At 41.5% G+C, this 60,948-nt stretch overlaps 2 protein-coding genes across 3 annotated transcripts; one reads left to right on the top strand and one right to left on the bottom strand.

Annotated features, from left to right (window-relative positions):
* The first annotated feature begins 375 nt into the window (after nucleotides 1-375).
* LOC115052255 (UNC119-binding protein C5orf30 homolog) lies at nucleotides 376-15,051 on the top strand. The gene is made up of 2 exons (XM_029516281.1): nucleotides 376-507; nucleotides 12,468-15,051. The coding sequence occupies exon 2, from the start codon at nucleotides 12,471-12,473 to the stop codon at nucleotides 13,122-13,124; it is 654 nt and encodes a 217-aa protein (XP_029372141.1). The 5' UTR covers nucleotides 376-507; nucleotides 12,468-12,470; the 3' UTR covers nucleotides 13,125-15,051.
* A 34,215-nt stretch (nucleotides 15,052-49,266) lies between these two features.
* LOC115052436 (acidic repeat-containing protein-like) lies at nucleotides 49,267-58,970 on the bottom strand. 2 transcript variants are annotated; one of them, XM_029516532.1, is made up of 8 exons: nucleotides 58,852-58,970; nucleotides 54,977-55,048; nucleotides 54,811-54,852; nucleotides 54,665-54,739; nucleotides 54,241-54,297; nucleotides 54,054-54,143; nucleotides 53,266-53,595; nucleotides 49,267-52,982 (listed from the first exon to the last, which is right to left on the bottom strand). In XM_029516532.1, exons 2-8 carry the CDS (start codon nucleotides 55,028-55,030, stop codon nucleotides 52,656-52,658), a joined length of 975 nt encoding a protein of 324 aa, XP_029372392.1. In that variant the 5' UTR covers nucleotides 55,031-55,048; nucleotides 58,852-58,970; the 3' UTR covers nucleotides 49,267-52,655. The 2 variants fall into 2 exon arrangements, with proteins under 2 accessions (XP_029372392.1, XP_029372393.1); XM_029516533.1 differs by having other exon boundaries at nucleotides 54,054-54,140.
* Between the last annotated feature and the right edge of the window lie 1,978 nt (nucleotides 58,971-60,948).

Below are 60,948 nucleotides of genomic sequence, written 5' to 3'. Positions count from 1 at the left end.
TCTCTCTTCCACAGTGCACGGTGCAGGACCGGTTCAGGGGGTGGGTGGGTGGGTTGTCTGTAATTTTTTCTGTATCCGTATTATTTTCAAGACAGAGAACGAGGGAAGGGCGATAGCGTCGGGGCTGCAAATTATTTATTTTGTCTGATCATTGAATTTTTTTATTTATTGTTTTTTTTTTTTTATACACACTTTAATTTTATTTAATTTTATTTTTTCTGAGCACCGCAGCAGCGCCCCCTCCAACAGGTGGCACCCGAGGCAACCACCTATACGGCCTATGCCAAGTGCCGGCTCTGCATGAGGATGTGCTCATGTGTGATTCCTGTGGAACAGCACAAACGCGCGCGCCCACCCTTTCATTTGTGCAAGACAGTCAGACACAAGTGAAGTGGCTCTTGCCGACGGACCGGAAGTGCTCCCGAGCTGTTGTTGACGGAACAAGGAGATACAGAGGCTGTAGACACCGAGGAGTAGCTGGAGACCTGATCATCCGCAGTCAAACAGGTTAGTTCTGATTTCTTCTGCCAGATTTTTCTCGGAGCTTGATGGAGATGTTTGATTAACGTCTGTCGCGACCAAACTGCAGGGATGAATTATCTTCTTACAGCCGAACAAACGGCTGAAGATCCCGCCGTGACCTGCGCTTGTCATCAGCTCTAACTCAGTGAGTGGCCGAACCTGGTTCAGTTTATTACAGGGGTCTGAGATAGGTTTCTCCTCCGACAGAGGACAGGATGAAGGGGCCTGTCGTCTGCAGCTCAGCCATCTTGACTCCATCGTTTAGTTCTACACACCCGGCAGAAATCGCCAGAAGCAGTACTGCCGTTCGTGAGCTCAGGCTCATGATCCAGGAGGTTATTTTTTGTTTGTTTGTTTCGTTTTTCTCTGACCCGGTTTGACTCGTTTCGGCTTGGTTCAGCCGCGCCACGGCGATCATAGGCCCCGCTGCAGCTTCCACCTCTGTGTATCTGTGAGAAAGATTAAAGCTTCGTTATAGCAAGCGATGAAACAAAGATAACACAGCTTTTATTGAATCGGTTTACATCCTGTCCACACCCTGCATCCATTCTGTGCTATTCACTGCACCTCACTGACAGCTTCATCATCACACTGTTGCCATGGGGCTTAACCCAGCAGCTGTTATTCTGCTACAGACAAACATGAACTCAGACTCGTCCATACATGTGCACAGTTTCTGGAAAGAGAAGATAGGCTCTCCTTTTATGTCATTTATACAACTAAACTAGGGTTTATTATTGGCTGTAGTACATGCTTTATTTATTATTATAAATTTATTTTTTCAAAATGCTGTCAAATAAAGTCTATCACGTATGGCCGTGTACTGACAAAATAAGCTGTGAGTGTATTAATACATCAGTTATGAAAAGAAATACACCATTTATTGACAGGATCATATTTATACTATCAATAAAAATGATTTTATTGAAGGGCACATTGGATGTTTTCCTCTCGGATTGCACAAATGCACATTTGCATGAATCCGACTTAAAAACTGACTTTTGTTATCTTAAATTGGGTGTACTTATATGTTATTTGTATCTGTAATCTGTGTATAAAAACATCTTCCCCAACCATAAAAAATATTCTTCTTCAAATTAATCTGGCAAATGTATGCAAACACACAAAGAAATTCCGGCCAAAAGTGATGCAAACATTTGGTATTTTGACAGAAGATTACCCAAACAAATAGTCAAATTAAGTTGTAAGTTTTAAATTAAGTTATAGTTCACCTGTGTTTGACTTCAAATTATTCAAAGCAACTTTTAGTATGATGCACAATCCAGTACCATTTCCATCAGGATTTCTCAAACTTGTGTGTTCATATCAATGAATGGCTCCAAACACTGGAAGTGCATCAGTTTATATCAAAGCATTAAATATACATGAAGTAAAGGCTCAGATCATCTGGCAGAATATGCCTCCCAGCTTTTGGCAATATTACTGGCTATATAGTAGATGGAGGAGTGAGAAATAAACAATGTAGTTATTGCATCAGGCACAGATTTTCAGCATGAACAAGCATAAGCTCTGGGATAGCAACAGTCAGATCATTTTCACGTCATCTCTCCACTCTAACAAAACTACACACCACTCTAAGTCTGAACATTTCATGCCATACACACCCTTTCTAAACTGAAGATTTGTCAAAATTGTCCGTGTTTGTCTCAGTCACACAATAATGTATGAACAAAGCATACAACATGGATTAATACTTTCTGTGAGTCCCTATGTATGTTTGTGTGTGTCAGTCTGCATGTGTCTGTTTGTGTATGCCTTTCAATGTGTGTGTGTGTCTCTCAAATCAAATGCAATGCATTATTGGCGACAGTGGCAAGGAAAAAAATTCCTTGAGGCAGAACAATTGGGCAGAACCAAGCTCATGGAGGGCAACCATCTCCCTTGACTGCTTGACAGTTAGAGATGTAGGAGAAAAGAGGGGGCTTATTAGAGAGATGGAGAAAAAACAGGGTTAGGGTTAGAACAGGAGAGAGGATGCCACAGAAAAAACAAATACAGCCTCAAGAAAACTTACAGTGATTGCAACCTTGTGTGTGTCAATATCTTTGTGTATATGTATCTGTCTTTTTTTTTATGTTTGTGTGTGTCTGTCCCAAAATAATTTATGAACAAAGTGAACAAAACATGAACTTAAATGCTTTTTGGGTTTGCGTGTGTGTGTGTCACCTCTGTCCCACAGTCATGTATGAACAACATTGACTTTAACTCTGTTTCTGTATGCAACTCAATGTGAGTGTGAAGAGAAACACAACTAATAGCACTGCCCAAAGTCAATGGAACTCTGTGACTACTCCAATAGTGGTCCATTGACTCTGCAGCACCCAGTGGCACTGATAAGAAACACCCCCAATAAAAATGACGACTCTGGACTCTGCCCAGAGTTAATGGAACCCTACAGCTATTGCTATAGAGGTCCATTGACAAAACACAACAGTGGGGACAAAACACAGTCTACGGCAGTGATCACAATTTTTTTCACAAGAGCCACATTGACAGAGCAAAGTCAAGGGGAGAGCCACACGGTTTTTACTCGGAACACCTGACGTTTGGCTGCTCATTCCCTATCCGGCGTCTTCATGTTAATTTTCGTTTGCTGCTTCCTCTTTATCATCTCTTCATAGTCACTATTCATTACAACGCTGTGTGTCTGTCCGACCGGTTTTTGCACTTGTTCAAATTAGAAATCGATCAATTTTGCGCATGCATCTCGCGCTGGCTAGAGGCTCTACAGCGACTTGTAATGTCGACTCTGACCGGCACAGGGACAGGCCAAAGAAAACAACACAGAGTAATGAGTGCGACCTTACCTAAAAGCAGGCGGACAAACAACATTTTTTTTTTTTCAGACAGTAAGCAACTAGATACCGAAATATTAGTGATGTCAAAATGAGCGCGTTCATTTTTTAATTAATTTGAAATATTTAACTCATTAAAAAGGGCTCAGTTTTAGTAAGAGCGAAGATACTGGTATCATATGAAACTAGAAGGCATAAGGCATCCATTGGTACCAACCATGTCATGATAACTTGTCGCAAATGGGGGGTTAATAACGCTTCAAAATTAGGCTTAATTCTTTTTAAACTTTTCAAAGGGGTCCTTTGAACTTTGTCTTCCGCGTGTGCTGTTGTGTTTTCTCTCTCTCCTTGTGTCTTGTGTATGCATGTATGTATGTGTGCTTTTAAAATTCAACTGGCACTTTAAAATATAGGCTTGGGTGGGTTAAAGCAAATAACACTAGTAATTGAAGCAAAATATTCAATGTATCAAATTAAAATGATCCTCTGGGTCAGTTATTGTTCTTCTGGTACACTAATAATATCAGGTGACAATGCAGGCAGCACAGAGAGACCAGGAGAGGCATGCTGTAGTGAAAGGCCAGACAGGGGCATGCTCTGAAGATGCGGATGATCAGGTGAGACATTGGAATACAAGACTAAAAAGCTGACATTTGTTTTAACCTAGGCCTACATGTCAGCAGTAAATAAAACTAGTAATAAAAGCAGAATATTCAAATTAAAATGATCCTCAGGGTCAGTTATTGTTCTCCTGGTACAGTAATGATATGTGGTCACAATGCAGGCAGCGCAGAGGGACAGGGAAAGGCATGCTGTAGGGACAGGCCAGACAGGGACATGCTCTGAAGATGCGGATGATCAGGTGAGACATTGGAATGTGAACTATAATTTAGTAGAGCACATAGACAGTAAGTGTAAATATCTAGCTAAGTAGGTAGCTTAGTAAGGCACTACAGGTAACTGCAAGATTCACTGGTTGCAGTTATTTCAACACTACATGGTATGTATATTTCAGGAGACTAACAGGGATATAGAGACAGCACCAGTCAGGGAGAGCAGTGATCAGTGCATGGAGGAGCTTGGTAGTTGCCCACACTAGCCCAGTACCTGCTTCATTGAGACTCAGTCCCTGCCAAAAAAGACATTCAAATTTCAGGACAGTTGGTTTAGGCAGTACAAACGACTTCATTACAGCGCCTCATTGAAGGGCATGCTGTGTTTTTACTATACCAAATATTTTGGAGATCAGAAATCCCCTTTAGCCACTAAGGCTGATGGAGCTTTCATTAAAATGGGATTTAGCAACTGGAAAAAAGCACTCCAAAGGTGCTCTCAACATGAAGACAGTGATTGTCATTCAGCAGCCATAACAACACATTTGCACCGCAAACAACCTGTCAGTACACAACTTTCCTCTCAGTTAAAAAAGCAGCAGCATGCAGCCAGAAATAATCTCTTAAAGATAGTGGGAAGGGTGATGTGCTTGGCAAGACAGGGCAATGCTTTAAGGGGGCATGACAACAAAGAGGCTAACTTCCACCAGCTGGAGTTAGGGTTAGTACAACACAGAGGGTGATGAAGAACTTACAAGCTGGCTTCAGCGGCACAATAATTTCACCAGCCCCAAGATTTAAAACAAGGTCCTTTAAATTGTTAGTAACACAATTGTACATGAAATTACATAGGAAATCCAATAATTCCCCGTAGTTCAATAATCAAGTAATCTTATCATTGATGAGACGAAGGACACAGCAGGAGTTGCGCAAAAGTCCTTCTGTCTGCGCTTTGCTGACAAAAACTTGAAAACCGGAGAGGAATTCATCGGTCTATATCAGGTTACATCCACTATTGGAGAAAACATAGCTAATGTAGCTAAAGATGTACTAATTCGCCTAAATCTCCCACTATCACAACTGCAGGGTCAAGTCTGGGCCTGATCAACCCTTGCTGGGTCACCTGGGTGATGGTTTATATTGTGAGACCCAAAACACCTTATGACCCTGGGTCACAGCACTCATGATGCGACCCAGTGCATCCTGGAGATGTTTCTTTAGTGCTAAGTACTAAGTGGTAGGAACTAAGACAACTGCAATGGAAAATGGTTTTTCAACTTTCCAGTTTGAATGGGAGAGACTGAGGACAAGGTTTTCAAAAGATTTTGGTCCAGGATTGTTTAATAGGCTGGAACCTATAGTACTTTTTTATTTAGAGAAACACAAGAAACTTGTGCGACAAAAAAAATGGACCAGACTCAGTGAACACCCTCCTACCAACAAATTTTCACACTGCTCTATGCTCCCTACAGATGATATCCAACTAGGCCAGTGAGCGGTGGTAGCTATCATGTCTTCGGGGTCATCAGGTGGGAACCTCCTTTCACCGGTGTTTCGTCTAGTTAGGCCCACAACACCTCCAGAAGGCTAGACCGTGAACACTGGCGTCCCAGCGTCACCCCCCTAATGCCAGCCATCACCACTCCTCACACAAAGTCAACTATCTCAAACAGCACTACTATCACCTACTCTGACCTCTCACCAACTGCACCAGTGAAAGCGGGGTGGGGATACAGACCCTGGTTCGGGTAGGGGGGGAGAAATAGAAGAGGTGGAGATAAAAGTAGGGATGGGATACAGACCCTGGTTCGGGTAGGGGGCATGAAAGTATAGAGGGTGCAGGAGGGTGCAGTACAAGCAATATGAAAGTTAACATGAGTCAGGGGTGTAGCTTCATTTATCCTAACATACCAGGTTGCAGTTATACAAGATCAATCCATAATACGATCAGTCATCAGATCATTAACTAGTAGGGATTTGAATGATAGTGATCTAATATTCAGTACTCCACATTTCATATTTAGAACCAAATTGGGTATAGTTTTAAATTCAATCAAATTCTTGTTTGTAGCTCACCTTCTGTTAATTGTTGGTTTAATAGATTTTATCATTATAGGCAGTTGGGGGACAACATACTTTCAGAAGACATTCCTCCTATTCTATTCTAGGCAGACAACCACTCTGGCTGAGGCGCAGAGAAGATTTTTAAACTGCAGCTCTTGCCCCCTAGTCTGGAATCGAGAATGCCATGGTCTTAACTTTGTAGTAATTTCGGTCAGCTTTCTAGATATGAGAGTGGCACCCTCCACAGTGGAATGGACGCCATCTCTCCTAATCAGACCGGGTCTTCCAGTTATCTCAGTAGCCCACATTGTTTTTTGGAAACCACCATGACAACCAGTGGTGGAATGGTGCCATGCGGCTATACATGTCATCACTTGTCAGATTGGGCAGGGGTCCAGAGAAAACTATGGTGTCCAACATCATTTTTACAAAATTATGCACCAGCTCCCCATTAATATTTGTGACCTCCAACTGGCGTAGTCAGGTGTCGTTACTGCAGACTTGAATTCCAGCTTTACACTTATTACATTACACTTATCCTTAGCCAGCAGTTTCAGATAAGACTGGATGTCGCCTACTCTGGTCCGAGGGATGCACTTAACTATGGCTGCTGGTGTTGCTAATTTCATGTTCCTTAGAATAGAATCACCAATAACTAGAGTTAGTTTGTGGATGGCAGAGTGGGACAAACCTGTTGGAAATGTGAACTGGTTTGTAGCGAACTGGGGGCTGTAGCCTACAGCTATGCCTCCTATCAGCTGCTCAGAAACTGCTTGGGGGGGAACTCTCCGAGGCGCTCTAGGACCTACTCTGGGTTAGCCTGCACCAACTACAGAGGACTGGCTAGTTACAGTGACGAGCCCCACTTCCCACCCAAGTCTCTCCTCCATATCTATAAACAACCTGAAATTGAGACATGGACCATCAATCAGTATCAATAGTGATTGGAAATGAAGCAGCATGTAGGTTGACAAATGGGAAATTTCCCCTCTTGAGCTCTCTGTTTCCTGTCAGCCCCTCTGCTGATTAATTAAAAAGTAGAGGCACCAAAAGCCATAAAAAGAATATATAAAAAAGAGAAATCCACCCTTTCAGGAAGTAAGAAATAACTAACTTCTGGTCATGACCGGCAAGGTCACCAGTTGGCTTAACTGTGGATCTTGGTCATCATCCCATTGAGAGGCTTTGACCTGATCATGTCAGCGTGGCTGGCTGCCGACATTCTGTTTGTTCAATTTTGTGGCTAAGGCCTAGCTCACGCTACAGGATTCTCTGGCCGATTTTACCCAGGTTATCTTCTACTGTGAGCGGGTGACAGAACAATTTTAAGGCCCACGATCGGCCTTCTAGACAATCTGATGGCTACATTACTTGCAGTGAAAAAAGCAGCACTGCACTACATCCCATTTTTTGTGGTTTTGTTTAATATTTGCTTCCATGTGAGATGACGTAGGATCATGTGGTGTGTCACTCTCTGGTCTGATAATCTTAATGAAATCCTGTAGTGCGTGCTGGTCATTATTTTCAAATCTTGTGTGTGTGTGTTAAAGATTTAAGAGGAGATAATCTTATAAGATTCTCCTTATGTGTGTGATACAACCGAATTTCAGAATCTTATATAAGATTTCTAAAATCTTGTAGTGTGAGCCAGGCTTAAGTGGGTCTCTCGCTATTTCTAATGGTCAACCTGAAGTTAACATGGTTAGCTTTGTGTTGTCAGAAAAGGGAAACCACAGACCATGGCAGTCAGCTTCCTCCCATGATGCAGTGCAGTGTAGTTTGAATCAGGATAATCAGGATTGGCTGTGGTTCACTAGGTACTGCAGCCAGAGTCTTAGCTCTTTGAATTTGTATGATCATGAGTTGAGAAAGACATCAGGTCGATGCCTCTTTCCATTTCTGTTCATTTGTGCTTCATCAAAGTCTTCCTGCTTGGTACTGGCCTACTCTTCCCATTACTGTTAACTAGCTACAGCAGTTAAGTGAACTTGATTTCCCTTACCTCTTCATATATCGTATTTTAGCAATTGCTCACAACAGGCCATGGCACCCACGTATTACAGTTAAGGGTTGAAACCTTTTATGTGATACAATAAGCATATATCATGGACTGAAGTGAGCTATTGCGTTTATAAAGAGGTTAGTAAGTATGGCAAAAAAAGTAAAAAATGTAAGTTAAAGACACACAGTATTTAATTTGTAGGAGCTCCTGGCACTGGGACGGTTCCAAACATAAGCAACAACCATTTAATCAAAAACAGACCATTTGTTGACTTTCACAGTATTAACATTATTTAGCAAAAAGGCCTGGAAGTTTTTATTTCTAAATTCAGAAAAAACTGAAGTTATTATACTCAGACCTAAGCACCTTAGAGAACCATGATCTAACCATCTAATCACTCTGGACGGCATTACCTTGGCTTCCAGCTCCACTGTTAGGAATCAAGGTTTTATAACATGTCCTTTGTTCCTCATATAAAATGAGTCTCTTGGATAGCCTTGTTTGACCTACACAATATTGTGAATGTCAGAAATATGCTGTCTCAAGAGGATGCAGAAAAACTATTGAATGCATTTGTTACCCTTAGATTGGACTCGTGTAATTCATTATTAACAGGATGTCCTGAAAATTCTAAACCTTCAGTTGATTCAAAATCCTGCTGCACAGAGACTTAGAACTAGAAAAAAAGAAAAAGAGGTCCCATTTCTCCTGTGATAGCGTCTCTTCATTGGCTCCCCATAAAATTCAGAATAGAATTCAAAATCCTTCTCTTAACATACAATGCTGTAATGAGCTTCATCATATCCCAGACATATCCCAGTTCATTGTTCCTTATTATCCCAGTAGATGACTTCGCTCTGTAGATGTACAGTAGGTCTACTTGTGGTTTTTCAAGTCTCCAAGAGTAAACCGGGAGGCAGATCTTTTAGCCATCAGGCTCCTCTTCTGTGACACTCCCAGTATCAGTCCAGGAGGACTCTCTTGCAGCTTTCAAGATCAGGCTTAAAACCTTCCTATATGACAAAACATACAGTTAAAAATTGTACATTTAATTACTGTTTCTTTAGTTATGCTGCTATTGGTCGAGACTGCTGGGGGTTGCGCTGATAATCCCTCTCCCTATCTCTTTATCTCTCCCCTAGCTAAATCTTAGACTGGAAATGTCTAATTTAACAAGAATCAACCACAGGGGAGTCGAATTATTCATTACACAGGTGTCCAGCAGACAGTTGACTAAAAGGGTGTTACTTAAAGAAAAGCCCTTCCCATTTCATGTTGTCAGCAATGGCACCACATGGAATCATCAACATCAACATCACAAGACCTGAGAAAGAAAATTTACACCACAAAGGTAAAGGCTAGAAGAAGATCGGCAAAGCTTTACTTAGCTACTGCATACTGCAGAGGAATGGCATTCATGGGTGCCGTTCACAAATGAAGCCTCTCCTAAAGCCCAGGCACAAAACAGCCTGCCTAGAGTTTGCCAGGGCCCATGCTGACAAAGATGAAGACTATACTGAATACTCTGGGGTGATGAGACCAAGATAAATGTTTTTGGAACTGATGGATTCAGAACTGTATGGCGTGGTAAAGGTGAGGAATACAGAGAAAAATGCATGGTGCCTACAGTGAAATATGTTGGTGGCAGTGTCCTGATGTGGGTTAGGGTTGGAGAGCTGCATTTCATTGATTGCATCATGAATTTACAGATTAATTGCTCTATACTGAAAGAGAAGATGCTACCATCACTCTTTGCCCTTGGTCGTGGTGCACTTCTCCAACATGACAGTGTTCCTAAACACTGAAAGTGATTCAGTGGCCAAGTATGTCTCCTGATCTGAACCCAATCGAATACCGATGGGAAATTCTGAAGAGACAAGTTGAGCATCACTCTCCATCCAGCATTCAGTCTGTAAAAGAGGTCCTTCTTGAAGAATGGAAAAAGACTGATATTGCAAAATGTCGCCAACTTATTCATTCCATGCCTCTGAGAGGTTTTTGTTGTGGGGTGTACTCATTTTTGCATCACCCTAATTTGAGTAAAACTGAAAATTTTGTTCTCTAAGTTATATTATTAAGCTTACTTTCATGTTTAACAGATGTTATATTAAACTTTTTCTTGTCAACATTTTGGAAATTGTTTTTGCGTTCATTGAGATATTGTTTGAAATGTTAGTTTTCGCAGAGCGTGTACTCATTTACGCTGAGCACTGTATTTCACATGACATGTTGCAAATTTTTGCTTCCTGTAGTCTGTTTGTCCATCCTGTTCTCTCTCTTCCTGCCCCCGTTTTACTCGCTGAATCATGTCTGATCCTTGTTCCTGCTCAATACCTGTTGTGCCAATAGTTACCAGTAGTTTTCATTGTATTTTATTTCTTTTGCCAAAGACTCGGTTTTCACCCACTGCTAATATTTAACTGCACATTTTGTGGTAGCAGGCTTCATACACTACTTACTGTATGTTTTGCTTACATTTTTTATGACTTTCTCTCATCCTGATCTCGTTCTGTCGCCAACCCTATACCCCCCCATCCACTGCCTTTCCTCTCATTCACTCATTCTCTGTTTGTCTCTGCCTCTCTCACACTCTCTTCCTCTCTTTCTCCCTCCCTCTCTCAATCCAACCAGTCCATGTAGATGGCTGCCCTTCCTGATCCTGTTTCTGCCTCTTCAAGGAAGTTTTTCCTTGCCACTGTCACCCAGTGCTTGCTCTTATTGAGTCTCTTTAACAATTCCCTGAAGAATTGGTCCAGATCTGCTCTATATGTAAATATACTTCATGTAACTCTGTTATGATTTGGTGCTATATAACTGGGCAGCATAGTGGTTAGTGCTGTTGCAACACATAAGAAGGTTGTGGGTTCGGTTCCTGGGCCTGGGACCTTTCTGTGCGGAGTTTGCATGTTCTCCCCATGCCTGCATGGGTTTCCTCCCCCCTTCCAAAGACTGTCTCGGTTAACTGGTGACTCTAAATTGTCCATAGGTCTGAATGCGAGCATGAGTGGTTGTCCGTCTAAGTTTGTTTCTGTGTGTTGGCCCTGTGATGGACTGGTGACCTGTCCAGGGTGTACCCTGCCCTCACCTAGAACGTTGAATTGATGGATGGGCAGCATAGTGGTTAGTGCTGTTGCTCCACAATAAGAAAGTTGTGGGTTTGGTTCCCGGACCTGGGGCCTTTCTGTGCGGAGTTTGCACTGTTACTTCCTGGTAATTTTCCTCAAGGAACTAAAAGGTTCTTGGTGGCCATTTTTGTTGTATCCTCACTACTCCTGAAATCCCTGCAAGATTACGCAAATCAAATTAATGATTAATGGAAAAGTAATCAAAGTAACTGCTACAAAGCCACCAGTTCTATAGTTGGCAGTAGGAAGAAAATGAAAGTCACACGATAACAGTGATACTGCCACGTAAACAAAAGTTAAAACCTAGTTTTCAGCCCATCCATCAGTGGTTAAATTGAGCTAGATTACACAGGAGCTCAGCTCCACCTATCCAGTCCACAACACACAATGCAAGAATTCAGCTGTGTCTTGTTTAGTATCAAATAGTCACACACAACTTTTATTAGTTTTTCAAATGTTAATGTTGTAATTATCAGACTTACTAATAATGCAGCAGTCATCAAGTAAAGGAAAACTGTGTTGGAGCCTCCATGCTCCAGTCAGAGACTTTCTAACATTTAAATTGGTTAAATTACCCCTAGGGCTCAGCTCCCCCTCCTTACAAATGCCAATTTAACCACTGCCAGTGGTCATATGTTTGCTTATCTTCTTCTATTTTGAAGGGAAAATTCTTAATCATGGAAAACAAATGAAGCCCCATGTAATAGTAATAAGCACACAGACTGGGTCTGCAGAAAATAAAAAGCTGAGAGTGCTAACCAATCATCAGTGCAGGCTGTGCCCCCAATGTTCCTGGGTCATTGGAAAGTACCACCCCTCAAGTAGGCCCTTTTTTGGGATAAAGGGACTTCATTTTTGCCTGGGGTCCACTGGGTGGAGCATACAGGCTTCCTCAAAAGATTCCTCGTCACGGGGTAAAGTTGCAGTCAGAATGCAGCTTTTAATGTTGTGAAACATCCACAACCAAGACCAGCTGCCCGCAATAAAACTTTCTCAGATAACCTTAAAGTGTTTATTGGATCTGCACTGAGTTTTGTGTGTTGTTGTATCTGTTGTGTTCCTTCAGACTGGTGTCTCCAGTGATGTACTGTGCCTTTTTTGACAGGATATGTCTGTAAGGATGGAAATGGATATCAGTGGTGTATCCCGTGCACATGTCTCCATTCTCCCTGCTGCTGAGATCAAGTCCACATTGAAATCAGAAACAGACAGACCTCGTTGTGCCAGCACACCATGTTCTCCCATCAGAGGAACTGTTGCAGGATACCAGATCTTGCACATGGACTCAAACTATCTGGTGGGCTTTACCACTGGTGAGGAGCTACTCAAACTGGCCCACAAGTGGTCAGAGGGCAGCCCAGAGAAGGGCTCTATATCAGAGGCTGTGTCCACCTCCATCCAAAGTCCTGTCCCTAAGTCTGTGGACCTGGGCATCCACCGGTCTTCACGAGTCTTCAAAGGCAAAAGTCGTCAGTATCAACCCTATGACATCCCTGCTGCCAATGGGCGGAGGCGGCGGCGAATGCCCAGCTCCAGTGACACCTTCCTAAGGTCTCTGGCACACGGGGAGGCTGGGAGGGGTCTGCATGCTCCAATACCCCTATGTCTACTGAAAGGAAAGGCGGCCCAGTCCAAATCTCTGGACTACCTTAATCTAGACAGAATAAGCATCAAAGAGTCATCAGACACTGAGGTGTTACAGTACCAGCTGCAGCATCTCAACCTTCGAGGAGATCGTGTCTTCACCAGGAACAAGACATGAGCACAGTGGAGACCTGCTTGGGTGTCTGTCACACACTGGGGTTTAGGTGCTATTTCTAGCCTGATATCTTTCTTCTCAGATTAAGAAGGCCTCTTTAAAAAGACAGTCCGATAATCCTTACATCAGTACCTGGGGGGATGAGGGAAAAAAATATCTAAGTTAGCCCTCACCTCGGAAAGTTGGAGTTAAAACAATGTGAACTACAGTGCATTCAGGAAGTCCTCAGACCCCCCAGACTAGCTTCATATCTTGTAATGTAGCAGCCTCTTGATTAAACACCTTCAATTAATTTTTATAGATACATTTAGAGTTCAAACATTTCTATAATTCAGTTTTGACTGGAGAATGTATTGAAATTATTTTAACGTAAAGCTGTGGCATAATGAGTGAAACCAGAGCAGGAGTCTGAGGACCTTGAATACACTGTATATAACTAAGCAATAATCAGTGAATCTATTTATTGACAGTGTTGTGTGTTTGTACTAGTCACAGAGACGCTACTATATCAGATAATAGCTGAGAGAAGCACATATCACATACTGTCACAGCTTTAAATGCACTGTTGCTACCAAAACAATAATAAATCTACTGCTTATCTGTGAGGAATTGTGTCAGTGGACATTTAGCAACAAATCAGCAGATACTGATAAAACTTTTAATATATTGCTAATTTATTTATTGCTATCAATATGTTTTTAAACTTCTTAACCACCACGTGGAAAAAAGCATTAAAGCCCTATTTAGTCTGTCTACTGTGCAGGTAAAGGTGTGCCGATTGAAGTTCCATCATTTTGCTGATAATTTTTTTCATCTGAAGGGTTGATCTTCATAAGAAGATAGTTTTAAGAACCACCATAGCAGATTTCAAGTAAACAAATTCTGTAAGGTTGGATAGTGAATGCAGATGGACTGTGGTTGGGACTGTGTCTGAGAGTGTACATTGCTTTGTTGTGATATTACAAAGTTTCAGAAGTCATGAAAGCTGATTTTTAAGGCTCCATATCTGAAAAGGGACTGTCAGCATTCCCCTGTTTACAAGGACCTTTGATACTTTCACTGTATTATTATAGAATATAATGATAGACCACATGGAGATCTACCTTTACACCCTATGGACCTTTAAAGTATTTTCATATGTCACTTAGAGTCCATGGTTGATGTGATTCTGGAAATCAAACTGATACTTTTATGGACTAACTGAATTGATTTTATTCCATCTAGGATTGAAAAATGCCCTCACATTCAACAACAAAGGAGTAAATCAATTAATTTCAGTGCTGATGAGATGTAGAATGACACCTGAGCTGTTGATCTGATGGATATGAAAAAACAGCTGTTTGTACTCTACTTGTGGAGTAACACAGATGTTAGAGTGGCACATCACGTCAGTCTCTGACATCATCATTCATTGTGGGCAGACCTGTTGCTTTAGAAAACCATGTTGATGCATCTAGTTTTGGTGGTGGGTGAACAACCAGAGTGTACAGGTGTGTCTATTTAATGAGTGTGTGCGTTTCGCGTACTGGTACTTACTTACTTACTTACTAAACATACGAACACTTAAAAGTTCTGCAGAATAATCTGTACACCCACTGAGTTTATGTGGTTTGTTGTGTTTCTGTGAGAGGACATTGTGATGTCTTTGCATCACTTCTTCAGTGTTTGATGTGAACATATAACATCTGATGCCTCTGTGTTGTGATAATGTAAGTGTATTACTTTGAACCCTTTCATCTCAAGATGAGAGAGATGAGATTTCAAGTCAAAATCCAAATCATAGATATCATAAATATGTTTGGAAAATGGTCTGAAAAGGGTCCAATACACATGGGCTTAATGGTTAAATGTTTTAATCAGTGTGAAGATGATGACTGTAGGTTACTTCCACTCAAGATAAGGATGTTATACAGTACAGGCCAAAGGTTTGGACACACCTGCTCATTCAAATGAATAGGAAAGTATGTCCAAACTTTTGGCCTGTACTGTATATGGTTTTTATTTGACAGAATGTGAAAGATACTGCAGTTGTCTGTTTTTATGGACATTTTCGATTTGACCCAGATAAGTACAAATCATGCAAATAAGAAACAAAAAGTAAAAATATCACAAAGGGAGCAGTTGGTTCAAGGGGCCAGTCAATATATTGAAGTTGTCACATGCTTCACACGAAGCATGTGACTTGTAGGTTTATGTAAGTTTAGCTATATCAACATAGCCAACATTTTTATTAACAACTGTTTACTTACCAGTCTTGACAAAAGAAGGAGTGGTTATAATGCTGAATACCACAGTGACCGAGGATGAAAGTCATGTGACTGTCCAACTGAACCATGTCTAGTGAGATAGCCCGCTAACTTCAGCAGAGGAAAGAAAGTGACACAAATAGAGGCAAACCAAACATTAACATTGTGATTGTTTCAACCTCTGGAGAAAGATGTTGGCGACTGAAACAATTATGTTTGATGATAAACTCAGACTGGTAAGACTGGTAATTACACAGCTGCTATTTAGTATTACCTATGTAGCAATAGGGAATATATAGCAACTTTAAATGCACTGTTCAGCTCTTCGGTAGAGTTGAAAACATTAGCTGTGTGTGGCGCAATGATGAGGGAACTACAGCACTTGTCACACTTGAAACAGGCATGTCAGATCTTTATCACTGACTTCTTTTGCAGCATGGTTTAATGACACCAAATATTTATTTTAATGGGACACATTCATGAGACAACAATAGCAAATTCATATTTTGCTTGGAGGATTTTTGAGATCTCTTCAGTAACTGACCATATGAAATGTCACTCAGCATAACTGGCTGCAGACTGACGAGACGTTGGCGCAAAATGTGTTTTCCCTTTATTGTGCTTCACTTTTAGTTTTTTAGATAATTAATAAATGATTTAAAGCTATTTTCTATGTGTTTAACCTCCTCCTGGGCACAGCTGTGCTTCATGGCTTTAGGTCCTGTTAATGATAGAAAGAAGGACAGACAGTAGCTTGTTATTGATGAGATTTAATTGAAGTTTGTGTGTGTTGGGGCCATTTTTTAGCACACACACACACGTTGATGTTGAAGAAGATTAAACCCACATTAACAATAATTCACATGATAAACAGTTGTTAATTTACATGAAATCAACTAACCTAAAGATGCCACAGCAGCCAGAAAAGGAGTAGTTGCATTTTCATGCTGGAACTTTGGATTCCAAATCCAAGGGTTGTCCAAACTTTAACTGTAAACTGTATGCAAAGCCACTCTGAAGTCAAACAGAGTGTGTGCACATGATGTTAACCAATGACTGGTAGATGATTAAATGTTATTTCAAACTGAAAATCCGAAGGCAGTGTTTCGTCTCGTTAGTTCCACAACACCTTCAGGAGGCTAGACAGTGATTACTGGCGTCCAAGAGTCACCCCCCTGGTGCCAGCCATCACCGCTCCTCATGTCGAGACAACTACCTCAAACAACACTACGCCAACTACTCTGACCTCTCACCAACTGCACCAGTGAAAGCGAGGTGGGGATACAGACCCTGGTTCAGGTAGGGGACATGAAAGTATAGAGGGTGCAGGAGGTGGAGGACAAGCTACACTAGCAGATTCAGCAAAAACACTCACCTGAACAGTCTTATAAACAGAGAAAGAGCACAAGTCAAATCAAACAAATACAAAGAGGCTCAAACAGGGCACACCGTCCACTTAAATACACTTCCTCTTCCTGGATTTCGTCCTCAGCTTCTGAAGTAGGCCTTTCCCATACAGTGCCACAGTACTATCTCAGAACAACTAGCAACCTCCTAATGTAAAAGCTTACTAGTCTTTCCATTTTCTCTGCAGCAGATATCGGAATCTCATATACCGACAGTGGCCATATTAACCTGGGAAATAATCCAAACTGAATGGACAAATGAGGGCTTCCTGGAAGCCCTCATTTGTCCATTCTATTTAGTCCCTCAGCAACATCCTTCCGAAACTGCACTACCTGTTCTCCGTCATGCAAATCTACCTTGTACCACCTACCTAGACTCTTTACTGGTTTTTCCCTAATTATTGGAAGTTCTTCTTCATCTATTACAAACTTTCGATCACTTAATCTGTGCCTATTGTGCCTACTTTTACTTGAGATACTTCTAGACTTACTAGGCTTGATTTTCATGCTAGCCCACATTAAGTTTTTATTAAGTCTCTCAAGTCCTCTTTTCATACATGGCACCATTGTAGTTATCAATGTCATATCATCCATGGATGCCCTAATTGGTGTAAGGCGCATCCTATCTTGTCGCCTCTCTCCACCTACAACCCACCTAGAAGCGCTAATAATTACCTCCATTGCCATTGTGAATGCTAATGGAGAAATTGTATACCTTGCCATAATACCTATTTCTAGCCTCTGCCAACCTGTTGTAAAGCCTGCTGTAGTTAAGCATAGTCTGATATCCTGGAAATATGCTCTCAACTACTCTAGGCACACACTCTAAAATAATCAAATGCCTCCCAAATAAGGCTATGCGGCACTGACCCAAATGCATTTGCTAAGTCCACGAATATCACATGCAAGTCTCTTTTCTCACTCTTGGCTGCCTGAATCTGGTGCCAAATTATGCTAGTGTGCTCTAAACACCCTACAAAACCTGGTATTCCTGCCTTATGTATCTGTATCTGTATCTGAAGTATCTATTAAGATATTCCTTTCTAAATAACTAGCTAATCTATGTGTGACTACACTAAAGAAAAACTTCCCCTCTACATTCAGGAGAGAAATCATACGGAACCGATACAGGTCTGAAGACTCCTTCTCCTTTGGAATAACAACACCTCCTGCCCTACGCCATGCTCTGGGAATAGACTGTTTTTAATTGCCTCCACAAAAGCCTTAGGATATCAGGTGCACGTTTATAAACCCAGTAGAGGACTCCATTTGGCCCTGGGGCCGAAGAAGCCTTCGCAACACCTGACTACCTCCTCAACCTCCTTCCACCAAGGTGGTCGAACATCCGTTTCCTGATCTATCTCCCGTAATGGTGGTATGTCAGGTGGAAGCCCTGCTACTCTATCCCGCTCAGAATCTGATGTATTTCTCAGGTACTCTTTGTAGCACTTACTCCAAATTACAAATAGATTTAGGCTAGATGTTATAGTATTAGCAACATGGACTAGTGTCAGAAGATAAGAGTTCGCTCATAGAGTTTGAGGACCAGTACAATAAACACAAAACAAGATCAAAATGTATGCAAATAAAGAATATTAATTAGTAGAGTGGTATGATATTTACATATGTACAGATGTCATGACATTCAGCTGTTGGGTATAGAAGGGGCGCCAAGAGGCGCCCTCCTCAATGCTCTTAGCTAAGTGTCCCATGGGGTCCGAAACTTTTAATTTGAAAATATTTCAACAACAAATTACAACAAAAGATATGGGAGGATTAGATCTTTTTAGCTTGAATGTGGTTGGCTGGATCTGAATGTGTGGCAAATCCAACCTATTTCCCTCCTCATTTTCCTGTCTTCTTTACCAGTGACCAGTTTCTGATTTCTTGTTTGAGGTCGACTTTCAAGAGATCTTAATTACTGGGTGGCAGGAATGAACAGGGGAGTAACAGATCTCGATGAAGGGTACCAACAAGACCTTTAGCATTGTTTTTTGGCCGTACCGTGTACACTGGCAGTTCGCCTGTACGTCTAATGACCATATAGATTGTTGGTTCCCACTTATCTTCCAGCTTGTGTTGCCATGCAGCCTTACATTTCAAACCAAGACACGATGTCCTTCCTCCGAGCCAGATGGTGTCACTCAATGATCAAAGTGAGTTTTGTTTCGGGGCACGCGACCAAACATTAACTTGTACGGTGTGAATCCGCTGACTTAATTTTGAGTACAGTTGTATGCGTGAACAGGTGGCTTCACGTACTCTTTTCACTGTGTTTTTTGTTTTGGGTCCAGTGTACCAAGCATTTCCAGCAGTGTTCGATTGAATATTTCGGCGGGATTCCCCCCGAGGATGGTAAGGGGTTGTTTGCGTCTTGTCGATACATGCTAGTTCACAAAGTTCCTTAATCAACTTGGAATAGAAATCGGTCCCCTGGTTGGTGTAGATGCATGACCCTTGACCTTAGCTCCTCTGGTAAGACAAGTTGAACAAGTATTTTGTCACCATCCTGTCTCCTCCTGTACAAAATGTCGTCTTGCAACTCAATGCGTTTCAGCTCTCTTAGTAACAATGCAAGCCTCTGATGAGGGGATCATTTCTCTGCTTTTCTTGCAAGTCAGACTGAGACAAGGAGGAGATGACAGGTAACCCATGATCACACTCATTACTATAGATTGTTTGGGACGGCATCAGTAGTAATATCCATTGACTCCACCAGAGCGATTTGTGCTTGGCTTGGATTTAGCCGGTTGCTGGATCGGACCATTGCACCATGACATGTAGCATCAATGACATCTGGAGCAAGGACAATGTTTTGTCCTTTGCCCACAAGATGTTGTCCTGTGAAGTTGCGGATGAAATTGGTGTCTTTGTGGGAGTGCTGGTTGTCAACGTAATGTTCATGGGGTCTTTGGGACAACCCTTCTGCATCAGTGTTTTGTTTACCAGTTCGATACTGCAGAATGAACGAGTTGGTGGATAAGGCAGCAAGCCATCGATGACTGGTAGCATCGTCTGTGGTTACTGTAAAGTTTGAACCGTAAAGATAATGTTACGCTCCACTTTAATGCCAGAAACTCCAAATTGTGTGCTGGATAGCGAGATTCACTCTGAGACAAGCCACGGATGGCATAAGCGATTACACAGAGTTGTCCTTCCTGCTCCTGCTCCCAAGCCAGTGGTGGACACATGGGATGTCGGACTCTTTGGGGTTGACATAACCAAGAACAGGGACAGAGGTAAGTTTGTCTCCAGCTGCCAGAGACTCTTGAAGATGTCATCGGACAGAATCAATATCATTAAGATGTATTGTACAGGCACCATGTTTAGAAGGGGTTTCATCATGGAATTTAACGTTGTGTCTGACTTTACTTGTACAGCCAAAGTCGAGGTCATGGTGTGCAAAGACTTCAGGGAAATCAAGGAGCTGATGGTTATGCGCTCTTTCCATTCCAATATAAGGTTGGACTCACCAAAGTTGAAATTTAGTTCAACATTTAATTCTTTTGGGGCAGCAGCTTTCACACATTGCTGGGAGATGACAGCTTTGCATATTCCAAGTTCAGCTATCACAGTGAGAGGTGGAATGTAGACATCTTGTTCTGTGTGGTTAGTGAGCACAACTGGAACTTTGTATGGAGACTGAGATGGGAGAGTTATTAAAGAAGTCTTAACAAAAAGCCCAGCAGGTAATGAGGACTGTGGGTGTTCAACAATCGCCCAACTCCCGGAAGAAGGACAAGAAACTCTTGCAGAACCTTCAAGAATAACTGTTTGACATGCTGGAGTAAGCAAATGAGTCTTGCGAACGCACGACACCAATGTTACCAGCTTCAGTCTTTTGATGATGTAATGCTAGCATTTTTAGTACTGCTTTGTATCCATGTGACTGAGGTTGGAAGGTTGAGTGAAAATTGCTCATAAAGAACTTCAAGAGTGTTCATTCCAATCAAAATGGATGATTGATTGAATGTGTGTGTGTCAGGAACAACAAGAGCAAGTGTCAGCACTTCAAACTCAGAGCCAAAGAAGTCTTCATGGAATGTAGTAGTTACTTCAATGTAGCCAAGATATGGAACCGGCTGTCCAGCAGTACCTTCGACCTGCAAGAGGTCTTCCAAAGGATTTAGAGGTTAATCAGACAAGTACTGGTTGTAAAAAGAAACAGGTAAGGTAGTAACCTGTGATGCTGAGTCCAGGAGACAATTACAATCCTTCCCAGCTGTGGTTACAACAGCCGTGCATTTCGAACCAACCAATCCTCTTGGTAAACCAGCCACCCTGTTCGCTGATTGGCTTGTACAGTTCACATCTGGACAGGCTTAACATTTCTTTTGGTGGGACTCTGTTAGTCCACCCCAACTCCGGTATGCCCCACAACCATAACTGCTGTTAGTTTAACAGTTTACAGCCTTCTGGGTTCCCATCCTACCATTTTTGTATTTTTTTGTTGAACTTTCTGTATTGGTTGGCAACACGGCTAGGATTTGGGGGGTTTTGAAATTGCAGCTTGGTGTGGCCATCCTCCCCACACTGGAAGCAATAGCCAGGTTTTGGTACAGTTGAAAGAGGTTCTCCAGGGGATGAACTGAACTTGGCTGACTTGGATCATTGACGGGAATTACTGGCATATGAGGACTGACTTGAGTAATGCTGGTTCTTGGTTGATGAAGCAGTCAGGACAGCAAGCTGCTTCTGCATATCAGCCATTTGCTTGGCCAGCAGTTGAGTGAGAGTGGTCAGGTCAGTGACAGCATCAGTTTCATTGCTGTCAGTTATTCAGGAGTTCACTGCAACTTTCTGTCTAGTTGCACCAAAGTGTTTTTTCATTCTTACAGCATTTGAAGCTTTACGATCTTCCTTGGTTCAAAGAAGCAGTAACAACTCTGGAAATAATGGTGGGTTTAATTTATTTTGAGTTAGTTGCAACTCTGACAGCAATGTATTGTCCCAACACCTTCTGCAGAACTGACACAGTAAATGTTTATTGACATCTTGTTCCAATGCCCCCCTCTTTTCACTGCAAGGCTTAAACTGACTTGTAACCATTGTAGATAAGTGGATGGTACCTCACCAACATCCTGAAAGGTACCCATAAATTTTGCAAACAGTTAATCTCCATCTTGCATAGTGTCATAAGATGAGTCAAGTTGTTGTAAAAAGATGTCAGAGAGAGTATCCAGATTTAAATGTTTGATCATATCTGCTGCTGGGGGCAAGAGACTTTCCAAAATTTTCCTTGAACGCTGCATATCAGACACAGCAGAATCCTTCATTATCAAGTCCACACTGGAACGCCAGGTATCAAAGTCTGTTCCATGTGGGGGTCGAGGGACGTTGCCTGAGAAAACACACAATTTTTGAGAAGAGAGTGGATTGCGGAGATATCAGTATCTGGTTGACTGGGTGGGGTATGGTCCTGAGGATGATTCCTGGATCCCTCGGCGTTTCATCCTTGATGCTGCTCTCATCAGGGATTTCCAACAGGGCCATCCTGACAGGCTGGGGGGTCCGCCTGGAGGCTCCCATTGAGGGGGGGGGGTACTGTCACGGCCCCAGCCGTGTCATTTGTTCCCTGTGTTTTTTTTTTTCCTGTCCTGTTTCCCCTCCCCCTGTCTGTCTCTGTCTGTGCCTGTGTCTGTGCTGTGGGCGTGGCAACTCCCTCTCTCCCCTGGGCTCCTAATTGCATCATTCAACTCACCTGTTCCCTGCTGCTCACCTGAGATCCATCCAGCATCAACCCCTGCAGTTGGCGCTCTTCTCCAGTCTTCGCCAGATTGTTGTATCTATCACTGTGGATCTCCTGCCTGCCTGCCTGCCTGCCACGCTTCCAGCCAGCTAAGATCCTCCACCCCCTCCTCTGAAGAGAAGGAGGGAATTGCCTTCTTTCTTTAATTGTCTTCTTTCTCAAACTAATTTCTCCATTTCTCTTTGCCGTCTAGACTTAGCTACCTGTACTCTTTCAACCGTCTTTCTTGCACCCCAAATTTTTCTACACCATAGGAGTAAATTATGTCTCCCATCTTTTCTATCGCTTGCGTTTCCTCCTAGTCTGCTCAGAATTAATGACAAGTCCCTGTTGACTGTCTCCCATTCTTTGCGACTACTTGCCCTAAGCCATTTAACATTAGCTTTCTGCTCCATATTTCCCTCTTTGACTCACCTCAGTATCAGCTGCATCCCTTCTTATAACCTCCTCCTCCACTTCTTTGGCTGTGTTCTTGATATCCTTCGAACTGTGGTTTTCTACCTGACGCTAGATTTCATCCGACTTACTCAATTGACTTCTTAAAAAGTCCTGATCGATGTAGCCACACTGCCCTTCCTTTCCCACACATCTCTCTCTTCCCTGATGCACTCTAAGGCCTCTAACTGATGTTAGTTTCTGCCAACCACAAGGACAAACCCGGAGCTTCTTTCCCTCTAATCTACCCTTTTAATTCTCTCCATCCACGCTCACTTTGCCCTGCAAACTATTCTGCCCACTTCTAGTCCTAGAGAATAGGTCCGTGCCCCTATCCTTCACTGAGTCACATGTCTAACTCAAAGCCTTGTCCGTTCTGGCGTCTGTTACCATGTAGTCTGCCTGTGAGTCCACCCCTGCTCTTGCTGACCCTTGGGGTATTTTCCTTATCTTACTTGTAGCTTGTGCTGGTTGTGACAGGCTGCTAAACCTTTCCACTGCTACCAAGGATTGCTAGCCCATGGCAGCACCTTCGAGGTCTACTTGTGCTACAAAAAATGGACCAGACTCAGTGACTAACTCCCTAACAACAAACTTTCACCCTGCCCTATGTGTCCTAAAGATAATATCTGATTAGGCCAGTGAGCAGCGATAGCTAACATTTTTGGGGTCTTTGGGGTCATCAGGTGGGAACCTCCTTTCACTAGTGTTTCATCTAGTTAGTCCCACAACACCTCCAGGAGGCTAGACAGATCACTGGTGTCCCAGAGTCTCCCACCTAGTGCTAGCCATCACCGCTCCTCATGTCATGACAACTACCTCAAAACAGCACTACCGTCAACTACTCTGACCTCTCACCAACTGCACCAGTTGGTGAGAGGAGAGAGGAGACTGAATGACAGTAAATAGCAAATGATTTTAGTTGTAGTTTAGTATATTGGTACCCTTACATTTCTGTCAGTTAATACAATACTTCTCCCAGAAAATCATAGCACTTTGTACATATATAACATGTTTATGTATTACTTACAAAAAGAACTTGGATTCATTTCTAAGCAAAGTCAAGTTTACTTGTGGACATATGGTACAAACATGTCAGCAGCTTGTGTCAGCTTGCATTTCTGATGAATAAAATGCAACCCCACTGCTGACAGATATAAAAAAAACAGAGAACAAGAAATCCCTCTGGGAGAATATTTTCTACACATATTAGACCAAACTAGAGCTTTTGGTGAAGCACAATCTCGCACTGTTTACAGAAAACAAATTGAGGCCTTCAAGGAAAGAAAAAGGTTCCCGAGGTCAAACATGGTGGAGGTTCACAGATGTCTTGGGGTTGCTTTGCTACTTCTGGCACTGGATGCCCTGAATGTGTGGGTGGCATCTTGAAATTTGACCATCAAAGAATTTTCACTGTAAAGCCCAGCGTGAGAAAGCTGGATTTCCATCAGCACTTGTGAGTCTTTTACAGAAGACCCCAAAACACACTTTCAAGAACCCTTGGGAATGGTTAAAGACAAAGCACTGGAGAGTTTGGAAGTGGCCAAAAATGAGTTCAGGCCCGATCTCATACAACACCTGTAAAGACATTTCAAGAAAGCATTTTGAAGAAGGCCACATTCTTCATAGTCAAGTCATATTTTTTAATGTAGCACCAAGTCATAACAGAGTTATAACAAGACACTCAACATAACTAAACAAGCTAACCTAATTCTGCCAATCTACAGAGCTTGAATCCTCAAATCCTTAGAACTACAGAAAAAAATTTCACTTCTCTCATCCACCAACAACCCTTATCAATAAAATCTGGAAGAAACTGTGGAAAGCATGTAGGAGTATGTTAATGAGTGCGATCACCATCTTGTCATGGGGAACAGTGTAAACAAGGTGACCCCATCTTCCAAAAGAAGCCGACCGTTCAGTGCATCACCCAATAAGGACTTTGGGGGCATCCTGGACTCAATTGACAGGAAATTAACAAGTTTCAGTTCCAGGATCTAGTGGAAATCCTCTACGTGAGTCTCTGGAACACAGCCAGCAACAGGTGGCTTCACTGACCACTGAAAACCAAGCCCTGAAAACCTCCATTAAATCACCTAGTGAGGGGGTGATGAAGATCACGGCGTAGACAAAAGAGAAGAAAAAGGCTATCCTTGACACAGAGGCTTGGAGCATGCAAGATACCCTGGTATTTACCAGCATAGCAGAGCAGGCAGAGGAATCCAGCCCACTGACAGACCCAGAAAAGGTGTTGGAGGGGCAAAGCTGGGTAGAGTATGGAGAGAATGACAGCAGGAGGAAGGGATTTTCAATGCAGGTGCAAGCAAGAATATATGATAATATATGATACTGTATTTCTCAGATTGTTATAATTTTATCTGTAAAAAAAGCCCATAAAACCATCACTGCTTAGAGCTAAGGGGATCACTGGTTCAATTGAGCTATGACTCTCTGTCAGCCTGGCTACAGTGCTGAAGAGAAATCTGGGGTTCTCAATTGAATTTAGATATGGCATTGCTGCAAATGTTCTTTTTAAATTTAGTCACATCGTCTTCAGATAAACATATTTTTAGCCGAATTTATATCTTGATGCTGTGCAGACAATTAATGTAAACTCAAACATAATAAGGTAACGGTTGGTCAGAAGAGAGTTTTGAGGAATAATCCTTAACTTGTCAATTTCAATGCCATATGTCAGAACAACATCAAAGATAAGAAGGAGTGAGTTCATTCATTCATATGCTGGGAAAAGCCAATTGAATCTAGAGGTGAAAGAAACCCAGAAGGCTAAGGCTGAGGCTAATGCTATCACTTTCTACATCTGCATGAATATTGAAATCTCCCAGTATAATGATTTTATCTGTTCTGAGTACTAACTCTGATACAAACTCAGAAAACTCTGATTGGAATTCTGAGTACGGACCAACATGAGTGGGGTGTAGATTCATTTATACTTACATACTCATCCTGCTGCAGCCAGGTTACAGTTACACAAAATAAATTTTGATTAAAATGATCGAATATTCAACAGTCTACATTTGATTGCAATATTATTTGAGACCCAATTTGTGATTGTTTTGATTTCAGTAAGGTTTTTGTGTTTAGCTCCTCTTCTGTTTAATTTAGGCTTAGTAACTTTTCTAAATTTAGTTGGTCAGGGGACAGTTTCTATAGACCTACGTAGACATACAGTACAGGCCAAAAGTTTGGACACACTTACCTGTTCATTTGAATGAGAAGGTGTGTCCAAACCTTTGGCTTGCACTGTAGATATAGACATAGACAGAGACTATTCTATTCTTGGCAGGTAGCCGCTCTGACTGAGGTGCAGAGGAGCGTGCTAAACTGTGGCTCTGCCTCCTGGTCTCAACTCTGGATTGTCAGGGTTTAAGCTTACTAGTAAAATCGGCCATATCCCTAGATATTAGAGTGGCACCATCCACGGTGGGATGGACACCATTTCTTCTCATCAGGTCTCCCCCAGAAAGTCTTCCAGTTATCAATGTAGACCACATTGTTTTCAGGACACCACTTCGGCAGCCAGCGGTGCTCGACAGTGTTTTAGTAAAATTACACACCAACTCCACATTAATCTTTGTGACCTCCAACTGGTGAAGTTGGGTTTTGTTACTGTTGTGATGATGTTGTATGTTGTGACAGTTAGATTGTTTTTATTTTACTTTATTTTATTTTTTGCTCAGCTTTCTCTCTTTCTTTTGAACTATTTTATAAACTATCAGTTTATAAGGGGTGACAGCCAGGTCTGTCTCCTGGATCAAGATCCTCCAAGATCAATCAGTCAAGTTTTTGTTTCATTTATCTTGGTCAACAAATTAAATTAAACTTCACAAGGATGCATGCCAATAAAAATGTACATCCGACCCATTGAATGACCATAGACTTACAAGAACAACACCACACGCAATTTCAGTGCAGAAGCCAAAATGTGCATATTTTTAAAGACTTTCACAAAATCCACAGTCTCAAAGTCCATACACAAAGAAAAACAATTCAGCTTAAGATGCCTGCTCAAGGTTCATTCCACACTTTGGTCCAAATAAAATCGTTGCTCAAAGGGAAAAAAAGCTGAAACCACGCCCACCTCCACACACCAAAACGCACGCTCACCCTTGAGAAACTATCACCGTGAAAAGTATCAACCTCCTCGATATAATGGAAACCAAAGCCAGCCAGAAAGTAGACGTTGTTATTCCAACTCATGCCAAGTGAGGTTTCAGAGCGACTATTGGAAAGCCTCGTCAGCCCACCATGGTAGAGATTGGGCTAGATGAGGCTCCCAATATCCCTCCTATCAGGGCAAGTCAGAGCAGCATGCCAACACAAGAGATCTTGGGGCGAACAAGAGGAGGGTGACAGGCCTACGCCTAAAAGAGTGAACAGCAACACTACCAGTAAATCTAAAGAGTGAGCAGAAATCAAACAGATCCTTGTTGACATTCCTGCAAAAAATAAACTCGAGGAAAAGGAAGCAGATCTGTTCGCCTTAACCTTTGCGGCAATCAGTGACGAGCCAACAGTAACCTCTGCACAGGCAGACATGACCGAAACTATGGTAAGTGTTTTGAGAAACGCCCCCCACCTCAGCTCTTGTGTGATCTCTCCAGTACACTTGAAAACGCACTCACACACGATGCGCTACTTGATATGGCTGCAGACATAACCCTCATGTCATCCACGCTTTTCAGGAGACTCCACTTCATAAAACTACTATTCTATTGAAACTGCATAAGTGCTCTCTTGGGTGATTCCCCTGCAAGAAGAGGACTTCACAGTTGTTCAAACTATTTTATTATTATATATTTTATATTTTATTATATTAATTTACACCGGACAATGAACTATTCCAATTATGTAACAACAGCACCACCTAAATGACGACCCACCAGAACTGATGGCATATTGCCTGAGCAGCGTAATCTATGTGCTTGGTTGTTGCTTATCACTGTTCTGTAAAAAGAAAAAGAAACTTCATACACAGTGTGTACTCATACATTTCTGATTTTCCACAGCCAGTGAAGACATGCATGAAAATGTTGTTTTATTCGTTCATTTGGTTGGTATGTTCTGTGATGTTGTGATTAACTAATAACGATTTCATTGTGTTTTACAGAGAATTAGATATCACCATGTCCACCAGAATAAGTAACCAAAGTAACCACAACAAACAGGAAAAACTATACTTATCAAAACAATACATTTCTCTTTGTTTTATATATATATATATATATATATAAATTCAAACCAGAAAACCAGACCACACCAGTGGGTTGGAGCCCAATAAATAGTCAATACGAAATTTTATCATGGGCAGAAGTTCAAAAAAGTTGGAGAGAGGAGTTCTGGGGAAGTTCTGAAGAGGAGAGCTTCCTTAGGACACCTGCCAGAGCAACAACAAAAAGAAACTAACAAGTCAGAACTTAGTCGCTAAACTACAAGGGCTAAGTTCCAACTTGTTGTCAAGGCTGCCTGTGGCCAAAACAAGTTTGGCTGCATGGCACTCAGCCACCACTGTCTTGAGTTGCTGTGGTAACCAGGGCTGCTTGTGCTGCGCACAGCTCCAATCAGTTTTCTTCAGGGAAGAGAAGAATAATTCGGACATTAACTTAATAACCAAGCCAATCGCACAAAAGACAACATTGCTGCCAAAGGGGGGCGAGCCAAACCAATAGCCACTTCAGCCGAGGACCAGTTTAGCTTGGGAGGCCATGATGAAGGACCTCGACATGGCCACTCTCGTTGGGCATCTTCTCTGCTTTTTTCGTGGCCAGTAGAATCACCAACCCAAATTAAGGTTGCGCTTATCTGCTGTCCCAGCTGGTTGTTCTGAATGGTACGAGGCATGGCTATTGGACAATGTTGACCCAAATTTTAGATTTATTCAGTCACTCATCATCATATCATCCAGTTTCCCAAGCAGTATACTGCATACAGACTCTCTACTTCCCCAGTGCTTTGTTTCCCAGTGTTTCCAGTTTGTGATTTGTGTGATTCACCGTGTCACCAGATATCCACCTAACTTGCCTGCACCCTGCCTGTACACCTCGACCCGTTCCTGACCCTCACCGTGCCACTCCGTGCTTCTCCTCTCTGTCCTGCATTATTGCCCAGCCTCACCATCCAGCCCCTTTGCACTTCACACCAGTGAAGTCCTTTTTGCTTGCCCCCCTGCATTCACCGGTTTCTCTGCTCCACCTGGAGCCCTACTCAGCACTTCATTAAAAACCTAAACTGCTTCCGGTCTCTGAGTCTTGCATTTGGGTCCACTCTCCGCTGTAACTCTCACAGTTTCTGCACATTTGTCATTCTTCAAACTCCTGGAATGCCACTGTTGTAGGAGGAACTTCAGGTAAACTTGTTACACTGTTGTAGCTTTTTTGCTAGCCTACAGAAAAACTTTCTTGTTACCGTTTTCACTGTTGTAAATTACCTTTAGTATGAATATAATATTTCTTTAAATGTGTTGTTCCCATGTTTGTTTATTTTCGCAGCATTCATTGTGCCCATGTAATTATTACAATTAATACATGTATGTGGAGTTGACAGCATGAAGAAGAAACCTATGTTGGAATAATGACTTTCTGTGCCAAATGGAACATCATAAAAATTAATGTGTTGCAACAATTAGGCAATCACTGCTTTGTATCGAACACAGTATGTGGGCAGATCTTTGGGAGCTGTACAATGGCCTGGGGAGTGGAGTGAAAGCAGCACCAGATAACACATACAAATGCAGCCCTCCTGTAGTATGCCACATAATGTCCAAGAGCATCCTGGGTCAAGCCTCTTTGAAAAGCCATGACTGCCCTCAAAGTATAGGTTTTCTCTTTCTCTATTCTATCTCTTAGTTTTCCCACTCCTCTTTATACAGTACAAGCCAAAAGTTTGGACACACCTTCCCATTCAAATGAATAGGAAGGTGTGTCCAAACATTTTGCGTGTACTGAACAAGTGTTCTATTTCTCATAGGTGCGTTTTTACATTGTTATGGCAACAAGCCAGATCAATTCAAATTAAATCTCACACAAGTGAGTCTGTAAGAATTTTTGTTCCCTTTTCCAAATTTTGCTCAGAAGATTTTGCGTCGTCTGGCCAACTCCAATCCCTTCCCAAGTTTTTATTCAACCTCCAGCCTGGCTATCCACCTGACCAGGATCGGCTGGCCAAACCTGAGAATGCCTAGGGAAGGAAGACTGCTGGCAGACTACCCCAACACTGATCCACCAAGACCCCGGCAGAACCTGTTACCCCGGCAACGTCCGTCATCCTTGACAGAAACCACTTGGAGCATGATGCCCGGTTGAGGTTGGCAACCTCAACTTCTTGGGCTCCAACCAAGAAGCGCAATGTGATTCAAAGTAGGCTACTCCACCCTCTGCTCTAACTGGGTTGATGTTGAAATAACCTTTCGTTTATGAATGAACCATCTAAACTTCTCCTTTCAAAATAACCATGCTATACATATTATTACCCTCTTTCTCCATCGCCCAATAATAATCTAACCATTAGAAATAGTACTGTTTAGCCTAGGTTTCTGTTTATTATCATTTAGTTTTTCCTTATTAGTATTTAGCCAATAAACTCAATTTGACCCAGTCGTTCTTTTGTGTTTTATTGAAGTCAAGATCGGAGACCAGTTATGTCAAGAAATCACTGCTTTGATAAGACTAATCAAACTAATTAATAAATACAATGAAATTGCCCCTCTTCAACAAGAACAAATTCTAAATTGTGGTGTTCATGGTACAAAGTTGACTCCATAGACCTCAATGACTACTGACCAGTATCCCTACCATCTCATCTGATGAAGGTGCTGGAGAGGCTGGTCGTGGTCCACCTTCTGGTCTGGCCATAGCGCTGCTAGACCCTCCACAGTTTGCTTACCAGTCCCATTTGGGTGTTGACACCATCATCTACCTGCTGCAACAAGCTCATAAGCACCTGGATGGTGGAAGCAGCACTGTGAGAATCACTTTCTTTGATTTCTCCAGTGCTTTTAACACCAGCCACTGCTGCTGGGCGATGGGTGTCCACACCTCCATTGTCTCCTGAATTACTGACTACCTGACAGGCAGGCCTCAGTTTGTCCGTCTGGGCAGTGTTCTGTCTGACGCGGTGGTTAGTGATACAGAAGCTCCACGGGGTACTTTGCTGTCCCCTTTACTTTTCGTATTCTAACATTAAACAATACGGGACAAAATTGAGGGTCACCCATGGCTAATTGGTCTCCGGCGAGGGGCCAGACAAAGAATGGTCCAAAAAGCCCCATGAGCAATAGCTGGGTCTGTCACAGGGACTGACCCGGCCAGGTAACATGAGGAATGCCTCCTCCCCCTGTGGGAGAAGGAGCCAGACTTGGTGCAGGAGGTGGAGCATTACCGGTTGGATCTGGTGGGGGTTGCTTCCACGTACAGCCGAGACTCTGGAACAGTGCTCCTTTATAGGGGTTGGACTCTTTTCTTCTTCGGAGTTGCCCAAGATGTGAGGTGCCAGGCAGGTATGGGGATATTCACAAGCCCCTGGCTGAGTGCCGCTGTGTTGGCGTTTACCCCTGTGGACGAGAGGGTTGCCTCCCTGTGCCTTACGGTGGCACGGTGGCAAACTCTGACTGTTGTCTGTGCGTATTTACTGAACAGTTTTACTTGAGTTTTTGCTCCAAGTGAAGGAGTTCAACTATCTTGGGGTCTTGTTCACTAGTCTAATCGTGATTGCCGAGAGCCAGTTTTGTTGCTCCAAGTATGCAATCTGCTATTGGGATTCTTCTCTCTCCATATATCTACCAAATTAAATCTTATGAAGTCAGTTAGGTATAATTCTGTCTGTCTATTTTGCTGTGACGGTGGAATTTTATCTTTAGCGCTATCGAGAATACTATTGAAATCCTGTTCTAACAGTATAAATGCATTTGGGAATCTAACCAGCCAGTCTGCAAGATTACTTTCAATGGCCAGCAAAAGATTTATATTTTCAGGTTTTGTATTGTAACCATAAATATTGGAAATTAGATAGAATGAGTCATTGTTCAGTGTTCAATGATTTGGCAAATGAAGTGACCGTCTCTGTCACATTTTGTGGTCAGGACATTTCCCTTAAACCTGTCATTTAAAGAGGCTACCCCAGCTGAACACTCTGTCCCATGAGAGAGCCATATAGTATTACCCCATTGAAACCTCCAAAAGTTAGTATTGTCCTCAGTAGAGTGAGATTCTTGAAAGTATAAAAAGATTTGATTTGAATTGTTTTGCAAACAGAAATAGTGCTTTCCTCTTGCTATTATTACGTAACCCCCTGGCATTTAGTTAAAGAAATGGCAAGATAAGTGAACAATAAAAACAGAGAATAGGAAAGAAAAGAGAACTAAAACCTAGATAAGTCTTGGTTAAATATTAAACAGTAGTGTTGAGAAATAAAAGTCTGTCGAGATCGGCATCATATAAGCTTGATAACTTAGCACAGTAATGTGGTGTAATAGTTGTTTAGGTGTACAATTGAATCTCCCTTACACAATGAGTGAAATGCAATTGCACATGAAATAAGAGATACGATTACGTAAACATTATACCCTTTTTGAACCAGCAGGTATTTCAACTGATATTTAAACGGATCAACATGTATAAAAACTTAAACTTAGAAAGTCCTGGGCAAAAGTATTCCAGAGTAATTATCCTGAGTAACTATGACCTGAGATGAAGGCACTTGTTAGACTAACTTCAGAACTGAACATTAACAGATGAATTTCCGAACCGTTCACAAATCCTTTTCCTCCAACGAAGTAGGCAGTTTTTCCTGCATCTCGAGCTGCCTTTATGTGATGCCACAGATTCTGTCTGTTCTCTCTGTCCTCCTGAGTTAAGTCCTCTGTGAAACGAATGCCCTTAATCTGGAGATAGGAGTTGTTTTTTGCTGCATTCCAGACAGCATCCCTGCACCTGCGGGAGATTAACCAGCAGCGGGGAGCGTTTCCTTTTCCTCCGGTAAAACTGCCTGGCACACACTGGGCACTTGAGCCCGCACATCCTCCTCCCTGTCTTCTGGCAAAGCGTGGAGCCGCAGGTTCCACCATCACCTGAGCGTTCCAGGTCGCTGACCCGGTTCATGGTTTTCAAGGTAGAATCCTCGTCCATTTCCATCCTCTTTTCAATGTGTGCAACCTTTTCATTCAAAGATTTTAACGTCGCCACGTACAGGCTCCAACATTTCTTCGAGGGTGTCGCTTCTGTTATTACTAAGATCAGCCAAGGAGTGCACCGCATGAAGCCCAGTTTCTTTATTTGTGTTTAGAGATGGTTTCTTCGGAACCGGAGGTTTGCTCTGTGTCACAGGCAGGGGCGGGAATCCTTTATTGAAGCTTGTTTGTAGGTTACAGTCCATTCCATTTGCAAGTGGCAGCAGAACTGTCAATTCGTCACAGTCATGACAGGGTTAAAGCTGCACGCCCTGTAAACTGTGTGGCGCGCGGGAAAAAGGGGAAAACCGAGGGATTTCAACGGAAACACAGCCGCACGGATCACATGGGTGAAGTTCGGTTTGGCGAAGAAGTGTTCGTTCACATGCAATGTCGATGTTGCGAGAGAAGTTAGCCAAGTCTGAGAAGTTTTTGCACCCTTGGTGAGCGGAGCGAGGTATGTACGCTCGGACATTGTGTTGTAAATGCATTATTGCTGTTGTAAAATGCTTTTACTATTGTGTCACTCGGTGCTATTCTCTGGTGTCATGGAGGATTTGTGTGTCAATTTGAGAATTATTTAATTATTTTCTTACTCTGTACATCTGTATAAATAAGATTTTTGAGTTGGCTGAATCATTTTACTATGTTCTGTGCGTATGTGCAAGCACAAATATTGCACTGTAAAATGTAAGAATTTGTTTACATGGGTGTAATCTTGCATTTCTGTTTATACCTTTTATTTATAGTTTCACGGTGCTTGACTAGATGAGAGAATAAAACTACTGCACCCGTTATGCAGACTCTCTGTCTTATTGACGCCACGGGCTGCTACACCATTGCTGCTGTAATCGTGGTCGCTGTCCGGCCTTTTGGGGCATTTCTTGTGTTATTTTACTCGTGAAAGCTATAATGGCTGTTTTTCCAAAGATTGATGGTCAATTTTTGCTCGAAATCAAGTTTGACGCAGAGAGTTCGAAAGTTGTGACTACTCACTCCACCATCTTGCCAGAACCCCCCTGTTGACAGATACGCTTCTTTATAAAGACTGTTTGGTGCTTCAGTGTCAGTTCGAAACAGTTCCTGTATCGGTCACGTGTCACGTGACTCGCATTACCAGTGTGCCTGAAATGATTGGAAAAAATAAATAGCAATTGCAAAATGTGACAAAGACTTAAGAAATCATAGATACATTTCCTATCATCAGACCAATGTGACAATTATCCATTTGCAGTATTTAGGACTTTTTTTTTCCCCTTCTATTTTTTTTAAAGATGGTTGATCGGTAGAGGGGGAAAGGCCACCCATGAAAACGTTAGCTCCAAGAGAAATGGCAAGGTGGTTTAGAAAAGGGCTGAAAGTGTCAACCCCCAAGTTGCCACACTGTTGAAGAACTTGCTAGACTTTGAGTGGGACTTCATCTAGGTTGGTCACAGATTTCGTCACTCTATTATTTGTTTGCTTCAGCTCTAGTAAAACAGCATACTAAACACTCCTCTTTGCTTATAAACTTAACAAATTTGTAAAAGCAACATCCTAGAACATCACAGACTCGACTGCATCAGCTTGTTCAACTAATGCTTCAACTACATCAAGCACTGCTTCAAAAATAACTACTTTTTCAAATTGGAAGCAACCACACAATATACCTTCTGAAAATTTAGACGTTTCTAGTTTTTCTAGTACTACTCTACTGAATTATGAGCCTGCTTATGAGATAACCTCCCTCCCTAAACTACAACAATCAGCTAACCGCCCTCTCTCCTTTCTGTCTCTTGCTGTTCTCTCCTCTTTGCACTTGTCCTGTCTTTAACCATTTTCTCTCTCCCTTGTTCATAGTTTATAGTTTATAGCTCTGGCCCATTTCTCTCCACTCATTCTTATATTTCTTATATTTCTTTCTCTCCCTCCATTAGTCTTTTCATATTTTTATATTTTACCACAGACATGTTGCTAATTCTTTTAGTTTTTTTATGTTACAGGCTCTCGTCATCTGTGACTGAGGATACCAGCCAAACGCTGCAGTCAAGTACTCTCACTGTTCGCTCTTTCCTTCTCCACCTGTTCTCTTTCTCCATGTTTACTTTTATTGTTCACATGCAAAATATTTGTTTTCAAGCGAGACTGTTACACTGTTCTTCATAGTTTTTTTCATGCAGTGTTGCACTATTCTTGCACTCTTTTAATTTAGCGTTTGAGGCTATACTCAGGAGTTCAGTAAAGCCTGTCACTAATGATTTTATTGGAGACAGTTTCTTCCAAATGTGGTTATGCAATTCTTGTCATCACACATCATTTGTTTACAACCTTTAAAACCAAAGAGTGGAAAATGTGGTCTTTTGGGCATACTCTGACTTTTAAAAGACTGAGAAGAAGAACTGTCCTTACTGTAATGTTGCCACAGTGGCAACCAGAGAACATCTGAATAAGGTTCACTTAAGATATGTGTGCTTCAATGACAATGCAGTTGGTAAGTATAAGAACTCTACCATGGCTGTTAAATTTTGGAAGGAGCCATTGGCACTGTCCCAAGTGCCGATCAGTTATAAGAAAGAAAACTTTGAGAAACATCTGAGAACCCAAGATCACTTAAAAGCACAGAAAAAAAACAGATGTAGTGCTCTCGGTCATCAGCATTTTCCATGAAAAGTAATTCACACCAGACTGGTTTAAGTAATTCAACACATCTATTGCACCTTGGCATCATGAAGAAATGTTAGTTTGGTTAAAAGTGGTACTGACTAACTGAAGAGGTCTCAAGATTTTATATATCTATCCCAACATATGGTCAGAAACTTGAAGTTTTCAGTCATAGCACCTAAGTATTACAAGCAAGTATCTGCACACTGGATTTTATTTAGTGCCACGGGCTTTAGCTCAGAGGCACTACTTAATCTTCTCCATACTTATTATTATTCTGTCAGATTTTCGGCAGTTAATGCGGGTCGTACCGCTGGACGAACCCCAACAATATATATATCAAAACGTGCGGCTCGATCGGGAATAGCATGCTAAGTTCTGGCGAGTAGGTTTTCAGATTTTTCCCAAAGTTATTCCCAAAAAAACCAGCCAAAATTTTCCATAGGGAATGAATGGGAGAAAAACGCCACAAAAATTCACCTATTTGCTCAGTCGCGTAGCTCTGTCATACTTCCACATAGAAATGTCATTCAAACTTTAAAACGGAGGAAATCTTGTGCTGTTCCCAGTTTTCTCCTAAACAGTATACTTTTCAAACTACGAGCCCTCAAAGGAGCAGTCCGAATCACTTTTTCCTCAAAGTTAGAGTGGAGCTGCTCGTTAACTAGAGTGAGAGCGGAGTGAAAAAGTAACCCACATTTTCATTTTTAACTCGAGCTCACGGCCAAACCGTACAAAGGAGACAAATATTTTTTTGGCAAAAGGTAGACGCAGGTGTTGGGATTCATAAAATGTCATTTTCAGAGCTCAGCTACTCACCAAATTTAAACGAGAGGGCTCAGAGCGGCAGCAACACCTGTTTTTGCCCCAATTGACTGTAATGCAAATCAAGGTTTTCCTCAAAACAATCTCACTCTGTCTTCGCACTGTCCGTACACGCTCATTTTAAGGAGATGTTCATTCAAATGAAGACTGTCGGAATCTCCAGAATCTTCTGTCTCTCATTCGCAATAGTTCGGGACGTGGTCAGAAGCCACTTTTCAGAGAGTTTTGGGGAGAGTCTGAGCTCTGACCAGACTGAATTCTCAAATCACCATGGCGACCCCAGGTCTCTCAGCTCAGGTCTGTGGATCAAACCCACCCCACTTTGGAGCCTCACTGCTTCGTCATAATTTGTCACAGAAACGGCGTTCAAAGTTTAAACGGGTCAGAAGACTTTGAACTCTGTTGGTGACAACAGGCTTGATGATATCTCCTACGCTTACTACACAATCATAGATCAAGAGTCATGCTGATCTCATCTCGCTCTGTCTGTGGGCTATGGCCATCACTTTGAATGATTTCTTCTCAGACACACACAGAGATATAGAGATGCACACACAGACAGATATACGGACACACACAGAGACAGAAATCCAGACGCACTCACACATATACACAGACACACACACAGACAGATATAGATACGCACTCACACATACACACAGACACAAATAGAGACAGATATAAAGATGCACTCACACATATACACAGACACACACAGAGACAGATATAGACACGCACTCACACATACACACAGACACAAATAGAGACAGATATAAAGATGCACTCACACATGTACACAGACACACACAGACAGATATACAGACGCACTCATTGAATCAAGCTCTATCGGATCTCCGAAACGAAGTGTCATCAGAAAGGCTTTCAAAAGCAGGACAGTACGTGGGTTGCTCGTCCGGGCGACGGACGACGGGCAACGGGTCCCGTGGCACTTCAAAATTTCCCTGGAATTTTCTAGTTTACATTGTTGTACTGTGCTGCAGTATGAAATTGACATTTAAATGCTTTGTATTTGAGAAAAGAAATGTCACTTTATACAGCCTGTAATATGTTTCTTCTCATTTTCATCAGATTTGCTATCTGTGGAGGAGAAGCAGTCTGACTTTTGTGAGTCGGAGCAGCTGCTAGAGTTGAGGATGTGCTACCTAAGACTGAGATCCTGAAAGGATTAACCAGTAGGCCAGCAACAGACCCCAAAAAAATCACAAAGATCCATGCCTCAATGAGGATTACTTTCTCTGGTTAATTGAACTGTTAATTTTTGCTGCATATTTTCTCTCCTACACGTTGCTCTGTGCTGCTGAAGGTCTTGTTCATATTCATCTCTGAAATTCTATTGCTCCTCTATATATGTATTGTGGCACCTAGGCAAGCAAAAGTCAACTAATTAAAGCTTGCTCTGATCTGGGTATTCCCACTGAGGGATCTGAGACTGATTTGATTAGCTGACTTGAGGAAATGCTCCTCTACAAGGATGTTTATCCAAAAATGTTTGCAAAGCTGCAGAAAACTGGGGGTAAGGTCATAAATATATAAATAATTTTTTCCATCCACCAGTGTTTAATAGAAATGTGGTTGTCTAGAACAGATATTGCATCCTTATGTACTCTCTTTTTGAACTTTTCCTTTGACTTCACCTGCAAGCGTACTGTTTAACTGAATAAGACTGACAATGTTTTGCTAATTCTAATACTTCTGTTAGTAAGTTATTTGTTTCCATCTAGGTGGTGTACTGCACATGGGCTGCTTCCCACTTCTGTGGCAGGAAAGTGTGAGGGACCACACACACGTTAAGCTTTGCAAAGCCACCATTTACATTTCAGACATAGCTGGTCGTGTTGCAAGACACACCAACAGGACAAAGCAGCAATTTTTTAATCCAAATGATGGAAGACTTTGCTCGCCTACACGAGAAAACAGAGGCAGCACAAGATAAAAGTCTAACTGTAAATCTTCCTTGGATTAAATATCCTCTGTACAGGAGGAATACCACCAACCCCCTAAATGATACAAATCATGAACATTTGCTATGGCCACATCCCATCACAGGATCTGCAGGATCTGCTGGCCGGGAGAAAGTTCTGCACAGCCTCAACCTGTCAAGGATGTGGTGTTGTTGGGGGGTGGGTGGAGGAAAGAGGACCCAAACGCAGGAGCCATGAGATCCAGGTAGGTGAGAACTCAATACTTTAATGAACAGAAAACCAAAACTACAAAATAACTCAAGCGGACAGGCAGGAGTCAGGCCCAACAAGACAACCCTAATGAGGGACAAGGATCTGACATGGACTAAACAGAAAACAGGACTTAAATACACAGTGACTAGACAAGACACAGGTGAACCACATTAGGGTAGGGAACACAATCAACAGGAGAGCACAACCAGGAAGTAAGGCAATGGGCGGCAAGACAGAACCCAGACTTCAAAATAAAAAAGGAAGTGACACAGACCGAACACACTAGACAGAACTCAAAACATGACAAAACCGCGAAACTCAAACCTTGAACAGTGAAACTAAAACCAGACCGACACTCAAACCATAACAGAGAAACTCAAAACCCCAACAATGAAACCAAAACCATGACACATATCTAAGCTGCCTTTTCTAAAATTCCAGAAAAAGTTTTACACGCTCAGCAAATCATTCTTAGATGAGCATGATGTCCGGAGGTCTTCCAGTCAGGTTTTAAAAGTCTGCAAAGCACCAAGTCAGCTTTGCTAAGAGTGTTTAACGACATCCTCTTGGCAAATGACTCTGATGAACATGTAATTCTTGTTTTATTGGACTTGACGGCAGCCTTCGACACTGTGGACCACAACACTTTGGTGGCTTGGCTACGTCACCTAGTGGGTATCCCTGGTACTGCACTGGACTGGTTCAAGTCCTATCTGACTGACAGAAGCCAGAGTGTGAGCCTTTGAGACTCAAAATCCAGCTCTGCTCCGCTGCCTTATGGGATTATAATATCCAGCAGCCTAAAATCTCAGTCCTGCCCTTCGGGTGCTGTCCAGAAAGGCTACCCGAGCTTCTCAATTTCAGAGTAAAAGTTATTCTGCATAAGTCTGTGTTGAGAGCCCAAATACATATGGTTTAAAGAAATGTGTACAGTTCACAGGCAGAAGTTATACAAGTAACTAACAGGTTGCTGATGGGTGAGACTGATTAAACACACATTAAAACTCCTACTTTTTGAAGTACAAAAAATAATTTTGTGAACTCCTGTGCCTGTGGAGTGGACACTGAGGTGGTTCCAAATAGCTAGATGCACACCAGAATAACAAGATGGCCAGATCCCTTAACCCACATGCCCCTTCCTACTACAAGGGGCATAGCTGCCTCTTTTCCTTGAGGAAGGTCAAATATCTGAACTTCTGTAAGTAAGATGCATCAGTTGTTTTATCATTTGAGCATTTTAGCTCAATAGTTTCCAGGTAAAGTGATCAATTGACTCAAAATCAGTGTGGGATGATAGTAATCCACTGGCTGCATGAGATACGCCTTTTGGTTTTCCATTTTAGATGTGTAAATATTTTTTATTATTTTTTACTGTAAATATTAGGATTTTAGCTCTATTGATTCAGGCCATGTGATCAATTGACTCAAAATCAGTGTGGGATGATAACACTCCACTGGCTGCTTGAGATACGCCTCTTGGTTTTCAATTTTAGATGTGTAAATATTAGCATTTTAGCTCAATAGCTTCCAGGTCATGTGATCAATTGAGGTGAAATCAGTGTGGAATGATAGTACTCCAATGGCTGCATGAGATACGCCTCTTGGTTTTCCATTTCAGATGTATACATATGTTTTATGATTTTTGTTATTGTAAATATTAGCATTTTAGCTCAATAGCTTCCAGGTCATGTAATATCTTCCAACACAAAACCTGTTTTGGAAGATATTGATACTTTTTGACACTGTCTGCTTTTATTGCCTTTAAGCACAGTAGTAAATATCCCACTTTTTTATTTTGGAAACAGGAAGTTGGTACACGCTGTTGCCATTTTCTGTGTCCCTGTGTTTAGGTACCTGCATGTCAAAAAAAGTAAGAGCCACAAAAAGGGATGTAACTATTTCAGTGCTAATGCAAAACGCACTTTTGATTAGTGTGCTGCTGTCTACCATTTCTCTAAGAGATTAAAGCCGAAATCAACAGAAACTAAAGTAAGTTTTCCAATGATTTGCGTTGGTGCGGTTACACATGTAAAAAACAAAAGGAGATTTCGACCAATTTCGAAAAATAGGAAAAGCTTTTACTAAAGGTATCAGCAATTTCCACTATGCCATGCTCAAAGCTACACCAGTTAATGAAATAACAGCAGGAAACATAACACGCAGCCTGACAAAGGATGTTCTAAAGAAAATATCCTCTGTCTAAACATCTGAGAAAACCAGAGAAATCAATCTATACCTTGATGCTACGTGCAGTGTTATGATGGAAGGTGAGAATATACTCATGGACAAAACTACAAACACCATTATTGTAAACTTGCCTTTCACCCACGTTTTTCAACTCCAAAAAGACCAAGCAAAATGTTGCATCCTTTCTGATGATGCTGTTGGCACTAAAAAGCAGGACCAGTATTCTGGTGTTATCGACGTGTTACTTAAAAACTACATGGGGATCTTTCCTTTATGAAGTGGTTTGTTTCTTGGGGATCTTTCACGCCACATGAAGAAAGAATTAGAGAAATGTGATGGAAAGCGTAAAACAAGAGATACTAATTCCCACATTGAGCTGTGGTTCAGTTTAGTGAAGCACTCCATCCTGCAAAAGAAGAGATACTTTTTGCAGGATGGACAAACAAACTAGCAGAGTTTGTGTCCAAAATGTATGCCTCAATTCAGGGAAGATATATTGAGCACATCGTGCAACAGAATCTTCCAGAGCAGATTTTGGAAAAACTCAATACAAGTTCAGGCAAGACAGATGATGACCCTGTTGAACACTTGAACAAGCGAGATATCTCTGCTGGATGGTCCAAGTCAAAATCTAAGTATTTCAATCCACCAAAAAAACTAACCAAACCCAAAATGACGGCAGTAACAGTCAAAGAAGATCACCGAGACGAAGATGCACAGGTGAGGTTTAGTATGGTTTAGTATTTGTTATATTTGTTATATTTGAGCAGTATTGGCAAAAAATAGTGAATTCTGAGCTGTTCTATCATTTGTGCTGGTCAACAATAACCACTGGAACTTGCTGGTTTTAGATGTTGATGTAGATGTTGATCTCTTGATTTTTGTCTTTAAATGCATATCATCTGCCAAGCAATATGACAAAAAAATATTGATAGTGCCATGAGCCATGTAGTAAGGTACACTGTTTAAGGTTGTGTACACTGTTTAAGGTACACAATGTTTTAAGGTTAACGGGGTTGCTGTTAAAATCGTAGGCCACATACAGTATCGGTTAGCCTCAGAACTGAGAAGTCTTTGTGACTAATATGCTTGTTATAGTTTTCACTTTCACATATTTGACACAGTGGTGTTGTAAAGCCTGCCTGGTCATATTGGAGATTACTACAATACTGTGCAAGCTTGGATGTTTAGTATTAACAGTTGAATTGTTTTATTTTTTAACTGTATCTAACACAAGCTCAAACTAACAATGAGGAGTCCACACATCGCACAATATCAGCAGTAAAAGGTATTTTCTTGTGATTAATTTATTTATTGCACCTATGGATAAATAATCATCTCACTTCACTCACTCACTCACTCACTCCTCACTTTCTCTCCCTCTCTGAAGGTGGGACTACTTCAGGAACTGTTTTGAAACGACAGCCTGGCCTACAGTTCCCCTGCAGTGGACTAATCTGGACTATTGCTTCTCTTACTGGCTCAGCCTGATTCAAGGTGGGGATTCTCATTCTTTCTATTCATATCTATCTATCTTTCTATCTATCTCCTCCTATGTCCAATGTTACAATCAAATCATTTCAGATTTATTAAGCAGATCAGGCCAAACCACAGCCAGTTTCCCTGCAGTGGACACATCTAGACTCATCTGGACTATTGCTTCTTTTACTGGCTCAGCCTGATCCAAGGATTTCAAGATTTCAAGCAAATGAAAGCCTTCCAAACCAGATAAAACCTTGAAATGCAGTGGAAGTGTAAGTGGTGCACATTTCCTGCAGAAAAGAGAAGCCATTTACTTAACCATTACCGCTTAAAACATGGGTCCCATACATGGATTGCACAACTTCCTTGCCCACATAAGGAATGCATATGCACAATTACGTATTTTAATGCACTTAAGGTGCATTTATTAACCTGGCACACTCAAAAAGATCCTGGAAAAAGGAGTGAAACGGCATTCCACTGTCAGCTGTGTGACTTTGTGGAGCCTGTCACTGATTCCAACTTTTTCACCCATTTATGTGAACATTTGAAACTGAAACAAAAGGTTAGTTGTCCATATCAAGGGTGTAACTTTCAGAGCAACAATTACTCCACATTTAATGCTCATAAATCTAAAGAGCATCCAGTGCACATTACAGTGCCATTCAAATCTGACATTCTCTCATGGAATTTACCTGAAGAACCTCCCTCTAGTCCAAATGTTCAAGCAGAGGGTAATGTCGCTGTAGCTGATGATTTTGACTTTGAGGTCATGGAGATCAAAGAACTGGAGAGTCAGTTGGAACATAATTTGGCTGCTTAATTTCTGAAAATGTCTTCAGTTCTTAACATTTCTGAGACTTCCCTGCAAGAAGTTATAGAACAATCAGAATCAATCAGATTAATTTATTGTCACAGCCATTGTTATATACCTCACTTCAATGAATACTAAATCAGCCTAATGACTCTTTAGTGGGTGAAATAATTAGAAGTTACTAAGAGTAATGCATTCATGACATTCACTTCATCTGGAGGATCATTGTCAACTGCAAGCAAAAGAAAAGCATACATTTTAAACTAATTTTCTGTGGTAAAAATGCTGAAAAATGACAGACAGAGGCGTGTATGTCCCCATTCTATAAATGTTGCAGACATTGCTAGTAAATAAAGACATTTTGGATAAGGCCATGTCACCTGACACAAATCTGACAGAAATTCAAATCTCATAGGGATGGTTCCTGCTTTAAAAGTAACTCTCTCTTGAAAGAGCCAAGATTTAGGATTGCTCTTTTCTCGTACATCGATGATTTTGAGGTGGCAAACCCTTTGGGAACTTCCAGAAACAAACATAGAATATGTGCCATCTATTGGGTACTTGGTAATCTGCACTCAAAGTATCGTTCCAGTCTCCATTTCATTCAGCTTGCCCTGCTCTGCAAGGTAAGCAACATCAAAGACTATGGTTATGGGGAAACTCTTCGCCCTCTCATTCAAGACCTAGTTTCTCTTGAACAACATGGTGTATATGTTGAGCAGTTAGGGGCCAGTGTAAAAGGCACTGTATTCTTTGTTGCTGCAGATAATTTAGCTGCTCATTCTCTTGGAGGCTTTTTTGAAAACTTCACGGTTAGCCAGGTGTGTCGGTTATGTATGGCAAAACGAGAGGAAATGCAATACAAGGAAGTGCGAACAGCCTCATTCCAAACAAGAACAGGGGAAAATCGTGAGCAACAGGTACGGTCTAATACATTAACTTCATCGACGACAGAGTGGCTCTGATCCAGTGGGTGCACGGAGATCACTACATCGCCCCTTCCAACAATGTAGACAATGTGTTTGTATTGGCTTTCACCATGGCCTACGGCCGCTTGAAATTGTACAGTTATTTGCAACTATGCAGGACAGAGTTCTTTACTTTGACACAGACAGCCTCATTTACACCACTAGAAAGCAACAAAACACACTGCCTCTGGGTAATTACCTTGGAGATTTTACGGACGAATTAGACAGAGACAGCATACAAGAATTTGCAGCCGCCAGTCCTAAAAGTTATGCTTATCAAACCAGGAACAAGAAAAAAGCAGTCCTCAAGGTCAAAGGTATTACGCAGATGCACAACTGCCGTCAAAGACTCAACTTTGACAGTGTCAAGTGGTTGGTGGGGGGCTATGTGAGACAGCGTGCTGAGAGAGGGGATGAGGAGGAGGAGGAGGAGAGGGAGGGGTTCATCGAAACCCCTCAGCTGAACATTGTAAGGGATCTTCAATTTCTTCATTTCTGAAAAAGTTTTGCGTTGTGTTTGACAAGAGACAGCTGCTGCCGACAGGTCATACTTTACCTTTTGGTTTTGAAAAAATGTCACACCTTGTTGAAGAAATTGATTTTGATCCTAGATTGGTCTTGCCTTTTTAATGCCAGATTGTGGGACCCATTGTGGAAGCACTTTTTTTTGTAAAAAATGCATTGGAAAATTGTCAAAGCATTATGAACCGTGTACCTGAGAATATTGTATGGATTTGTCTGTATATTTGTGTCTCTTTGCATGTGTCATGCTGTGTTTGTGTGCCCGTCTGTCGATATGCATTTGTCTGTGTATGTCTGCATGTATGCGTCTGCGTCTGTATATCAGTTTCTGTGTGTGTCTCTATATCAGTCTCTGTGTGTGTCCGTGTGTCTGTATATCAGTCTGTGTGTGTGTCTGTATATCAGTCTCTGTGTATGTCCGTGTGTCTGTATATCAGTCTGTGTGTGTGTCTGTATATCAGTCTCTGTGTATGTCTGTATATCAGTCTGTGTGTGTGTCTCTATATCAGTCTCTGTGTGTGTCTGTGTGTCTGTATATCAGTCTGTGTGTGTGTCTGTATATCAGTCTCTGTGTATGTCTGTATATCAGTCTGTGTGTGCCCTGCAGTGTAACACAAATGTCAGTAGTAACAGCTGATCAGCAGTCTGATGACATCACTGACTGCAGCTGTGTGTCTGAGCTTGGATTGCATCATCCTTCTCAGAAAGCCCATTAGCTTCTCACTCTGCAGTAATTTGTGACAAAACGGTAACTCCTATCAGAAAACCGAGCAGACGCTGAGCGCCACAACAAGTGTGTGAAGCTATGTGTGTATTTCTAGGATGGTGATGGTGTTTCTAGGATGAAAAATGTGGACATGGGAGTGATTTAAAAACATATGAAAATGTGAACTCCTCTCCTTCCCGCCAGAGAAAAATACATGGGGATTAATAGCAGAGACAAGGGGTGAGCATGACCTTCAGGGGCACAGTTCAAATTTGCATTGTCTAACTGTTAAAGTAAACACATATTTCAAGAGAGGACAAGAATCTCTACTACTCTGGTGAAAAGGGCGCGCGTACCTTAAACTATGTGCCCGTGAAAGTGATTTACAAATAACTTTTTCGATAATCATCAGCTCACCAACGCACTCTAACTGAAGATTCCTCCACTCTAACCACCAACATTCCGTGCAACACACACACACATGGGAAACTAAAACTTTCAGCAGAAATGGTGAGACGAGCATCATGCTTGAACTGTGATTGTGTAATAAGCGTAGTAGCTATCAAGTATCAGGTTCAAAATCTTGTGACCCGTTTAAACTTTGAACTGTGTTTCTGTGACAAGTATGGCAAAGCAGTGTGGCTCCAAAGAGGGGTGGGTTTGATCCAATACCAACAGCTTCACACAGAGCTGAGCTAGGGACCTGCGGTTGCCACGGTGATTTGAGAATTTGCTCTGTTCAGTGGTCCAACTCTCCACAAAAGTCTCCCGAAAGTGGCTTCTAAGCAGGTCCAGCAAACCGTAGCTCCCGCCTGAAAAGCGAAAACACCGTGAGAGACAGAAGAGCCTGCGGATACTGAATCAAAAACTCCTTAAAATGAGCGTGTACGCACAGTGCAAAGACAGAGTGAGATTTTTTTGAGGAAAACCTCGATTTACATTATGTTCAATTGGTGCAGAAACAGGTGTTGCTGACGTTCTGGGCCCCCCCGTTTAAATTTGGTGAGGAGCTCACCTCTCAAAATCACATTTTATGAATCCCAACACCTGCGTCTACATTTTGCCAAAAAATTATTAGTGTTCTTTTGTTCTTTCAAAAGTCTTCCTGGTCGAATTTCGGTTTGGGGAACCAATTGCGCTTGATTCAATAGTTTAGCAGATACGGCTTTGACCTTGATGAATGAGAATATGTCTGTGTGCGTCTGGATATTGGTCTCTGTTTGTGTCTGTGTAAATGTGGGTGTGTGTCTGAATGTGTGTGTGAGTGCGTCTGTGTGTGTGTGCGTCTGTTTGTGTGTGTGTGTGTGTGTGTGTTCTGCAGTCTAACAGGAATGTCAGTCATAACTGTTGATCAGCTGCTCTCATATCAGAGGAGTCAGGTATGAGTACATTGATTTCTCAGAGTCGGAGAAGAAATCATTCAAAGTGATCGCCATAGCCATAGCGTTCACAACCTTTTCAAGAGAGGACAAGAATCTATCACTTTGGAGAAAATGACTGTAACTTAAATTATGTGCCTGTGAGGGCGAGAGACAATGAAAACAGAGTCTGACAGACAGAAATGAACCTATTTTCTAAAGGGCTTTCTGAGGATGACGCAATCCAAGCTCAGACACACAGCTGCAGTCAGTGATGTCATCAGACTGCTGATCAGCTGTTACTACTGACATTTGTGTTAGACTGCAGGACACACACAGAGTGATATACAGACACACACACACACACAGACTGATATACAGACATACACACAGACTGATACAGACACACACACAGAGACTGATATACAGACATACACACAGACTGATACAGACACACACACAGAGACTGATATACAGACACACACAGAGAATGATATACAGACACACTCACGCACATATGCAGACATACACACACACATACAGACAGATGGGCACACAACAACACAGACAGACAGCCCTATATATAGGCACATACATATATGCAGAAACACAAATACAGACATACACAACCGTATCCAGAGAGACAAGCACACAAAAACACAGATAGATACAACAGACACAGACACAAAACACGAATACAGACACACAGAAACATAAACAGACACAAATACACAAAAGATATATACACATATATACAGCTCTATTCATAGGAACAATTATACACACAGAAACAGACATACAAACACACAGCTGACGAAAACTAACTATGGCCATCAGTTTGAAGGATTTCTTCTCCCACTCTTACAAATCACACACACACAGAGACTGATATACAGACGCACTCACGCACATATACAGACACACACACATAGAGACAAATATACAGATGCACTCACACACATACACACACACAAATATACAAATGCACACAGACGCACAAATTTACACACAGAAACACATGAAGAGACATAAACAGACACACAGCTGACACACACAGACCCTCACATACAACAGACAGCACTTGTAATTTTGTACAATAGTGTCTCAGGGTGTATGTGTGAAATAGATGTCTGAAATAAATACAGATGTATCTAAAAACTTACGTATGTCTGTGTATATTCTTATCTGTAATATCCAGCCGACAATTGAATAAAAAGCAACTGAACTCAGGGCTTAGGTTTTGTCAAAGACGTTTTGCCTCTTATCCAAAGGGCTTTGTCAATTCCTAACGCCTCAGTCAGACTGGTCAAGTCAACGTCCCCGTCCCAGTAGCAGCCCCCACCGAGTCAGTCTATTCTTTTCCATTCTGAGGTCTTCTCTCTCCTCCACTGATAGCTGCTGCCTAGCCATAACTTCCTAAAATACATAAAGTCAAGGTTGAGTTTAATGACTATGAAACTGGGGGAATGTTGGATTTGGTTAAATGTTGTCGTGCAATTTAAATTGGCTTTAGTTATTGGAGATGCATAGCCTACAAGGGGGGCAGCATGGCGGCATAGTGATTAAAAATAAGTCAGTAAAAGAACCTATTATGTACAATGGACCCACTGATTATAACCTTGATTCTTTTTACTCATGAAACAGAATGAGCACTTTTCTTAGTGGGATATGTTTTTGTCAAAGTTTCAAGAATCTGTGATCTGTGTTGACAGGACCCAGATGTTGCACAGCCTCATAAGCAGCCTGACAACATTGTGAGTACTGAATAAAGTAAATCTACATGCACAAATCCTGCTGTGCTAATTGACATTTCTTTGACCGAATTCACAAACGCTCAGTAACCTCTGGATCAAGCATCTTGAGAGACAGATAGAGCTTGCAGAGGTAAAACTTAAACTAAAAAGAGACAGCTGCAAGAAGTGAAGCTTGATCTGGAAATCAAACGCAGGACCCTCAGGAAACTGGACCTGGAATGTTGCTTCCTGACCAGTCTGCTATTAATGTTGTCTGGCAAAATAGGAGCATTTTCCCAGTCAATATCGACAGCCACTTGGGGGGCCCTCTCCTTTCTTAGGCCCAAATGTTATGCAGTACTGTCCATGCAACAATGACATCACAGGCCCCATCCAGGGAAACCCTGAGGTGATGCAGGCACTAAAACTGACGTTTCAGAAGGCCAAAGGCCATCTTGATTCGAGTCCTGGTTTTGCCATGTGCATGGTTCTAGGCCTACTATGGTGGCATATGGTAGCATTTGCTGTATAAAAAGCTCCACTGAGACTCGGGGTGCCCATTCCTCTCCTTTTTTGCTTTTTTAAAGTCTATTTTGGGTGAGAAGTGTACAACACAAGGCACAATAAAATCTTCCCTGACTAATCACTATTCCTAGAGCGTAGCAAGCACAGGGAAGGGTAAACACGTAGAGATAATAATCTTTATGAAAATGTTTATTTATATAACTTGCCAAGACACATTGTATATATAAAATAACAAATAGAGCACTTTCCAGTTTACAGTTGGGAATTATAACATGGGAGCCTATTATAACTGACTCTGCTGGAGTCAGACTCCACAGGGCCTGCAGGTTTTATTTCTTTAGTCTTATTATGGTAACAGCATAAAAGGACAGTTTTTTTCTGACAGATCTGCAGGTTGATGCAACATAACTTTCAGCTGACTTTAAACTGTCAAAAATCTTCAAAAATAAAATCATGATGATAGCTTAAAGTTAAAAAAATATATATTCTGAGGCACTCACCTGGGTCTGGTTTGGCTTATGAGAAAATGTGACAGAAAAGAGAGAAAAAAAAACAACATGCAGGCAAAAAACAATGCAGAAATTAAGTGCAAAGGGCAGACTGTCAAGAAGCTAACAGGAAGCAGCAGCAAAGATGTCAGTGTGATCACAGCACAGTTTATCACTGGGAGCTGGTTAGCGTCTACAGAACGTTTGAATAGTTAAATCTAGGGCTGAAACGATTCCTCGAATAATTTGAGTACCTCGATTATAAAAAATGGTGGAGGAATTCCCTCTGCCTTGAGGAATCACTTAACTTTTAAAAATTTGTGCCAGCAAATACGAATCCCCAGAAGCTGCTGTGTGGTAGGGTGATCTACTAACAGGGTAAAGAACCCTGATCTGAGTTTTTAGAAGCTGCAGAACAGAAAAAATTAGACTGTAAGACAAGAGAAGTGGATACAGGCGGCGCCAGCTAATCATCAGCCTTAAAGATCGATCAGTCAGAGTCGGCTGGTTGATGGTTCATCATTTAACCTAATAGTGATAAAAACCAGGTCCTGCATAAGTTAGGACACATCCACACTACTACATCATCGTTTTAAAATGGCTTTTAATAACCCAAACGTTTCCAATCTGCCCCTTTTATGGGGTTAAAACGTAGTTGGTGGATGTACGTTAGCCTTGGTTAGCTTCTGCTCCTACAGTTAGCCTTGGCTAGTTTCTGTTCCTACAGTTAGCCTTGGTTAGCTTCTGCTCCCACAGTTAGACTTGGTTAGCTTCAGCTCCCACAGTTAGCCTTGGTTAGCTTCAGCTCCTACAGTTAGCCTTGCCAATTCAACAACCTTAACTTGAAGTTAAAACAATGAATGCGCATAGCTTTATTAAATTTAACATTTCAACCGTCATGTCACAAAATATTCTAATGAAAGCTTGGCATGAGAAAAGTATCCAGTGAGGTCTAACTGCTTATTATTTATTATTTAGGAATATCCACTCACACAATAATGAGAAATTACAGATCTTTGTAACTCTTTTTGTAAGTGAATGGATCCAAGTTGTGTTCCACCATAAACCAGTCTTCAAGGCTCATTTTTCTGTAGCTTCTAGAATCGTAGATCAGGGTTCTTTACCCTGTTAGTAGATCACCCTACCACACAGCAGCTTTGGGGCATTTCTTTGTGTTTGCTGGCACACACAGTGACAAAAGACACTTTCACACAATACAAAGTCAATGGAGAGATTGGGGTGGGCGGGGCTTAGATGTGCTCTTTTTCTATGGAGGAAAGATGTGACGACAACTAAGGCGATGATAAAGATAAATGTTGATTGTCCAAAAAAGGAAACCAATTGGTCATTCTTCAGTGAAATGTCTTATTTTCTTATGTATATTTATAATTGCTCTTTAACTAAACAAAAATATGTTTTATCCGATTATTCGATTAATCGATGGAATTTTCAGCAGAATACTCGATCACTAAAATATTCCATAGCAGCAGCCCCAGTTAAATCTATTTAGTTTCTGTTGAAAAGTCAGTTTGCGCCACGATGATAAAACATTTAATGAAAGAACTAAAAATCTAAACCTCTAGTAAACACTGGTCCTTTTCCTCAGTATCTGTTTCTTCACTGACTGCAGCGGCTGAGGAGGGAGATTTTATGTATTTTCCTCCAGATCTAAGGCTTTCATTGTGGTTAGTTACTGCTGGGATATCTGAGTTTATGTTTGTCACACACACATTTGAACTTTGATGATTATACTGTTTAAACGAAACACTTATTTTAATATCTGATTTTATACTTCTCACATGCTTTTGTACTCTTTGATGATTATATTGTTCAAATTTAATGAACTGCTTATGATAGAGAGTGACACTCACATGAATAAAGTAAGAACTGCACAATGTAATGAGGATAGAATACAGAGACATGAATGAAAAACATCTTTTATGAAGTATCTATGTACAGTATATGATGTAACTGTGACCTTCTACTAATTGCTGATTGAATGCAGAAGACACACTGGGATTGTGGGTATTGTGGTTTGTGTCTGTTCTTCTTCTCTTCACACAAAAACTGGGACCATCAACAGCCACGAGGAGCTGATCACAAGAGTGGAGCCAGAAATCATGGGGAGGAAGTGTGCACTCTGAAGAAGAATACACCCACATACCTCATTTCCTTTGTGAAACCATAACATAAGCTGGATCGGGGAAACATAGAGCAGACAGAACTGTGAACTGACGCTGGAGTTGTATGCTGGTCAGGGAAACATAGTCTGGTCCAGAGCTCTGTAAACCATCTCTTTTTCTATAGTCTACTTTACTGTTAGATGTGATAATAAAACATGCGAAACTGATTTGGACATCTCCTGCATCCTTCATCAAACAAATGTGCACGTTCACATATGGATCTCAACATTACTTTCAGGCATGACACAGTAATTAAGAGCACAGAGGTGTTTGTGTAATTGTTATGAGGGATTTAATTCTATCTTTCAGGTCAGTAGGAATAAGCCTTTAACCACTTTAGATTTGGGCTCTAAATAGCCAACATCTAACTGTGGCTAAGGTCTTCAGATCCCAGTGTCAGTCTTTGACACACCATTGTTGGCTAGAAACAAGTTTAACTGAAACATATTGTGCTTATTAATAACACCTGATTAAATGCAGTAATTGATCAGGACTCAACCTTGTTTCTGTTCCTTTCCAGTCTTGACCTTTAACCCTCGATGGAAGAGGGAGGAAAAAGGACATGAACCAGCCAACTGCCTGGTCATCAGCTTGAACATCCTTTCCCCCTGCAGGGTCAAACATTGGCTTCACCAACACAACCAGACCACAAGATGTAAAGACAAACTGGTTTATTTAAATAACTGCTGAGAAAAAAAGGTTCTGCTTGGCAAACAATGCACAACAAATATGAGCTGAGCATATTAACACCAATAATAACTAAGCCTTGTGTGTCTCTGTTTGACCCTGCAGTGGAAAGTTTCTTGGGTGGGGGTTTATTGCACCTGGAGTCAGCATGCGCTCTAAATGTGAACACCATAATCCACTCCATTTCATGAATGGGCGGAGCTTATTTGGCAGTAATGACCACTGGCACGTCAGTGGTGGTGTCAGGTCCTGCCCCCTCTTCATCCGATTCACTCTCATCTGAGTCGCTGTCGGCAGCTCCAGGCGTGGCTGTGGCCTCCTCGCTGCTCTGACTCTCCTCATCCTCAGACTCTTGGCTGGTGCTGGTGCTGGTGCTGGCAGTGCTGGCACTCTCGTCTTCCTCCTCCTCTGGAATGGATGCCTGGCTGGGACTGAGGTCCTGGTCATGAGATGTGGCTTCCAGGCCCTGGCTCTCCACCTCAGGGGTGCTGCTGTCCTCCTCCAGGATGTCAGAGTGGACCTGAAGTGCCTGGAGGTGAGGCAGGAAAGGCTTTGTTAGAGCTTTGTTAGCTTCATCTCTACAATAATATATATTAAGAAAAAAAAGTCAAAAAAGCTTAGTACAAAATTGATTGAGCTTAATTCAATTTTAGCAACATTTTTTAACGCCACCTTCAACTCCAGTTGTCATGAAAATACTTTCCCAGATAACCTTTTTCATGGGAAATGAAAACTGAGCACAAGGACGAACTAGCCACTAGGAAGATTTTTACATTTTAACTGGCTGTCACCGTACTCACACTAACATGTACCTTATACACCTTCAGCGACTTCTCCACCTCGTTACCATCGGTCATGTCGTAGGCTGTTTTCTTTCCTGTGTCGACAAACTCGTAAGACTTGTAGGGGGCGGGATTCTTGTAGGATTTTTCCTCCACGTAGACGATGGATTTGTAGTCACTGGGGTAGCCTCCCAGGTTGTCACCCCGGGCTGTGTCGGTGACGATGGTTGGCACAATGGGATCCGCGGTGGGGTCAATCACAGGCTCCTCTGTGATGATCACAGGACTGGCAGTTGTGGGAGCTGGAGTGGAAGACTCGCCTGACTCTGAGTTGTCATTGGATTCATCTTCATCAGTGTCCTGCAGTCACAAAGTCAGAGGTGATTAAAAAGTGGATTCAGTAGTTTGGGCATCCTAGCTGGATCAAACCAGAACATCATAGAAAGTCCTAAATCCTGTTGGACCGGCAGTACGGTTTGCCGTTGTTATTGAGCAATAACCAAAAAAAATAAATCAATAAAAATTTATTTTGTTCCTCTAATCTGGAGCGACTGCATTAATAAAATTCAAAATATACCAGAAACCTCTAACATCAGATAGATTTTAGTTATCCCAAGGGAAAGTCTTTCACTTACATAGATCACTCACACAACAAGGAGAAAATGAGACATACATGATGTGTTTCCTTTCCTACACGTGGAAAAACACCGGCAGTAGCCCTCACTAGTAAAACTAAACTGAGGCTTATTCTGTGGACTCAGCAGCCACCTGTGTGCTATACAGTATATATAACGTAACTAAAGTAGGGTTGTACTCACTTCCTCTTTATCATCATCGTCATCATCTTCGCTGTCATTGCTGTCAACAGAGGCTGTGTCTGGAGCTGAGGTTGAGTCTGCTGCCACCTGCTGCCAAAAGCCACCATTACACAGGGTCAAAAAGGACACCAGAGTTCTGATAAATTATGAATGACTGGGTTTAATCTGTGCATTTGTTTTGACTTACTTCAGCCTCGTCTGAGTTCTCGTTGCTCTCGTCTGAGCTGGCAGCAGCCACAACGTTCTGTCACATCAGAGACATGTCATATTTGGTTAGTCAGTGTTAAGCTGCAAAGAACTCAGATTGATTAAGGAAATGAGGGGGTATGGCAGCTCACAGAGAAATGAAATACCAACTGGGATTGATGGATGAAACCACCATAGGCCCTGCTGTGTTCACTCTAGTCTGAGAGTTTTCTGTGTAATCTTTATTTATAAAATGTACGAAATTGAGTGAGGGTTTTTTTCTGGGTCTCTGGGGGTCTGGGGCAGTTCCTTGCCTTGTCTGATTTGTAATCCAGATTTGAGTGAATAAACTGTTAAACAAAGTGGCAAACCAGAGAGAGCAGAAAATAAAAAGAGTGAACGGATGAAGTGAAGAAATAGTTTACCAGGGAAGGTGCTGCAACACCCTGGGCATCCACTGCTGCCTGTTTCCGGATGGCCGGGGCTGCTTGTTGTCTGACCTGTTGACAACATCAGTCAGCATGGATATCTCTCTGGAAGGCTCTCTCTCTCCCTCTCACTAGATACTCACCACTTCTTCAGAGCTCTCTGAACTGTCAGAAGTCTTTCTTGCCTGTAAAGACAAACATACAACAAGAATCAGAAATGGTAATTCGAGTAAATGAATCAATTGCAATTTCGGATATGCAATGTTTCATTTAGAATCAAAGATGAGGATGAAGATGAAGATGACACACCGGCCTGCAGAGGACTGTGGCGAAGAGAAGAATGAAAACAAGAGCCACTTTCATTGTGTCACAGTTTGGTTTCTGGATGGGAAGATGAACAGAATCACTCAGGTTAAAGACAGAGGACAAAAAATCTGGAACAATAACACAATAAAACATAATCATGATACACTGAAGTCGTCCAACACCAAAATACTCACGCAGAGGCCATAACTTCACAGGAAACACAATGACATGTCAAACTGAAAACGTCTTGTCAGTAAATCCCCTCACTTAGATGCTTTCCTAGAAATGGAGGCCATGTTGTCACATGACGGTTAACTAGTACTGGTACTTCCTGAGGCCTTGTTCTGTTGCAGGAAGTCTTTAAGTCCTTAATTACAGAGAAATGCGCCGTGGATAACTCAATACAGTGAAACATTTTCTCTTTCATCAGTGCAAGAAAATCACATCATTGTGGAGTGTGGTTTGTTAAACTATGGGACAGGGTGTTTCTGTCTCTTTCTGGTCCTTGACTTGAGCCTGTGGGTGTTTTTAGTTACTGCTGTCCCAGTCTAGTTTACATTTCCATCAGTCATTCCATACAGCACCTTCTCAGGGAGTAGGCATGAGTATGGAGACTTCACAGGTTTAAAATTAGACATTCATCAGGACATATTCATCTTCAAAGGAGGCAGAATTCCTTTTGAACTCAGTGACTTACTTCGGGTTTATCATAGCTGTTAAACTGAAACATAAATACAGTAAACTGCCAAACTGACATCAAGAAAGTGGTACACAATGGATAAATCTGAGATTGTGTAATTTTCTATTTGTCAGAAAAGGGTTCACTAGCATCCTACACCCGCCTGTCAGAGCAGTTTTTAATCAGCACTACTCAGAAAGTGATATACTGTATGGTGTTTGTTAGGTACTATACTCATTTGCAATTAATACAGACTGGTAATACTGCACAGCAGCAGGATGATGTGTGTGTGTGTGTACATGTGTGTGTGTGTGTGAATGAGTCAAAATAAAATGTGTGTGATCATGTTTTTGATACACACTCCACAGTGTTGCAGCAGTGAAAGCAGCAAATTTCTTCCAAGGTTCAGTGTTTTAATGGGATTTATCAACAAATAGCTACAGTAACCTCAATCTAAGGACCCTGTTTACCTCAACCTGAGCGAAATATCAGAAAATATCATTATTGTGCATCAGTATTGTCACTGCAGGTATTAAACTGGATTAACTGCAACTTTTAAGAACACATTTTTCACCCCCCTCCCTCTCTGAGGCTCTATGTTGGTGTATGATGTAGGAGGGGCAGTCTGAGTGTCTGCGTCTATCTTTAATCATGGACTCTTCCTATACTATGTAATTCACAGGTTATAACTGGAAAGCCACAGTACAGCAGAAACATGAAAGACACCCTTTAGACTGTGTGTGTGTGTGTGTCAGCTATCCTTGTGAGGACCACGAGCCTAGTCCTCTCTGGTTACCTTGAATAGACTGAGAAATAAGTTTATTTCTGATCGAAATTAAGAAAATCAACATAGGGTGGCAGACCTGGGGAGCCTGGGTCCTGGTGATGGTCTCACTCATATTTATCGAAGGCCCACATGCAGGTGTGGTTTAACTTGGGTCACATCATGGAGACTTGATGAATCCTGCCTAAAATGGGCTGAGCCGTTCTTTCATTCCATCACTATGTAAACCCTCCGGACTGACTTAATCCTGAGTGAGGTAACAGGAAAAGCTCAGCATCCTTCAGTCCACCAGCTCCTACCAGCACCACCTGCTTCCCTTCTCCTGTCCTCTTTCCACATCTTCTCCGTCCTTTGTTCCCCCCTGTATTCACTGAGGTGTAGCACTGCCCTCCCTGCCACATAAAGCTCATTCCACTCTATAAAGATCAACCATCTGGTGATGGTCACACACGCACTGAAATAATAAAATATTTAGCTGCAAGGCTGGAACTGCAACAGTCTCATATAATGTTGACACCCTGTGGTGTTAAACTATGAGAACAAATACAGACAAAAAAAATTAAACCCAAGAGGAAACCGTCCAACATGCTTTCATTCATCTGGTAGCAGTTGTAAAAAGACTTTAGGGGTTGATGTAGACATCTGGGTTCTAATGCACTACTGAAATTTTCTCTCTACACCTGTGGAATATGGATTTTTCATTAATTCATTCATCTTCTACCGCTTATCTGTCTCTGGGTCATGGGGGGTGCTCACACTGGGTGAGGGTGGGGTCACCCCCATCCATCACAGGACCAACACACAGAGACAGACAGAGACCAACAACCACTCACACTCAGACCTACGGACAAACATGATGTCCCACGTGTCCACATTGGGTGAGTTAAAATAAATAAATAAATAAATAAACAGATTTGTTTTTCCTAAATTACCAATTTGTTCTGTTGTTGTTCTTATTTATGAGTTCCTTTGAAGAGACCCCAAATAGAATCAAATCAAACTCTGGTAATATGGGATGGGCCTAAACAACCAAGATCCCTCTGAGCTATGCCAGCTCTTATGTATGAAAGTGGCACTTTGCAAAAGTTTGGTTTCATGTGTGACTTTGGGTTTGATTCAGAAATGAATTTAACTCTGTAAGTTCCACACCTACAGGAAGAAGCTGAATCTCTTTCAAACTCCTCAGCTCTGAACACTGAGCTGGTAGTTAATCAGTTTGTGTCTGTGTGTGTGTGGTCAGGGTCGGTGTGGGTGGCCAACTCTAGACCTGGTCATAGATGAGGCCAGTTTCAATTGGCCCAAAGCTTCCGCTTCCTGCCCAGCTGGCACTGTGACGCTATTCAGCCAATCAAACACAACCGCCCCAGCTTCACCTCTGACCAATCACAAGCTGACTTTCACAAACAGTTACATCTTAAAAAAGAATTCACAATGAACTACAATAAGGTGTGGCATTTTTACAGTGGACACCCAAAACCTTGTGGTTGTAATGTGAGTTTGATGGACAGCACATTTTATTTTCCAATGATATGACAAAATCTAAATCTTTGTTATATCATCCAGAGAAATTCATCTTTCCACCAAGTATAATGTGAAATCATCTTGTCAATGTCACTGTTCATGGGCCTTAGTGAGCCAGTATCAGTGTCTGCTAACCACACTGTGAAGTAAAGCAGATTGCAGTGAGTCAAATTTACAGTTTCAAAGTTTTTAAATGATTTGATTTATGGTGGAACTGAAATCAAAATTCTTCTGAATTATATATTTTATACAACTTTGTGGGACAAACAAAAATTTTGGTTTAAATTTTTATGATGATGAGTCTTTGAACTCTATTTGTGAAACGTATTCTAGACTATTTCATACATTCACAATATAACAACAAAAAATGTATACTGCAAAAACATTATATGGCCAAAAGTACACAGACACTCAGCCTGTTTACCATATGAGATGAAGGGATGTGTCCAGGATCGTGATCACGACTTCCCACCTGGATGAGTGAAGTCCGTCACTGATGCTGGTGGCAAAGCCTGACTCACTGTCAGTGTTTATGTATAGTATATGTGCAGCTGGCTTCATCATATTGAAAACAAACAAACAGTCATTTCTAATTGTTGGAGTTCACCTATTGTCCGAGATTTTGCTAAATGCTGCACCACTAAGATTTCTTTCAATGGAAACAAAGGGCCTAAATCATGAAAAAGAAGCCTGACCAGATTTTCACATACTTGTGTTTAATATGCCTAAAAGAACTTCAAATTTCCAAATATAACAGCTTTTATGCTAAAAAAAAAACCCAAAACACATTTCCAGAAACTTAAATCAATATTAGCCTGAGCATCCTTCCCTCATCCCAACACTGCTGCAACGGACAAACAATGTGGACATTGAGTTTTAAATATTCATTCTGACCTTGTTTGCAGTAGAACGTTTCAGGAGTTTAGCAGCTGCAGGAACGTCAGCGCAGAGTTGATTTGTCTTTAGTTTATCTCCTGGGTTTCCCTGGACGTTGTTTGCTGCTCAGTGATGGTACTGCTGAAGTCAACTCAACGATTATAAACCCTCCAGCTTCTGGCACTAGCCAATCAGCTCACAGCTTGTGATGTCATGAGGTTAACCGCTGGTCCACCTCTCCTCTCTCTCTCCCACTCTTCCTGTGGTTGGCTGTGGTGCTGTGGGGGCAAATACACTCACATATACACACAAACACACACACACACATAATTCAAAGACGGATAAATGTGTAAAGACATGCAAACATTTACAGTTCAGACAGAGGCATGTTAAAGTACTTTTTCTGTTTCAAACACACACACACACATTCCCTCATTCTTGAAGTTAATTTAAGGACTTGCAGTGACAAGCTTTGGGAAAAAAAACAGCAGCATATAGTGATGGCGGTATGGCAATGAATCAGCTTCCTCACAGACAGAGGAAAATCATCTGACTGAGGTCTCTGGGTAGATGAGAATTTGTCTCAAACACCAGACTCATTTGTCTTAAACTGTCAAACAAAGGGTGGGGAAGGCTTTTTTCCTTTATGTATGTGCCTTTCTATATCAAAATCACACAAAATAAAATTGCTGCATTTCTTAACTAAGCTCAATTAATCTCAAAGTAATCATTGAATTTATAAGTGGAGAACACAAAGCAATAGAAATAGGACGATTACATAACAATCCTTACCAGCATGTATGATAATAACAGTTGATATGATATGAAACTAAACCGTGAAAACATGAGATGTGGGTCCAAGGTCACCAACCAAGCCTCCGTAGACACCTATCATAGGGGGACATCCACCATATGGCCACATGACTACAGTTGCAGGATTAGGTCATGATTAATCATGTGCACTAACAAAGCCAAAGACAAGCAGTTGAAAACCAAATCTTGGTGAGTTGGTTAAAGTGTACTTTCTTTCAGAATCATAATGGAAAAGTCTCCAGACACATTAAAGCTTTGATCAGATGATGGTTTTAGTTCAAAAGGTTATTGTCATGCAATCATGAACATCTGCAGCTAATTTCCTTTTATCCAATAGGTACTAAGGCAACACGCTTTGTCTCACTTTGTTCAATTTGGACATTGTGAGTTTATGAAACTTAATTTCTTCACCTTTCAACATCTGGCAGAAGGGGAAAAGAACACTAATGTCACTTTAATAACGAGGTGATAATACTGAAAACTACATATTAACACACATTTACACTACATGCTCTTTGTTAATGTTGACATTTTGCTAACCGTTAACATTCATGCTAATGTTAGACTATTTGTCTTGCTACTTTAAATGATTTCTGGGAAATAGTGCAACATAAATGTTAGCCATTAGGAAAATGTCAGCTGTCTATGTATAAACCACCTGAATACATCATTGGACGAGTTCACCAACTATAAGAACAAGAAAGTGGACAAACTGCAGCAGCAAACACTGGAGCCAGTTTTCCAATGAGTTAAATTCAATGAAGGCTAGACACCCTGAAGAGATGTTATTCATTTTAATTTCTTAAGTTGCTGCTATTCTCCAGTTTATAATGTTATTATACTATTGACACATTTAACTGTCTAATTTTACGTGGATACAGTGTAAGTTCTTTTTTAAGGAATTACTTATTCATATGACAGTTAGGGTACATTAAGCAGACCCCATGATTTCATGTCTTTGTTCATATTTTAAAGAGTTTAACCTGAAGTAGGCAACAACACAGCTGTCACATCACACCACATCCATACAGTTGTATACCATTTTTTTAACTCATCAGTTTGGTACACGGCTGTGCTGCATAAAAAAAATGAACGACTAAACAATGAAATGATGAATCAGAATCAGCTTTATTTGCAAAGCACGTGAACACATACAAGGGATTCTTTGCCAGTAGTTGTTGTCTCTCGAGGGTGAAAAATAACAAATTTGAAATAGACATTTAAAAATGTTTAAAATAATGAAATCTCACAATAAAAATAGTTGTATTGTGCAAGCAAGCTAGCTATTAGTGTTCATGAGGG

The sequence above is a fragment of the Echeneis naucrates genome, chromosome 12 (assembly GCF_900963305.1).
Source record: "Echeneis naucrates chromosome 12, fEcheNa1.1, whole genome shotgun sequence".
Classification (NCBI taxonomy): domain Eukaryota; kingdom Metazoa; phylum Chordata; class Actinopteri; order Carangiformes; family Echeneidae; genus Echeneis; species Echeneis naucrates.
Note: the sequence above shows the minus strand (reverse complement) of the source record. Positions and strands in the feature narration are given on the sequence as shown.

Bases quoted from the DNA above. Each gene is read 5' to 3' on its own strand.
- LOC115052255 (XM_029516281.1), top strand. From the start codon at position 12,471: ATGTCTGTAAGGATGGAAATGGATATCAGTGGTGTATCCCGTGCACAT.
- LOC115052436 (XM_029516532.1), bottom strand. From the start codon at position 55,030: ATGAAAGTGGCTCTTGTTTTCATTCTTCTCTTCGCCACAGTCCTCTGC. The intron at 54,740-54,810 runs GTGAGTATCTAG...TGTTGTCAACAG, and splicing joins CAGAGAGCTCTGAAGAAGTG to GTCAGACAACAAGCAGCCCC. The intron at 53,596-54,053 runs GTGAGTACAACC...TTGTGACTGCAG, and splicing joins ACGATGATGATAAAGAGGAA to GACACTGATGAAGATGAATC.